Genomic DNA, 72089 nt, shown 5'->3' with positions numbered 1-72089 from the left:
TTAAAGTTTTGCTTATGGTTATCCTGATCAAAGATTAGGATCCTAACTCGGATCCTCAGGTATGATCCTTAAGGATTTTTAATTTCATTCATTATTCATTTGAATAACCTTAGACCTTGACAACTGAACCTATAATTCTTAAAATGAACTACTTTTTGGAAGTTTTCAACTATAGGATACTTGATCCTGGATCGTATCCTAAACATAATTTGCTTAACTTTTCTTATTCAGACAAATATATATCAAAACAATTGGAAATTAAAAGGATAAACAAGGATAACAACACAAGATAAGCCAAAAAGATTAGAGTTATTTTATTAACAAAAGTTTAAACCCTTCAAAGTTGTCAAAATTGCCAACCCACGTTTCTACCAGCAAAACGTGGCCCGTCCACATGGGTTGGCAAAGGGTGTCCATTGTTCTTGCGGTCATAGCAGGTGCAGGAAATTAAAGGCGGCAGGATCACAATGGCTTCATCCCCCAAACAGAGGATCCCTCCACCATATGTAATCTACCTATTGTTCACAGGATCCTAGATCCTCAACCCTAAACTATTGTTCAAATACAGACCATAATTGTTTTAAGACATCACAACCACCAAACAAAAAAATTGGGCTCCGGCTAAGTCTTGAAATTTCCATCATTGCCCAATCCTGCAGCTCAATCCTTCGCTGCACCATCACCACCAGCTCCACTTGCCTCTCCACCCTGATCCTTGCCAATGTCTCCACCCTCAAGCATCGGGATCTCCTCAGCCTCCTCATCATCCTCCAGTTCTGCCAGCCTAGCCTTCCAGCCTTCGACATCCCAGGTGCTCTTGTCAAAAGCAGGATCCTGAGCTTCCATGGCCATTTGCAGCTGGATCTTGTACATAGTTATCGCAGCAGAGACCTTGGCATCCTGGGTGATCTCGTGCTTCTCATAGTCAAAGTTGATCAGCATCTTGGCAGCATCATTCTTGGTGGCCTGGAGCTCCTTCTGAAGATCGGCTATCTTGAGATCCTTCAACACCCCAACCTGTTGAAGGTCAGCAATCTGGCGATCCTGATCCTCAACATGGCCAACATATGTCTCTACTTCAGCAAATTTCTACAAGGAAGACAAGGAATAATGTCAGAAACCAAGTGATCCTTAGACCAGCAGGATACACAAGCAGGACAGTGATCCTTACCTCGCTGATGTAATACAGACACTGTTGGCGAAGCAGGGGCAGACCTTGCAAATCCTCAGAGGCCTTTCTCTTCTTGCTTCCTTTTCCCCTGATCGGTGCTTTAGGGGCTGAAGCAGTTGGGCTAGTAGCAGGAGTCTTCTTCCTTGCGGATTTGACATTAGTGAGATCATCGATGCCGAACTTCGAAGCAGACTTAGAGGATTTTCCAGCGCCTGCACAACCAAAACAAGATAAGTATCTTAATTTTATTTGACTCTCATTATATAAATACTCCTTAAAAGAGGATACTTACTTGACATTGTGACAGAAGCAGAGGATACTTCCTGAGAATCCTGGGTGGTGACCTGGCAAGTTCTTGTTTCAGGATCAAGCTTCCTAAAGGCCAAGAGTCTCTCTTTTGCAGCAGGAGTTAACCTAAGATGAGAAATGGATATGGCTGCACAATAAGGAAACAGAAAAAAGTCAGTGATCCTTATGCTAAGGAATAAGTTCTATGGTGATCCTTCCAGGATCCTCTATCCTACCATGAGTAGCCCACTTCTTGGGCAAATCCTTCCCATCAGGGATGGTATCTCTCCTCACAAAAAAGAACCGCCGCTTCCAGTTCATATCATTTTTGGTAACCTTGAGAACAGGGTGCTCCTCTCCAGCTTGTTGCTTAAACAAGGAACGGTGGGATCCAAAAGTTGTAAGATCATACATCTCAGCCAACTCCGCCATACCCAGATCAATCCCTTCTCGTTCGATGATCCTTTCAAGGGTGTATAAAACCCTCCAGATCATCGGCATAGCCTGGATATAGCAGATGCCGGTGAGGGAGAAAAAGGACTCGGTGAACTGAGGGAAAGGATACGAGTATCCTATCATAAAAGGAGTGACCGGGAAAGCTACCCAAGTCTCAGAGATATAATCGCTCAGAGCGGTAGGGTTAAAAGATTTAAAGAGGGTGTTCGCCGGAAAACAATGACAGATTTTGTCAATTTGAGGATCAGTAAAACAACACCTCTCGGTGGGAGAATCCTTGATGATCCCTTGACCCTTCAAGGGACTGTCCTTCTTAGGATCCTTGCTAGGAGAGTTCCGGAGCAACATTTTTTACGAAAGGATGGAAAGAGAAAGAAAAACAGAGCAAGCAAGAGAGAATATAAAGGGGAATACCTGTTCAATCCTCTGGTCGCGATTATAAAGGGAAGAGTTCTTGAATTTAAATGCAAACGATCCTATCCCTATTTCTATTTATAATGATGATTTGTGCAGGGCTGTCATCTCCATGACGCCAGATCGCAACGGATAGTTCATTCTTAACGGCTATATATCCGTTGAGTTAGTTATAGATAAGATTCGGCAAAATATAACTCGTTAATATTACATAATTACTCCTTATATTTTGGGGGCAATTGTTAGGGCAGGATTTTAATGACCTGTGATCCTTACATAATATCCTAACAAGTGATCCTTGTTTCTTTGGCAGATAGTGATCCTCAGAAGAGCTTCAGGATCAGGATCATGGATCATCCTAAGGATCCTCATACTAACGATTACTCTCTTTGAATTTAATATTGTTTTGCAGGAATTACGAGTTGGATCTGGTCTTAGCAACGTTATCAAGGAATCTGTCACGCTGATTTCGCACATGCATAACCAAGAATAGACGTTATGAAGAATATGGAAACTTTGCACAATTTACGGGCAATAAGTTAGGCTAAATTTACTTCTATTCCTAAAGGGGTAACGAGCTAGTAGTTAGGTGATTTTCCTAAAATACGACCACACACACTTATATAAAGGGCATTCTTCAGCATTTGGAGGACACAACACATTTCTCACACGCTTTAGCATACGATACTATAGTGATCCTTGTACCTAGCTCGTTACCATCCGAAGTTGTAAACACTGTTTGTTATATTGAAGTTTGGTGATCGGTAGTTTCCATCACCCGAGGTTTTTTATGCCGGAGATCATTCATTGATCAAGGGCTTTTTCCTCGTATAAATCCTTGTGTCACTTGTGCAATTTTCATTTAAGTGATCCTTATCTTTATTCATCATACCAAGCATCATTCCCCGTTTACAAAGAGTTTGGTTGCATTATCCTTGTGTGATTTTTGACCAAAACAATAGTGATCAGTGTTTTGGTCAAAAATCACACAAGGATAATGCAACCAAACTCTTTGTAAACGGGGAATGATGCTTGGTATGATGAACAAAGATAAGGATCACTATAATGAAAATTGCACAAGTGACACAAGGATTTATACGAGGAAAAAGCCCTTGATCAATGAATGATCTCCGACATAAAAAACCTCGGGTGATGGAAACTACCGATCACCAAACTTCAATATAACAAACAATGTTTACAACTTCGGATGGTAACGAGCTAGGTACAAGGATCACTATAGTATCGTTTGCTAAAGCGTGTGAGAAATGTGTTGTGTCTTCCAAATGCTGAAGAGTGCCCTTTATATAAGCGTGTGTGGTCGTATTTTAGGCAAATCACCTAACTACTAGCTCGTTACCCCTTTAGGAATAGAAGTAAATTTAGCCTAACTAAATGCCCGTAATTTGTGCTAAGTTTCCATATTCTTCATAACGTCCATTTTTGGTTATACATGTGCGAAATCAGCGTGACAGATTCCTTGATAACATTGCTAAGACCAGATCCAACTCGTTATTCCTGCAAAACAACATTAAATTCAAAAAGAACAATCGTTAGTGTGAGGATCCTTAGCATGATCCATGATCCTGATCCTGAAGCTCTTCTGAGGATCACTATCTGCCAAAGAAACAAGGATCACTTGTTAGGATATCATGTATGTGACAACTCGAACTTTAGACCTATCATTGTGTAACATACGTGAACGTGTTATGATTTTACAAACTGTGATGCTATTGAATGTTATGATGTTATGTGCCTTATGTGTGTATGTATGTTGTGTGTATACGAACCCAAACCACACACTAAAACCCGATTACACCTTATAACCGGTCACACAAGCCCTTTGGGCCACACTTTGAAATCGGACCCCATGAGGTAACCGAGTTGGGCTCGGCCCACTCCCCACTCGCAACACAAAACCAAGTTTAAGGGTTTTGTTTATTGTTTTGAAACACAAACACCCATACCAAACTCTCTCTCTCTCTCTCTCTCGGAATCGTCTCTCTCTCGGACCGGAAATCGCACCTTTGAAGTTCTCGGCTCCGTCTTTGTTTACATCTTGGTTAGCATCAACCTCTTGATTACGTGTTTATATGTTCTGTTAGTAAACGGATTTACATGATTATTGTTTATAATCGGATATATGAAGGTTATGTTTTTATGGTTGCCATGCTAGATGATTCTATCATGTATGATGTTAGGAATTGGATGTAATCGGCTGTTTAGTATTGTTAAATCGGATTATGTTAACCGGCTGCATGCTTATGAATAAATCGGACATGTTATATATTGTTAAGATATTGTTTATGCAATGAATTGATTAGAGACCATGTAAATTGGTATTGGGTAGTCTTGTTTGATCGAGATTAGGCGGCATGATTGTTAAGAATTCTGTTAATAGATGATGATAATAGGAAACTGTTTGAATACGGTTGAATTTGGAATTAAAACTGATTTGATCTGTTTTTCCGAAACTGCTGATTATGTTTGCTGAAATCGCGGTGTTAATTGATTAAGATTAAGGAAATCAGTTACATACTTGGTTGCGACACATGGTTGCGAGTCGAGACCATAGTTGCGGGTCTAGTTGCGACTCGTAACCATCACACTAGCACACAATCAACACAAGCCGAAACCATGGTTGCGAGTCCCGTTGCGACTCGTAACCGGACCATGACGACCCGAAACCACGGCTGCGAGTCCCGTTGCGACTCGTAACCAGACCTTAACAACTCGAGACCAGCTCCGATTGCGACTCGAGAACATCACCGTTACGAGTCCCGTTGCGACTCGGGATCTCCTCGTTGCGACTTGAGACGGACCATACTGTTGTTGGACTTTTACTATTTCAGGCCCAACTGAATTGGGCCGAACACTTGGATTCTGTTTAACTGATTGTTATTGAACTGCTATGAAATATGTGTGAATTGCCATGATCAATACGTGTTAGAAATCCACGTGCTTTATACGAACCTAACTTGCATAAGTAACCATGATAGGACGTGGTTGATCCCTTACTTGTATACTTGAGCATTTTACTGTCTGCCGAGCAAACTCAGGTGAGTTCACACTCCTACTAAGGCATGGGATTCCCGGGTCGTGGGAATGGGATAAAGGTTACCATTGACTAAGAACGTACATATGCTTTTCCTAGACTATTACCTACCATGATCCTCGAATGTCAGGACGGTTCCGTAGGTTAGGATAACACCTACGTGGTCATATGCCAATTACTGCCTCGGATGTCAGGCACGCACGTAAAACCTACGTGTACGCATTACTTACTTCTATCCTCGGTACAAAGGATACGTACGTGAAACCTACGTACACCCCCGCGTCTCCTATCCTCGGTTGTGAAGGATACGTGCGTAAAACCTACGTACACCCCATACGCGCTACTGTTCTCGGAAGAAGAACAGGGATGATACGAGTAGTTGATACGAATAGTCTAGTGGTCACATAACATGGGAAACCCCCACCTATACAACTTACTATCGGCCCAGTAGAGCCACCCATTACTTACTGTTACGCACTTACTTACTGTGAACTCGCTCAACTAGTTTGTTGATCATTCTGTTACATGCCTTGCAGATCGTTAGGTACATGGAGCTTGCACAAAGAGGAGCCGGTCGTTGTGGACAAGGATCGTATTGCTTTGTTAGACACTTATGACATTTCAGTATTTTTAACTTGGGTTTACAACAATGCTTCCGCTACTTAAACAATACTTGGTTTTGAAACATCGATCATGTCATGATGAACTATTTTAATGACTTTTATTATTATTAAATGCTATGTTTGATATGATTGATGGCTTGATCCTGGTCATGTCACGCTCCCAAACGATGGTACTCCGCGTGTGGGATTTTGGGGGTGTGACAGATTGGTATCAGAGCCATTGGTTATAGAGAACTTGGTTTTAATATGGGAAAACGTTTTTTTTTTTTTTTTTTTTTTTTTTTTTTTTTTTATTAAAACCGGACTATAACCAGAACAGTGCTCTCAACGATCCACAACGACGCTTCGCTCCACGTGCAAGACTCGACATTTTAGGTAATAAGGTTTATGTTTATTGCCTACTTGCTAGAATTACTTAGAACTTTGCTCGTGGTATGCTTAGACTACAATGCTCACTATTTGCTATTGCTTAAGAACCCTTACGTGCTTACACTTTTCTGTCATCGCACTATTCGCGAACTTTTCTCACCTATTTCGCCTTTGACATGAAGATCAATGGCTGGAAGAATTAACATGACACAAGCCCAGTTAGAGGCTCTTGTTCAAGCCCAAGTTGCTGCGGCAGTTGCAGCAGCTCAAGCAGGTAGTATATCCTGCAGTATAGGCACACACTAGGATCTCTAGATCCTACATTAACTCTCGTATTTAACTTCGTCCTATTCGTACACAATAGGTCAACACGCGCAGCAGCCTGTCTGCACATTCAAGAACTTTATGGACTGCCGTCCCGGCACGTTCAGCGGCACAGAAGGAGCGGTTGGACTCCTCCACTGGTTCGAGAAGCTAGAATCAGTATTCGAAATGTGTGAATGCCCTGAGGCACGCAGGGTGAAATACGCCACCGGCACTTTAGAAGGAATCGCGCTAACCTGGTGGAACGCGCAGGTGCAAATTCTGGGGTTGGCAGCTGCTAACGCCACACCCTGGAACGACTTCAAGGAACTCATCAAGAGAGAGTATTGTACGCGTGAAGATATTCACAAGCTAGAAGACGAGCTGTATAATCTGAAAATGGTTGGGTCGGAGATTGAAGCGTATACTAAGCGGTCAAACGAGCTGGCCGTGCTGTGTCCAACTATGGTAGACCCTCCATACAAGCGCATCGAGATGTATCTCAAGGGATTGGCACCAGAAATCCAGAGCCACGTTACCTCGGCTAACCTCGACAACATCCAGGAAATCCAGCGTCTCGCTCATCGCATCACTGATCAGGCAGTGGATCAGAATAAACTGCCTAAGCGTGTCAACGCTACTGCTACAGTCACTCCTTCAGCTACTCCCGTTACCCTCAGTGACAACAAGAGGAAATGGGAGGGGGATTCAAGCAAAGCATCAGTTTCGGTTCAGTCCCAGAATCAGCAGCGAAAGACTGACAACTATCAAAGCCCTAACCAGCAGTCGTCAGGTAGCCACAGGCAGGGTGGATATCGCGGAAATCTTCCAAAGTGCAACAACTGCAACAGGCACCACAACGGCCAGTGCACCAAGGGTCGTTGTCAAAGATGCCTCAAGATGGGTCATGAGGCCAAAGACTGTAGAAGCCTTCGTCCTGCGAACCAAAATCAGCAGCAGCCTCACGCTCAGCCTAACCAACAACAGGGCAACAAGGGATGCTACAATTGTGGTGCTGAAGGCCACATCAAGAGACACTGCCCACAGCTCAACAGGAACCAGAACAACAACAACAACCAGGGCAACGGCAACAACAACGGAGGAAATAACAACGGCAACGAAGCTCGGGGTCGTGCTTTTGTGCTAGGTCGAGGCGACGCAGTGAACGATCCCAACGTTGTTATGGGTAAGTTTCTCCTCGACAATATTTACGTTACTGTTTTGTTTGATTCGGGTGCGGATACAAGCTATATGTCTGTGAAAATGTGTCAACTGCTAAAACGTGCACCAACACTTTTACCCACCAAACATGTAGTAGAGTTAGCTAACGGTAAAAGTCTAGAAGCCACGCACGTAGTTCAGGGTTGTAATCTTATCCTAGCTGGTCAAGCCTTCTCTATTGATCTCATTCCCATAGTTTTGGGAAGTTTCGACGTCGTGATTGGGATGGATTGGTTATCCCAACACCAGGCAGAAATCTTATGCAGTGAGAAGATCATTCGCATTCCTCGTTCTGGTCAGGAACCTCTAGAAGTTCAAGGCGACAAGAGTGGTGCTGTGGTTGGCATCATCTCTTTCTTGAAGGCTCAGAAATGTTTACGAAAGGGGCACACAGCCATTTTGGCTCTTGTTTCAGACGCATCAGTAAAGGAAAAGAAATTGGAGGATATACCCGTCGTACGTGACTTCCCTCAGGTGTTTCCTGAAGATTTACCTGGCTTACCGCCTCATCGTCAGGTTGAATTTCAGATCGAGCTCGCTCCAGGAGCAGCACCCATAGCTCGCGCGCCATATCGTCTAGCTCCATCAGAATTGGAAGAATTGTCAAAGCAGCTACAAGAGCTCTTGGAAAAGGGCTTCATTCGTCCAAGCTCTTCGCCTTGGGGAGCTCCAGTACTATTCGTGAAAAAGAAAGACGGTACGTTCAGGATGTGCATCGACTACCGTGAACTCAACAAGGTGACGGTGAAGAACCGTTATCCTCTTCCACGCATAGACGACTTATTCGACCAGTTGCAAGGGTCGTGTTACTATTCGAAGATAGACCTAAGGTCAGGGTATCATCAGCTGAGAGTCCGGGATGAGGACATCTCTAAGACAGCATTCAGAACTCGCTATGGTCACTACGAGTTCTTGGTTATGCCGTTCGGACTTACGAACGCACCTGCAGTATTCATGGATCTTATGAACAGGGTGTGCAAACCCTATCTCGACAAGTTCGTCATTGTTTTCATCGACGACATCCTGATTTACTCCAAGAGTCAGGAGGAGCACGAGCAGCATCTTCGCCTTATTTTGGAACTCCTTCGGAAGGAACAGTTGTACGCCAAGCTTTCTAAATGCGACTTCTGGCTTCGTGAAGTCCACTTCTTAGGCCACGTGGTAAACCAGGATGGGATTCACGTCGATCCATCCAAGGTAGATTCGATCAGAAATTGGCCTGCACCGCGTACACCGACAGAAATACGTCAATTCTTGGGCTTGGCAGGCTACTACAGACGGTTTATTAAAGACTTTTCAAAGATCGCGCAACCACTTACACTACTGACACAGAAGGGTGTCACCTACCGTTGGGGCAACACGCAGGAAACTGCTTTTCAGTATCTAAAGGATAGACTTTGCAGTGCACCTATCCTCTCCTTGCCAGAAGGCACAGATGACTTCGTGGTATATTGTGATGCATCCATTCGGGGACTTGGATGTGTGTTAATGCAGCGCGACAAGGTTATCGCTTACGCCTCTCGTCAACTCAAGGTTCATGAACGCAACTACACGACGCACGATTTAGAGCTGGGAGCTGTTGTTTTCGCGCTTAAGATATGGCGACACTACCTGTACGGTACCAGGTGCACGATTTACACCGATCACAGGAGTCTCGAGCATATTCTTAAGCAGAAGGATTTGAACATGCGTCAACGAAGGTGGGTTGAGTTACTTAACGATTACGAATGCGCTATCAAGTACCATCCAGGCAAAGCCAATGTTGTGGCTGACGCTCTTAGTCGAAAGGACACCTTACCGAAGCGCGTGCGAGCGCTACAGCTTACGATTCAGTCTAACCTTCCAGCACAGATACGAAATGCTCAGGTAGAAGCATTGAAGCCCGAAAACGTCAAGGCTGAAGCCTTACGCGGCTCACGACAACAAATGGAACAAAAGGAAGACGGCGCCTACTATGTAACGGGCCGGATTTGGGTCCCTCTCTATGGCGGTTTACGCGAACTTGTAATGGATGAAGCTCACAAGTCTCGCTACTCGGTACATCCAGGGTCATATAAAATGTACCACGACATCAGCACTACTTATTGGTGGCCTAGCATGAAGGCCCACATCGCTACGTACGTTGGAAAATGTTTGACCTGTGCGAGAGTCAAGGTTGAATATCAGAAGCCAGCTGGTCTACTTCAGCAGCCTAAGATACCACAATAGAAATGGGAAGAAATTTCCATGGATTTTGTTACAGGCTTACCTAGATCTCAGCGTGGGAACGATACAATATGGGTCATAGTTGATCGACTCACCAAGTCTGCACACTTCCTACCGATTAAGGAAACGGACAAGTTCTCCACTCTCGCAGACGTCTATCTTAAAGAAGTTGTTTCGAGGCACGGAGTGCCCATCTCCATTATTTCGGATCGCGATGCACGATTCACGTCAGAGCTTTGGCAAGCAATGCACAAATCTTTCGGCTCACGATTAGACATGAGCACAGCATATCATCCTCAGACGGATGGGCAGTCTGAGCGAACGATCCAAACACTTGAAGACATGCTTAGGGCATGCGTTATCGATTTCGGCAACGGCTGGGAAAAGCACCTCCCATTGGTGGAGTTTTCGTACAATAACAGTTACCATACCAGCATTCAAGCCGCTCCATTCGAGGCATTGTACGGACGTAAATGCCGGTCACCTCTCTGTTGGGCAGAGGTGGGGGATAGTCAAATCACGGGTCCAGAGATTGTAGTGGACGCCACAGAAAAGATAGCACAGATACGACAACGCATGGCGGCAGCACGCGACCGTCAGAAAGCCTACGCGGACAAGCGTAGAAACCTTTGGAATTTGAGGTCGGAGACCGGGTTTTATTGAAAGTTTCACCCTGGAAGGGTGTGGTACGTTTTGGAAAACGGGGCAAACTGAATCCGCGGTACGTCGGACCATTCGAAATCTTAGAAAAGATTGGCAAGGTAGCCTACAAGTTGAACCTACCAGCTGAACTCGGAGCAGTTCACAATGTCTTTCACGTATCGAACTTAAAGAAGTGCCTATCAGATGAAAACCTCATCATTCCTTTTAAGGAACTCACTATCGACGAGCGGTTGCAGTTCGTCGAGGAACCAGTAGAAATCACGGACCGGGATGTGAAGGTCCTCAAAAACAAGAGAATCCCTCTTGTTCGAGTTCGTTGGAACTCCAAACGTGGTCCAGAGTACACCTGGGAACGCGAAGACAGGATGACAGAAAAGTACCCCCAGTTATTCGAAACCAATGCTACCACTACTGAGGATGAAGCTACTACTTCGGAATTTCGGGACGAAATTCCAGATCAACGGGGGGAGGATGTGACACCCCAGGAAAACCAGTGAATGCTATAACTTACCTAGCTTCCTCAGGGAGTGCATACCAAATTTCGGGACGAAATTTCCAATTAGTTGGGGATAATGTGACAACTCGAACTTTAGACCTATCATTGTGTAACATACGTGAACGTGTTATGATTTTACAAACTGTGATGCTATTGAATGTTATGATGTTATGTGCCTTATGTGTGTATGTATGTTGTGTGTATACGAACCCAAACCACACACTAAAACCCGATTACACCTTATAACCGGTCACACAAGCCCTTTGGGCCACACTTTGAAATCGGACCCCATGAGGTAACCGAGTTGGGCTCGGCCCACTCCCCACTCGCAACACAAAACCAAGTTTAAGGGTTTTGTTTATTGTTTTGAAACACAAACACACATACCAAACTCTCTCTCTCTCTCTCTCTCGGAATCGTCTCTCTCTCGGACCGGAAATCGCACCTTTGAAGTTCTCGGCTCCGTCTTTGTTTACATCTTGGTTAGCATCAACCTCTTGATTACGTGTTTATATGTTCTGTTAGTAAACGGATTTACATGATTATTGTTTATAATCGGATATATGAAGGTTATGTTTTTATGTTTGCCATGCTAGATGATTCTATCATGTATGATGTTAGGAATTGGATGTAATCGGCTGTTTAGTATTGTTAAATCGGATTATGTTAACCGGCTGCATGCTTATGAATAAATCGGACATGTTATATATTGTTAAGATATTGTTTATGCAATGAATTGATTAGAGACCATGTAAATTGGTATTGGGTAGTCTTGTTTGATCGAGATTAGGCGGCATGATTGTTAAGAATTCTGTTAATAGATGATGATAATAGGAAACTGTTTGAATACGGTTGAATTTGGAATTAAAACTGATTTGATCTGTTTTTCCGAAACTGCTGATTATGTTTGCTGAAATCGCGGTGTTAATTGATTAAGATTAAGGAAATCAGTTACATACTTGGTTGCGACACATGGTTGCGAGTCGAGACCATAGTTGCGGGTCTAGTTGCGACTCGTAAGCATCACACTAGCACACAATCAACACAAGCCGAAACCATGGTTGCGAGTCCCGTTGCGACTCGTAACCGGACCATGACGAGCCGAAACCACGGCTGCGAGTCCCGTTGCGACTCGTAACCAGACCTTAACAACTCGAGACCAGCTCCGATTGCGACTCGAGAACATCACCGTTACGAGTCCTGTTGCGACTCGGGATCTCCTCGTTGCGACTTGAGACGGACCATACTGTTGTTGGACTTTTACTATTTCAGGCCCAACTGAATTGGGCCGAACACTTGGATTCTGTTTAACTGATTGTTATTGAACTGCTATGAAATATGTGTGAATTGCCATGATCAATACGTGTTAGAAATCCACGTGCTTTATACGAACCTAACTTGCATAAGTAACCATGATAGGACGTGGTTGATCCCTTACTTGTATACTTGAGCATTTTACTGTCTGCCGAGCAAACTCAGGTGAGTTCACACTCCTACTAAGGCATGGGATTCCCGGGTCGTGGGAATGGGATAAAGGTTACCATTGACTAAGAACGTACATATGCTTTTCCTAGACTATTACCTACCATGATCCTCGGATGTCAGGACGGTTCCGTAGGTTAGGATAACACCTACGTGATCATATGCCAATTACTGCCTCGGATGTCAGGCATGCACGTAAAACCTACGTGTACGCATTACTTACTTCTATCCTCGGTACAAAGGATACGTACGTGAAACCTACGTACACCCCCGCGTCTCCTATCCTCGGTTGTGAAGGATACGTGCGTAAAACCTACGTACACCCCATACGCGCTACTGTTCTCGGAAGAAGAACAGGGATGATACGAGTAGTTGATACGAATAGTCTAGTGGTCACATAACATGGGAAGCCCCCACCTATACAACTTACTATCGGCCCAGTAGAGCCACCCATTACTTACTGTTACGCACTTACTTACTGTGAACTCGCTCAACTAGTTTGTTGATCATTCTGTTACATGCCTTGCAGATCGTTAGGTACATGGAGCTTGCACAAAGAGGAGCCGGTCGTTGTGGACAAGGATCGTATTGCTTTGTTAGACACTTATGACATTTTAGTATTTTTAACTTGGGTTTACAACAATGCTTCCGCTACTTAAACAATACTTGGTTTTGAAACATCGATCATGTCATGATGAACTATTTTAATGACTTTTATTATTATTAAATGCTATGTTTGATATGATTGATGGCTTGATCCTGGTCATGTCACGCTCCCAAACGATGGTACTCCGCGTGTGGGATTTTGGGGGTGTGACATTGTAAGGATCACAGGTCATTAAAATCCTGCCCTAACAATTGCCCCCAAAATATAAGGAGTAATTATGTAATATTAACGAGTTATATTTTGCCGAATCTTATCTATAACTAACTCAACGGATATATAGCCGTTAAGAATGAACTATCCGTTGCGATCTGACGTCATGGAGATGACAACCCTGCACAAATCATCACTATAAATAGAAATAGGGATAGGATCGTTTGCATTTAAATTCAAGAACTCTTCCCTTTATAACCGCGATCAGAGGATTGAACAGGTATTCCCTTTCTCCTTCTCTCTTGCTTACTCTGTTTTTCTTTCTTTTTCCATCGTCTTGTAAAAAATGTTGCTCCGGAAGTCTCCCAGTAAGGATCCTAAGAATAAGAGCCCCTTGAAGGGTCAAGGGATCATCAAGGATTCCCCCACCGAGAGGTGTTGTTTTACTGATTCTCAGATTGACAAAATCCGTCATTGTTTTCCGGCGAACACCTTCTTTAAATCTTTCAACCCTACCGCTTTGAGCGATTATATCTCTGAGACTTGGGTAGCTTTCCCGGTCACTCCTTTCATGATAGGATACTCATATCCTTTCCCTCAGTTCACCGAGTCTTTTTTCTCCCTTACCGGCATCTGCTATATCCAGGCTATGCCGATGATCTGGAGGGTTTTATACACCCTTGAAAGGATCATCGAACAAGAAGGGATTGATCTGGGTATGGCGGAGTTGGGTGAGATGTATGATCTTACAACTTTTGGATCCCACCGGTACTTGTTCAAACGAAAAGCTGGAGAGGAGCACCCTGTTCTCAAGGTTACCAAAAATGATGTGAACTGGAAGCGGCGGTTCTTTTTTGTGAAGAGAGATACCATCCCTGATAGGAAGGATCTGCCCAAGAAGTGGGCTACCCATGGTAGGGTAGAGGATCCTGGAAGGATCACCATAGAACTTATTCCTTAGCATAAGGATTACTGATGTTCTGTTATTTTCTTGTTGTGCAGCTATCTCCGTTTCACATCTGAAGTTGACACCTGCTGCAAAAGAGAGGCTCCTGGCCTTTAAGAAGCTTGATCCTGAAACAAGAACTTTCCAGGTTACCACCCAGGATTCTCAGGAAGTATCCTCTGCCTCTGTCACAATGTCAAGTAAGTATACTTATTTAAGGAGTATTTATATAATGAGAGTCAAATAATATTAAGATACTTAACTTGTTTTGGTTGTGTAGGTGCTGGAAAATCCTCTAAGTCTGCTTCAAAGTTCGGCATCGATGATCTTACTAATGTCAAATCTGCAAGGAAGAAGACTCCTGCTGCTAGCCCAACTGCTTCAGCCCCTAAAGCACCAATCAGGGGAAAAGGAAGCAAGAAGAGAAAGGCCTCTGAGGATTTGCAAGGTCTGCCCCTACTTCGCCAATAGTGTCTGGATTACATCAGCGAGGTAAGGATCACTGTCCCGTTTGTGTATCCTGCTGGTCTAAGGATTACCTGGTTTCTGACAATATTCCTTGTCTTCCTTGTAGAAATTTGCTGAAGTAGAGACATATGTCGGCCATGTTGAGGATCAGGATCGCCAGATTGCTGACCTTCAACAGGTTGGGGTGTTGAAGGATCTCAAGATAGCCGATCTTCAGAAGGAGCTCCAGGCCACCAAGAATGATGCTGCCAAGATGCTGATCAACTTTGACTATGAGAAGCACGAGATCACCCAGGATGCCAAGGTTTCTGCCACGATAACTATGTACAAGATCCAGCTGCAGATGGCTGCGGAGGCTCAGGATCCTGCTTTTGACAAGAGCACCTGGGATGTCGAAGGCTGGAAGGCTAGGCTGGCTGAACTGGAGGATGATGAGGAGGCTGAAGAGATTCCGATGCTTGAGGGTGGAAACATTGGCAAGGATCAGGGTGGAGAGGCAAGTGGAGCCGATGGTGATGGTGCAGCGAAGGATTGAGCTGCAGGATTGGGCAATGATGGAAATTTCTAGACATAGCCGGAGCCCAATTTTTTTTGTTTGGTGGTTTGTGATGTTTTAAAACAATTATGGTCTGTATTTGAACAATAGTTTAGGGTTGAGGATCTAGGATCCTGTGAACAATAGGTAGGATTACATATGGTGGAGGGATCCTCTGTTTGGGGGATGAAGCCATTGTGATCCTGCCGCCTTTTAATTTCCTGCATGCTATGACCGCACAAACAATGGACACCCTTTGACAACCCATGTGGATGGGCCACGTTTTGCTGGTAGAAACGTGGGTTGGCAATTTTGACAACTTTTGAAAGGGTTAAATATTTAATAAATAAAACTTTTAACTTTTGACTTATCCTGTGATGTTATCCTTGTATATCTTTTATTCTTTCAATTGTTTTGATTTATGCTTGTCTGAGTAAGAAAAGTTAAGCAAATTATGTTTAAGAAATTTAGGATACGATCCAGGATCAAGTATCCTATAGTTGAAAACTTCAAAAAAGTAGTTCATGTTAAGGATCATAGGTTCCGTTGTCAAGGTCTAAGGGTTATTCAAATGAATAATGAATGAAATTAAAAATAGTCAAGGATCATACCTGAGGATCCAAGTTAGGATCCTAACCTTTAATCAGGATAACCATAAGTAAAACTTTAATGGATAATAAGGATTAAGGATCCTTAATTGTTTAACTTCGAAAACCTGAAAAATAGAATATAACTTGGGACTAAGCCAATATCATAGATAAGTTAGTAACTGGGGACAAGCCCAAAGGATCACTGGGGACAAGCCCGAAGGGTAACTGGGGACAAGCCCGAAGGATAACTGGGGACAAGCCCAAGGATCGTATGTAAACTGGAGTATGGCCCTCTCTGGCGACTATCCAAACTTAGTGACATGAAAATGCCAAAACCTTAGCTAACGTGAAAACGTTAGAAACCTTAGGAACGGATGTATGGTACGTCTACCATTATACGTAGGACCCTAGGTATAGCCAGTACGATGGGGTTATCAGCCCCTAAAGCGAGTACTGGTCCCAAAGACGTGAACTATACGAGGATCATCATGCGCTACAGGCGAAAACTGGGGACAAGCCCAAGGATAACTGGGGACAAGCCCAAATAACTGGGGTTGAACCCAAGGATCTGAGTTGCTTCTGAAGATTGTCGACATTTTGCTAAGGATACCTGGACTTATCAGAACTCAAAATCTCGTGAGAGAAGGATGAAGGATACATGATCCTTATCCTTAAATAAGAAGATATGTAAATAAGAGTTCAAGCTTAGGACATTACCAGAGTAAGGATCATTGATGCTTCAGGGATCCTTGAAGGATACTTCCAATGTAAGGATCATTCATGCCAGAAGGATCCTGCTTACATGAAATATTTTTTCAAGTGGACAGCATTCCAGGCTCTTGGTAACAGATTACCTGCCATGGTAAGCAATCTATATGCCCCCTTTCCTGCTTCGGCTTCAATCAAATAAGGGCCTTCCCATTTTGGTGCCAATTTCCCATCAGCAGGATTGGTGGTATTTTGGAATGCTTTTCTCAATACCATATCCCCAACTTGGAATTTCCTTATCCTGACATTTTTGTTGTAAGCACCAGCCGTTCTTGTTGGTAGCTAGCCCTCCTTATCCTAGCCAGATCCCTGATTTCTTCAATAGTATCCAAGTCTTGAGCCAGGTTTACATCATTCTCCTCAGGATCATGGGTACTTGTTCTAGCAGTTGGAACCACCATTTCTGTTGGGATCACTGATTCTGCCCCAAACACCAAAGAGAAGGGTGTTTGACCAGTAGCATTCTTGGGGGTTGTCCTATCAGCCCAAAGCACATAAGGCAATTCCTCTGCCCATTTCCCCTTCTTGGATCCAAGTTTCTTCTTCAGATTGTTGATGATGATCTTGTTGGATGATTCTGCTTGACCATTGGCTTGTGGGTGGACTGGTGTTGATGTTATCATCTTAATCCCCCAACTGTCACAAAAGTTAGTAGTCCTGCTCCTAATAAATTGGGAACCATTATCACATACAATTTCAGAAGGAATGCCAAATCTAGTTATAATGTTTCTCTTAATAAAGGATATAACTTCCTTCTCTCTAACTTGGGCAAAAGCTTCAGCCTCTATCCACTTGGAGAAGTAGTCAGTCATAGCAAGCATGAACACTTTTCCACCAGGTGCTTTAGGGAGCTTGCCAACTATATCCATCCCCCATCTCATGAATGGCCAAGAGGATGGTATAGGATGTAGAAATTCAGCCGGCTGATGAAGGATATTGCTGTGTCTTTGACAAGGATCACACTTCTTAGCATACTCCACAGCATCCCTTTTCATAGTTGGCCAGTAGTATCCTGTCCTTAAGATCCTTGAGAACAATGCCCTGCCCCCAGTGTGGTTTCCACAATCTCCTTCATGGAAGTCTTTTAACACTTCTTGAACTTCAGGATCCTCGATACATCTTAAATATGGTCCTGCAAGAGATCGCTTATATAGCATATTATTTAAGATTGTGAATTGAGATACCTTAATTCTGAAAGCCCTAGGATTTTCTCCCATAGGAATCTCTCCGTGTTGTAAGTATCTCATGATTGGTGAGATCCATGATCCTGAACAAGATTGAGCATCCTCACTAGGGATCATTGCAGTATCTTCTTCTATTTTCATGGCCACCTGATTTTCAATAGCAGGAGCCAGGATATGGATGATGGGGATACTTATATCCTCTGGGATCTTCAAAGATGATCCTAGATTGGCCAATGCATCAGCTTCTGTATTTTCCTCCCTTGGTACCTGTGTCAAACTGAAAGAAACAAAGGAGAGTGCCAATTCTTTGACTATCTCTAAATATTTGGTTAGTTTTTCACCTTTAACAGCATAGGATCCATTAAAGTGATTAGTGATTAACAATGAATCCACGTATACCTCAAGATACCTGATCCCCATATGCTTAGCAATTTGCAAACCAGCGATTAAGGCTTCATATTCAGCCTCATTATTAGTGGCTTGGAACTCACAAGCTATGGAATGGGGTATTATGTCCCCCCTGTGGCGATTTTAGTAGTATACCAAGCCCCGTGCCTTTAACATTTGAGGATCCGTCAGTATGTAGTATCCAAGGATCCTTGGTTTCATCCAGCTGCTGGACTTCCAATTCGGCTTCCTTTTGTAAATCACTACTGAAATCAGCCACAAAGTCTGCTAATGCTTGGGATTTGATGGCCGTTCTAGGCTCATATCTTATATCATGGGCACTAAGCTTTACTGCCCACTTAGCCATTCTTCCGGACATCTCTGGTTTCCTGAGGACATTCTTAATTGGAAAATTAGTTCTAACAACAATAACATGGGTTTCAAAATAATGTCTTAGTTTAGTAGATGCCATAATCAGTGCAAGAATAAGTTTTTCAAGGTGTGAATACCTGGATTCAGCATCAAGTAAACTCTTACTTACATAATAGACAGGATATTGTGTACCTTCATGATCCTTAACAAGGACTGCACTTACTGCTTTTGAGGATACCGCAAGGTATAAGGATAACACATCTCCTTTTTCTGGTTTCATCAATGCTGGGGCTGAGGACATGTATTCTTTTAGGGCTTGTAAAGCATTCTCATGCTTTTCAGTCCATTCGAATTTCTTGTTCTTTCTTAGGATATCATAGAATTCTTTACACTTTTCTGAGGATTTGGATATGAATCTGTTTAGAGCTGCTATCCTGCCTGTTAGCCTTTGCACATCCTTAGCGTTGGCAGGGGATTTGATATTCACCAATGCTTTGATTTGTTCCGGGCTTGCTTCAATGCCCCTCTGGGTTACCATATATCCTAAGAATTTACCTGCTTTAACACCAAAGTGACATTTTGAAGGATTAAGCTTCATGTTATAATTATCAAGGATATCAAATGCTTCCTCCAAGTCCCTTAGGTGATCCTCAGCTTTTTTGGATTTCACCACCATATCGTCTATGTACACTTCCATAGTTTGTCCAATTTGATCTTTGAACATCATATTCACCAGCCTTTGATATGTTGCACCTGCTCGTAGTAATCTTTCTACCTCTTCCTGGATAATGGCATTTCTTTCTGGTGCAAACTTCCTCCTTTTTTGATGGATTGGTTTAACTGACCTGTCAATGCCAAGTTTATGAGTGATAATATCCTTAGATATACCTGTCATATCCTCATGTTTCCATGCAAAGGTAGATTTTCTTCTTTTGAGGAAGGATACTATGTCTTCTTTCATTTTATCAAGGATCCCTGATCCGATGTAGATTTTGGATTCAGGATCATCAGCATCCAAGAGGATTTCGTCCACATCCTGCTCTCTTGCCTCCAAGACACCCCTTGGAGGATACTTTAATTGCTATTGCTCCCTTGATTTCGAGGCTGGTTTCATTGATGAGGTGTAACAATCCTTAGCCTCCTGTTGATCACTATCGATCTTGATTATTCCCCATTGGCTAGGGAGCTTCACACACTGATGGTAGGTGGATGGGACTGCCTTCATATCGTGTATCCAGGGCCTGCCAAGGATAACATTACAACAAGACAAACAGTCAATAACACAAAATTTTTGATAATTTTGTAATCCTTCCACGTAGATTGGGAGTTTAATGTCCCCCAGGGTTTTCTTAGTTTCGCCACTAAATCCCACAAGCACGGAGGATCTTGGTGTGATGTCTGATTCAGGAATACCCATTTTCTTCAGAACATCAAGTTGGATGATGTTTACCGAACTTCCTCCGTCAATTAGGATCCTGCGGACAAAATGGTTAGAAACAAAAAGAGTAATAACTAAACTATCATGATGAGGATCCTGGATGTTAATTCTATCATCCTCATCAAAGGTTATGATTTTTCCTTCCGAGACACTTGATGTTCGAATAGGTCTTTCTCCGTTATCCATTTTAGCTTCCTTTGCATGCCTTTTAGCTGCTGAGAAGGATGTACCACAGATGTCTGATCCTCCAGAAATAAAGTTGATCACTTGTGCATCTGCAGGAGGAGCTGGAGCTCTTTCAGGGATCCTTTCACGATCCTGAGTCCTTTGCTTTTTTCTTCCCAACAATTCTTTCAAATGCCCCTTGCTCAGCAGATATCCAATTTCCTTTCGTAATGCGATGCATTCCTCTGTCAAATGCCCAAAATCCTCATGGTATGCACACCACTTTGATTTATCTTTAGCTGCGGCTGGTTTGTCATTTTTTCTGGGCCATCTGGCCTTTTCTCCTAGATTCTGCATTGCAAGGATTAGTTTATGGTTATCAACAGAAAAACAGTATTCAGAAATCGGAGGATAATCTTCATCATCCTCTTCTTGGTCAACAGCATGCACATTCTGGTTGTCAGTTCTGTTATAGGATTTGAATTTGTTGCTTTTAAAAGAGGATCCTTGCTTTCTTGTTTTGAGGATCCTCTTGTCATCCTCTAGCCGGATGAACCTGAGTGCCCGAGTTCTTACTTCGTCTAGGTTCCTGCATGGTGTCATAACAAGATCATCATAGAACAATGAATCCTTAAGCAATCCCATCTTGAAGGCCTCAACAGCTGTGGCCACATCCAAGTTAGGAATATCCAAGGATTCTTTACTTTTGGTTATATAATCCCTTAATGATTCATTATGACCCTGAGTTATCCTGTATAAATCGCTAGTCAATCGTTCAAATTTTCTACTACAAGAAAATTGATTATTGAATAAGTTAACTAAATTAGCAAACGAAGTAATAGAGTTAGGGGGAAGACTTAGCAGCCATTTAAGAGCTGATCCAGTAAGAGTGGATCCAAATCCCTTGCACAGACTTGCTTCCTTTAACCTTTCTGGAATTGGATTGATCTCCATCCTCTCCCTGTATTGTGCTATGTGTTCCTCAGGATCCGTCGTACCATCATACAGCTTCATAGTAGGGATATGGAATCTTTTGGGTATCTCAGCATCACAAATTGGTGGTGCAAAACGAGATACCTTATGGCTTCTGTTTTGGTCAAAAATCACACAAGGATAATGCAACCAAACTCTAAGTAAACGGGGAATGATGCTTGGTTTGTTGAAAAAGTAAAGGATCACTTTAGTAAGAAATATGCAAGTGACACAAGGATTTATACGAGGAAAAAGCCTTTGATCAATGTATGATCTCCGGCATAAAAAACCTCGGGTGATGGCAACTACCAATCACCAACTTCAATATATCAAAATATGGTTACAACTTCGGAGGATAATGAGCTGAGTACAAGGATCACTATCGTAATGTGTGTGTAAGCGTGTGAGAATTGTGTTGTGTGTCTTCCGAATGGGGAAGAGTGTTATATATACAAGTGTGAGTGGCCTATTTTAGGTAAACAAACTAATAATCAGCTCATTACCCCTTTAGAAATAAAAGTAAATCTAGCCTAAATTATCGCCCTTAAATCATGCCAAGTTTCCATATCCTTCACAACGTTCATCTCTGATTAAGCATATGCCAAAGTTGTAAAGACGCGTCCCTTGATTGTGATGCTAAGAGCGGATCCTGCTAGACATTCCTGCAAAATGACATTAAGTTCAATGAAAGCAACTGTTATCATGAGGATCCTATGATAGTCCGTGATCCTGATCCTGGAACTCTGCTGAGGATCACTATCTGCCAAAGAAACAAGGATCACTGGTTAGGATCACATGTAAGGATCATGTATTATAAAAATCCAGCCCTAACAATTGCCCCCAAAATATAAGGAGTGATTTTGTAAATAAATGAGTTATATTTTGCTTTGATCTTATCTGCAACGAACGACTCGGATAACTAGCCGTTAAACTCGGACTAGCCGTTGCAACCCTTACGTCATAGACGTGACAATCCTGCAGATCATCATTATAAATAGGAGATAGAGTTAGGATCAATTTGCATTTAAATTCACTTTATAATCTCGTCCGAAAGATCGATCAGGTATTCTTTCTCTTTTCTTTCCTTCTCTTACTCTGTTTTTCTTTCTCTTTCTATTCTTCTGCGAATATGTTGCTCCGGAATTCTCCTCACAAGGATCACATGAAGAATAGCCCTTTGAAAGGTCAAGGGATCATTAAAGACTCTCCCACCGAGAGGTGCTGCTTCACCGATGCTCACATTGATAGGATCCGTCAATGTTTTCCGGCGGATGCTATCTTCAAGCCTTTCACTCCCACTGCTTTAAGCGATTTTGTTTCCGACACATGGGTGGCTTTTCCTGTAACTCCGTTTACCATAGGATATTCGTATCCCTTTCCAGCTTTCTCCCAATCTTTCTTTTCCCTGACCGGCATCTCTTACATCCAAGCCATGCCGATGATCTGGAGGGTTTTGTATACCCTTGAAAGGATCATTGAGCAGGAGGGGATTGACCTAGGGATGGCGGAACTGGCTGAGCTATATGATCTCACAACGCTCGGATCCTGTCGATATTTGCTCAGATGGAAAGCCGGAGAGGATCACCCTGTTCTTAAGGTCACCAAAAATGACATGAATTGGAAGCGGCGATTCTTCTTTGTTAGGAGGGATACCATCCCTAATGGGAAGGATCTGCCCAAGGAGTGGGCTACTCATGGTAGGATAGAGGATCCTGGAAGGATCACCATCAGATTTGTTCCTTATGATGAGGATCATTAATGTTTTCTTTGTCTTTTGTGCAGCTATATCCATTGCTCATCTCAAGTTGACCCCTGCTGCAAGAGAGAGAGTTCTAGCCTTCAGAAAGCTTGATCCTGAAATCAGAAGTTTTCAAGTTTCCATTCAAGATTCACAGGAAGTATCCTCCGCATCTGCCACAATGTCAAGTAAGTATCCTCATTAAAAAGTAGTTCTATGTAGGATTTTTAAATTAGTTAAAGTACTTATCTTATTTTGATTGTGTAGGTGCTGGGAAATCTGTCAAGTCTGCCTCCAAGTTTGGTATTGACGAGCTTGCCAATGTCAAGTCTACAAGGAAGAAGACCCCTGCTGCTAGTCCCTCTGCTTCAGCCCCTAAAGCTCCTATTAGGGGTAAGGGAAAGAAGAGAAAGGCTTCTGAGGATCTTCAAGGATTTCCCCTGCTCCGCCAACAGTTTCTTGATTATGTTAACGAAGTAAGGATCACTGCTCCTGCTTGTATATCCTGCTTGTTTGAGGATCACCTAATCCTGAACTTACCCTTTTCCCTTTCTGCAGAAACTCGCTAAAATAGAAACATATATTGGCCACGTTGAGGATCAAGACCGCCAAATTGCCGACCTCCAACAGATGGGTGTGCTGAAGGATCTCAAGATTGCTGATCTTGAGAAGGAGCTCCGGGCCACCAAGGATAAAGCTGCCAGGATGCTGATCAATTTTGATTACGAGAAGCATGACATTACCCAGGATGCCAAGGTCTCTGCTGCGATAACCATGTATAAGATCCAGCTGCAGATGGCTGCGGAGGCTCAGGATCCTTCCTTCGACAAAGGCACATGGGACGTGGAAGGCTGGAAGGCAAGGCTGGCAGAGTTGGAGGATGATGATGAGGCCGAGGAGATCCCTATGCTTGAAGGTGATGCTGGCAAGGATCAGGGGGAAGCAAGTGGAGCTGGTGGTGATGGTGATCCTCAGAGGAGCTTCAGGATCAGGATCACGGAGCTTCAGGATCAGGATCACGGATCATCCTAAGGATCCTCATACTAACGATTGTTCTCTTTATATTTAATGTTGTTTTGCAGGAATTACGAGTTGGACCTGGTCTTGGCAACGTAATCAAGGAATCCTCCACGCTAATCTTGCACACGTATTACCAGAAATAGACACTGTGGAGAATATGGAAACTTAGCACAATTCAAGGGCAATTAGTTAGGCTAAATTACTTCTATTTCTAAAGGGGTAACGAGCTAGTAGTTAGCTAATTTACCTAAAATACAACCCCATACACTTATATAAAAGGCACTCTTCGCCATTAGGAAAAACACACACGTTTCTTACACACTCTAGCACACCACACCATAGCAATCTTTGTACCTAGCTCGTTACCATCCGAAGTTGTAAACATCTTTTGTTATATTGAAGTTTGGTGATCGGTAGTTTCCATCACCCGAGGTTTTTTATGCCGGAGATCATTGATCAAGGGCTTTTTCCTCGTATAAATCCTTGTGTCACTTGCATATTTTACTTTAAAGTGATCCCTTACTTTATTCAACAAACCAAGCATCATTCCCCGTTTACATAAAGTTTGGTTGCATTATCCTTGTGTGATTTTTGACCAAAACAGTTTGGCGCCCACCGTGGGGCAATTGGTGCTTCAATTCTGAGAAATTTTGTTCATTTCATTTATTTCGGTTCATTACCTTCAACCACATGGCTTCTCCAGCGAAGAACACTCCAAGCTCTATGTCGGCAGTCACTTTTTCACAGGGCATTCCGCCTTTGCATCATCTCCCCATTGCATTCCAGAAAGATGCTGAGAATTCTCCGAAAAAGACAACCCCCGTTTTCACAAAATCAACTGTTGTTTCTTCCTCTACACTTACTAACAACAATTTTTATGCTTTGATTGTGCAGATGAAGGATCACATGCAGCAGGTCAAAAATAATGGCAGGATCCTTCGCGAAATTGATAAAATCAGCAGAGGATGGCTCCCCTTTGATGTCGTGGTCGCTGAATTTCGACACTCCGGTCATAACTTCCTAAGAACTTTGCAGCTCCACATGTCCAATACCAGGGTGGATCAACAGGAATACGTTCTGGATCATCGGCAATGTCTCAGATTCGAGGATCCTCGCAGGTTCAAGGATCCTCTCAAGTTCAAGGATCCTCTCAGGTTCAAGGATCCTCTCAGGTTCAAGGATCCTCTCAGGTTCAAGGATCCTCTCAGGTTCAAGGATCCTCTCAGGTTCAAGGATCCTCTCAGGTTCAAGGATCCTCGCAGGTTCAAGGATCCTCTCAGGCTCAAGGATCCTCGCAGGTTCAAGGATCCTCTCAGGCTCAAGGATCCTCGCAGGTTCAAGGTTCCTCCTTCCAGAGTTTAGGTGACAATGTTAGGTGGCCAAGGAAGAATGACAAACCGTCTGCCACCAAAGACGAATCGAAATGGTGTGCTTACCATGGGTATTTTGGTCATCTCATAGATGAGTGCATAGCATTTAGGAAGGAGATAAGTTATCTTTAGAGCAAAGGATACTTGAAGGAATTGCTTGGAAGGAAAAAGTCAAGGATCAAGTATCCTGAGAAAATTCCTGAAAAAGCTCCTCCTCCACTATCCGATGCTTGAATCATCCACTTCATCTCCGGAGGTTCTCAGCAGCTAAGAGACGTGCAAAGGAAACAAAGATGGAGAATGGGGGCAAACCTGTTCGGACCTCCATCCTTACCCAGGAGAAAGTGATATCATATGATGAGGATAACTGTGCGGACATTCAGGATACTCATCACGACGGTGTAGTTATTACATTATCTAACCATTTTGTTCGCAGGATTCTCATTGATGGGAGGAGCTCAGTGAACATAATCCAGTTGGATGTCCTCGATAGAATGGACATCCTTGAATCCGATATTGTCCAAAGATCATCTATCCTTGGAGAGACAAAGATTACATTGGGGGACACCAAACTTCCTATCTACATAGAGGGAGTAAATTATGTTAAAAAAAAAAAAATTTTATTGATTGCTTATCTTGCTGTAACGTTATCTTTGGCAGGCCATGGATACACGATATGAAGGCAATCCCTCTCAACATATCTTCAACGTGTCAAGGTCCCAACTCTATGAGATATGATCAGCAGGAGGCAAAAAACTATTGCACTTCTTCAAAGAAGCCAGCCTTCAAGGAGCAAGACATCATGGAGGCAAGAGAGCAATACGTCAAGGATATTATGTTGAACTCAGAGGATCCTGAATCCAAAATTTTTATAGGATCTGGATCCTAGACAGTATTTAGCAGGATTTAGTATCCTTCTTGGAAAGAAGAAAATCTACCTTCGCTTGGAAACATGAAGATATGACAGGTATATCTAAGGATATTATCACTCATAAACTTGGCATTGACAGATCATTCAAACCAATCCACCAAAAAAAAAAGGAGAAAGTTTGCAATTGAAAGGAATGCCATTGTCCAAGAAGAGGTAGACAAATTGCTCAAAGACAAGTTTGAGTGGACTGATAGGCATGAAGCTGCACTTAACGTTCTTAAGGATCATCTATCCTCAGCACCAGCCCTGATGAAACCAGAAAATGGAGAATCGTTATCCTTATACTTAGCTATTTCAGCTAAAGTAGTAAGTGTGATCCTAGTTAAGGATCATGAAGGTTCTCAACATCCGGTATACTATGTAAGTAAAATTCTACTTGATGCTGAGGCCAGGTATTCTCGTTTGAAGAAATTAATTCTTGATTTAATTATGGCTTCTGCTAAACATGGACATTATTTTGAGACTCACACCATTATTGTGAAAAGTAACATTTCTATCGAGTATGTTCTCAGGAAAACTGAAATAGCAGGTAGAATGGCAAAGTGGATAGTCAAGCTTAATGCATATGACATTAAGTTTGAACCTAGGACTGTCATCAAGTCCGAAGCTTTAGCTGACTCTGTGGCTGATTTCAGTAGTGATCTACAAAGGGAAGCTGAATTAGAAGTTCAACAACTTGAGAAGACCAAGGATCCTTGGACACTCTTCATGGATGGAGCTTCAAATGTTAAAGGAACTGGACAAAGCACACTACTAAAATCGCCACAGGGGGACATTATACCCCAATCCATTGCATGTGAATTCCAAACCACTAATCATGAGGCAGAGTATGAGGCCTTGATAGCAGGTTTGCAATTAGCTAATAATATGAGGATCAGGTATCTTCAAGTATATGTAGATTCTCTATCAATTACTAATCATTATAATAGTTCTTACACTGTCAAATGTGAAAAGCTAATCAAGTACTTAGAAATAATCAGAAAACTGGCAGATCCTTTTGCTTTTTCAGTCTACCACAGGTACCCAGGGAAGAAAATAACTAACCTTGGATCATTCCTAAAGATGCCAGAAGATGTGAAAAATACTCATTACCCATGTTTTAACTCCTGCAATTGAGGATCACATAGCCATGGAGATAGTGAAGGATTCTGCAATCATACCTGGTGATCTTGTACAGTCGAATTCAGGGTCCTGTATTCTTCCAATCCTAAGATATATACAACATGGAGAGATCCCTACAAGACAAAATCCTAAAGCTTTCAAATTCAAGGAGACTGTGGGAACCACACTGTGGGCAAAGCACTATTCTCAAGGATCCTTAAAACAGGATACTATTGACCTACCATGAAGACGCATGCTGTGGAATACACAAAGAAGTGTGATGCTTGTCAAAGACACAGTAATATTCTACACCAACCAACATAACATCTGCATCCTAAGAAGAAGCTTTCGCTCAAAGACAGAAAAAAGGAAATCGCCAGTTATCAACAAAGAATGGTTGGAGCGTACGACAAGAATGTCAGGATTAGAAGATTTCAAGTTGGTGATTTTGTGCTAAGAAAAGCATTCCAGAACACTACAAATCCTTCTGATGACGAGCTAGCACCAAAGTGGGAAGACCCCTATCTAATTGAAGCTGAATCAGGAAAGGGGGCATATCATTTGATAACAATGGATGGTGATCTCCTACCAAGAGCTTGGAATGCTGTTCATTTCAAGTAAGAAGGATCAGGGATCCTCAGCGATACCGGTATTCTGATTAAGGATCCAGGATCCTCAAAGGATATATGATTCTACATTTGGTAACACATTACTTTCATTTTCATTTTCACTCATCTTATACTTATTACTTATCAAAAGTTAAAGATGTTAATCAGTTAACATCTATTTTCACAAAGTTTAAGCTTTTGCAGAGTTGTTATCATTTTACAGAAGATCAACGTGGTTGGCCAACCCTCCAAAGCTTTGGGATTGTCCCCAGTTTGGGCTTGTCCCCAGTTTTCGCCGGTAGCGCACGATGATCCTGGTATAGTTCACGTCTTTGGGACCAGTACCCACTTTCGGGGCTGACAACCTCATCGTACTGGCTATATTTAGGATCCTACGTATAATGGTAGACGTACCATACATCCGTTCCTAAGGTTTCTAACGTTTTCACGTTAGCTAAGGTTTTGGCATTTTCATGTCACTAAGTTTGGATAGTCGCCAGTAAGGGCCATACTCCAGTTTACATACGATCCTTGGGCTTGTCCCCAGTTATCCTTGGGCTTGTCCCCAGTTATCCTTGGGCTTGTCCCCAGTTATCCTTTGGGCTTGTCCCCAGTTATTAACTTATCTCTTATATTGGCTTAGTCCCAAGTTATATTCTGTTTTCAGATTTTCAAAGTCAAACAATTAAGGATCCTCAATCCTAATTATCCATTGAAAATTTTTCTTATGGTTATCCTGATTAAAGGTTAGGATCCTAACTTGGATTCTCAGGTATGATCCTTAACTGTTTTGATTACACTCATTATTTTGAATAACCCTTACACTTTGACAACTAAACCTATGATCCCCAAAATTAACTACTTTTTTGGAAGTTATCGACTATAGGATATTTGGTCCTGGATCATATCCTAAGTTTCTTAACTTTTCTTACTCAGACAAACATAAATCAAAACAATTGGAAATTAAAAGGATAAACAAGGGAAACAACACAAGATAAGCCAAAAGAGATTAGAGTTATTTTATTAACAAAGGTTTAAAACCCTTCAAAGTTGTCAAAATTGCCAACCCACGTTTCTACCAGCAAAACGTGGCCCGTCCACATGGGTTGGCAAAGGGTGTCCATTGTTTGTGCATGCAGGAAATTTAAAGGCGGCAGGATCACAATGGCTTCATTCCCCAAACAGAGGATCCCTCCACCATTTGCAATCCTACCTATTGTCTGAAGGATCATGGATCCTTAATCCTAAAACTATTGTTCAAATTACAGACTATAATTGTTTCTAGAAAATATCAACAACCACAAAAAAATTGGGCTCCGACTAAGTCTCGAAATTTCCATCATTGCCCAATCCTGCAGCTCAATCCTTCGCTGCACCATCACCACCAGCTCCACTTGCCTTTCCAGCATGATCCTTGCCAGCACCTTCAAGCATCGGGATCTCCTCAGCCTCCTCATCATCCTCCAACTCTGCCAGCCTCGCCTTCCAGCCCTCCACATCCCATGTTCTTTTGTCGAAGGCAGGATCCTGAGCCTCCATAGCCATCTGCAGCTGGATCTTGTACATGGCTATTGCAGCAGAGACCTTGGCATCCTGGGTGATCTCATGCTTCTCGTAGTCAAAGTTAATCACCATCTTGGCAGCATCGTCCTTAGTGGCCCGGAGCTCCTTCTGAAGGTCAGCTATCTTAAGATCCTTCAGCACACCCATTTGTTGAAGATCAGCAATCTGGCGATCTTGATCCTCGACGTGGCCAACATACGTCTCTATCTCAGCAAATTTCTGCAAGGAAAACGAGGCATGATATCAGAAACAATCCTCAAAACTATCAGGATACGCAGGCAGGGGCAGTGATCCTTACCTCAATAAAGTAGTCCAGAAATTGTTGGCGGAGCAGGGGCAGACCTTGAAGATCCTCAGCTTCAGAGGCTTTCCTCTTCTTGCCTCCTTTCCCTCTAACAGGTGCCTTGGGGACAGAAGCACTGGGGCTAGCAGGAGTCCTCTTCCTTGCAGATTTGACATTGGTAAAGATCATCGATGCCGAACTTGGAAGCAGACTTAGAGGATTTTCCAGCACCTACACAACCAAAATAAGATAAGTATTCTAACTGAATTTGAAATCCTACACAGAATTACTTTTTAAATCAGGATACTTACTTGACATTGTGACAGAGGCAGAGGATACTTCTTGAGAATCCTGGGTGGCAACCTGGAAAGTTCTTATCTCCGGATCAAGCTTCTTGAAGGCCAAGAGTCTCTCTTTTGCAGCAGGAGTCAACTTCAGATGTGAAACGGAGATAGCTGCACGACAAGAAAACAACAGAATATCAGTGATCCTTCTATCAAGGAATATGTTCTATGCTGATCCTTCCAGGATCCTCTATCCTACCATGGGTAGCCCACTCCTTGGGCAAATCCTTCCCGTTAGGGATGGTATCTCTCCTAACAAAAAAGAATCGCCGCTTCCAATTAGTATCATTCTTGGTAACCTTGAAGATTGGATGCTCCTCCCCGGGTCTACGTTTGAACAGATAACGATAGGAACCAAAGGTGGTCAGATCGTATAGCTCACCCAACTCGGCCATACCTAAGTCAATCCCCTCTTGCTCGATGATCCTTTCAAGGGTAAACAAAACCCTCCAGATCATCGGCATGGCCTGAACGTAAGATATGCCGGTCAAGGAGAAGAATGCTTGAGTAAAGGCTGGAAAGGGATACGTATAACCTATGGAAAACGGGATCACAGGAAAGGCAACCCATGAATCGGAGGTGTGGTCACTCAGGGCAGAAGGATCATAAGCTTTGAACACCGTATTTGCAGGAAAACAGCACCGAATCCTATCAATCTGAGGATCAGCAAAGATACAACGTTCTTTAGCAGTGTTTGTGATGATCCCTTGGCTCTTAAAGGGGCCTTCCTTCTGTTGATCCTTGGCAGGAGAATTCCGGAGCAACATACTGAACGAGATATGAAAAACAGAACAAGAGAGAAGAAGATGAAAAGGAGAATACCTGGTTGATCTTCTAAATACGGTTATAAAGGGAGTTGCTTTGAATTTAAACACATTCGATCCTATCCCTATTTCCATTTATAATGATGATTTGTGCAGGGCTGTCACTTCCATGACGTCAGATCGCAACGGATAGTTCCATCTTAACGGCTATATATTCATTGATTAGTTATAGATAAGATTCAGCAAAATATAACTCGTTTATATCACATAAAAACTCCTTATATTTTGGGGGCAATTGTTAGGGCTGGATTTTTATGACCTATGATCCTTACATGTTATCCTAACAAGTGATCCTTGTTTCCTTGACAGATAGTGATCCTCAGAGGAGCTTCAGGATCAGGATCACGGATCATCCTAAGGATCCTCATACTAACGATTGTTCTCTTTATATTTAATGTTGTTTTGCAGGAATTACGAGTTGGACCTGGTCTTGGCAACGTAATCAAGGAATCCTCCACGCTAATCTTGCACACGTATTACCAGAAATAGACGCTGTGGAGAATATGGAAACTTAGCACAATTCAAGGGCAATTAGTTAGGCTAAATTACTTCTATTTCTAAAGGGGTAACGAGCTAGTAGTTAGCTAATTTACCTAAAATACAACCCCATACACTTATATAAAAGGCACTCTTCGCCATTAGGAAAAACACACACGTTTCTTACACACTCTAGCACACCACACCATAGCAATCTTTGTACCTAGCTCGTTACCATCCGAAGTTGTAAACATCTTTTGTTATATTGAAGTTTGGTGATCGGTAGTTTCCATCACCCGAGGTTTTTTATGCCGGAGATCATTGATCAAGGGCTTTTTCCTCGTATAAATCCTTGTGTCACTTGCATATTTTACTTTAAAGTGATCCCTTACTTTATTCAACAAACCAAGCATCATTCCCCGTTTACATAAAGTTTGGTTGCATTATCCTTGTGTGATTTTTGACCAAAACAGTTTTTGTGGTTGTGATGTTTTCAAACAATGATGGTCTGTACTTAAACAATAGTTTCTAGGATTAAGGATTATGGATCCTTTGGACAATAGGTAGGATCGCAAATGGTGGAGGGATCCTCTGTTTGGGGGATGAAGCCTTTGTGATCCTGCCGTTTTTAATTACCTGCACCTGCTATGACCGCATAGACAATGGACACCCTTTGCCAACCCATGTGGACGGGCCACGTTTTGCTGGTAGAAACGTGGGTTGGCAATTTTGACAACTTTTTTTGAAAGGGTTTAAGATCCTTTGTTAATAAAATAACTTTAATCTTTCTGGCTTACCTTGTTTCGTTATCCTTTATTTATCCTCTTGTTGTCCAATTATTTTAGAAATATATTTGTTAGAATAACAGAAGTTGAGCAAATCATGTTTAATAAATTTAGGATATGATCCTAGATCAAATATCCTATCATTGAATATTTTCAAAGCAATTTATTTTAAGGATCATAGGTTTAGTTGCCAAAGTGCAAGGGTTATTCACAATAATGAGTATAATCAACATAGTCAAGGATCATACCTGAGGATCCAAGTTAGGATCCTAACCTTTAATCAAGATAACCGTAGATGAGATTTTAATGGATAATAAGGATTAAGGATCCTTATCTGTTTAACTTCGAAAACCTGAAAAATGGAACATAACTTGGGACTAAGCCAATGTAAAAGATAAATTAGTAGCTGGGGACATGCCCAAAGGATAACTAGGGACAAGCCCAAAGGATCACTGGGGACAAGCCCAAAGGATAACTGGGGACAAGCCCAAGGATCGTATGTAAACTGGAGTATGGCCCTTGCTGGCGACTATCCAAGCTTGGTGACATGAAAATGTCAAAACCTTAGCTAACGTGAGAACGTTAGAAACCTTAGGAACGGATGTATGGTACGTCTACCATTATACGTAGGATCCTAGGTATAGCTAGTACGATGAGGTTGTCAGCCCCGAAAGTGGGTACTGGTCCCAAAGACGTGAACTATACCAGGATCATCGTGCGCTACTGGCGAAAACTAGGGACAAGCCCAAGGATAACTGGGGTTGAACCCAAGGATCTGTGGTGCTTTTGAAGATCTTTAACGATATGCTGAAGATACCTGGACTATCATAACTCAAATTCTCGTGAGAGAAGGATGAAGGATACGTGATCCTTATCCTTAGGTAAAAATAAGAAAATGAAAAAGGTTTTGAGATAAGGACTTTACCAGAGTAAAGGATCACTGATGTCGCCGGGATCCTTCGAGGATGCTTCCGATGTAAGGATCATATGCTTGAAGGATCCTGTTCACATGAAATACTTCTTTAAGTGAATAGCATTCCAGGCTCTTGGTAACAAATTTCCTTCCATGGTTAACAATCTGTATGCCCCCTTTCCTGCTTCGGCTTCAATCAAGTAAGGGCCTTCCCATTTTGGTGCCAATTTTCCGTCAGCAGGATTGATGGTGTTTTGGAATGCTTTTCTCAACACCATATCCCCGACTTGGAACTTCCTTATCCTGACATTTTCTTCAGGATCACGAGTGCTTGTTCTAGCAGTTGGAATCACCATTTCTGTTGGGATCACTGCTTCTGCCCCAAATACTAAAGAGAAGGGTGTTTGACCAGTGGCATTCTTGGGAGTTGTCCTATCAGCCCACAGCACATAAGGCAATTCCTCTGCCCATTTCCCCTTCTTGGATCCTAATTTCTTCTTCAGGTTGTTGATGATGATCTTGTTGGATGATTCTGCTTGACCATTGGCTTGTGGATGGACTGGTGTTGACGTCATCATCTTAATTCCCCAACTGTCACAAAAGTTAGTGGTTCTGCTCCCAATGAATTGGGAACCATTATCACATATAATGTTTCTCTTAATAAAGGATATAACTTCCTTTTCTCTGACTTGAGCAAAAGCTTCAGCTTCTATCCACTTGGAGAAGTAGTCGGTCATGGCAAGCATAAATACTTTTCCACCAGGTGCTTTAGGGAGCTTGCCAACTATATCCATCCCCCATCTCATGAATGGCCAAGAGGATGGTATTGGATGCAAAAATTCAGCTGGCTGATGAAGGATATTGCTGTGTCTTTGACAAGGATCACATTTCTTAGCATATTCTACAGCATCCCTTTTCATAGTTGGCCAGTAGTATCCTGTTCTAAGGATCCTTGAGAACAATGCCCTGCCCCCAGTGTGGTTTCCACAATCTCCTTCATGGAAGTCTCTCAATACTTCTTGAATTTCAGGATCCTCGATACATCTTAAATATGGTCCTGCAAGAGATCGTTTATATAGCATATTATTTAAGATTGTGAATTGAGATACCTTAATCCTGAAAGCTTTAGGATTTTCTCCCGTAGGAATCTCCCCGTGTTGCAAGTATCTCATAATTGGTGAGATCCATGATCCTGAATAAGATTGAGCTTCTTCACTAGGGATCACTGCAGTATCCTCTTCTATTTTCATGGCCACCTGATTTTCAATAGCAGGAGCCAGGATATGGATAATGAGGATACTTATATCTTCTGGAATCTTCAAGGATGATCCTAGGTTGGCCAATGCATCAGCTTCTGTGTTTTCCTCCCTTGGTACCTGTGTTAAGCTGAAAGAGACAAAAGAGAGTGCCAATTCTTTGACTATCTCTAAATATTTGGTTAGTTTTTCACCTTTAACAGCATAGGATCCATTAAAGTGATTGGTGATCAATAATGAGTCTACATATACTTTAAGATATTTCACCCCCATATCCTTAGCAATTTGCAAGCCAGCAATTAAGGCTTCATATTCAGCCTCATTGTTAGTTGCTTGGAACTCACAGGCTATGGAGTGGGGTATTATGTCCCCCTGTGGCGATTTTAGTAGTATCCCGAGCCCTGTGCCCTTGACATTTGAGGATCCATCAGTGTGTAGTATCCAAGGATCCTTGGTCTCATCCAGCTGCTGGACTTCCAATTCTGCTTCCTTTTGTAGATCACTACTGAAATCAGCCACAAAGTCAGCTAGTGCTTGGGATTTAATGGCTGTTCTAGGCTCATATCTTATATCATGGGCACTAAGCTTTACTGCCCACTTAGCCATTCTTCCTGACATCTCTGGTTTCCTGAGGACATTCTTGATTGGAAAATTAGTTCTAACAACAATAGTGTGGGTTTCAAAATAATGTCTTAACTTAGTTGATGCCATAATTAATGCAAGAATAAGTTTTTCAAGGTGTGAGTACCTGGATTCGGCATCAAGTAAACTCTTACTTACATAGTAGATAGGATGTTGTGTACCTTCGTGATCCTTAACAAGGACAGCACTTACAGCGGTTGAGGATACCGCCAGGTATAAGGATAGCACATCTCCTTTTCCGGGTTTCATTAATGCTGGTGCGGAGGACATATATTCTTTAAGGGCTTGTAAAGCATTCTCGTGTTTTTCAGTCCATTCAAACTTCTTGTTTTTCCTTAAGATATCGTAAAATTCTTTACATCTTTCTGAGGATTTTGATATGAACCTGTTTAGAGCTGCTATCCTGCCTGTTAGCCTTTGCACATCCTTAGCATTGGCAGGGGACTTGATATTCACTAGTGCTTTAATTTGCTCCGGGCTTGCTTCGATGCCCCTCTGAGTTACCATATATCCTAGAAATTTACCTGCTTTAACACCAAAGTGGCATTTTGAAGGATTAAGCTTCATGTTATAATTATCAAGGATATCAAATGCTTCCTCCAAGTCCCTAAGGTGATCCTCAGCTTTCTTTGACTTGACTACCATATCATCTATGTATACTTCCATAGTTTGTCCTATTTGATCTTTGAACATCATATTCACCAGTCTTTGATATGTTGCACCTGCATTTCTTAGTCCAAAAGGCATGGCAATATAACAATATAAACCGGTTGGGGTCATAAAGGCTGTATCCTCTTGGTCAGATGGTTCCATCTGAATTTGTTGGAATCCAGATGATGCATCCATAAAGGTCAACAGTTCATGCCCCGCCGTTGCATCCACCATGGAGTCAATGTGGGGTAGTGGGAAAGGATCCTTGGGACATGCCTTATTCAGATCAGTGAAATCGACACATACCCTCCACTTTCCGTTTTTCTTTTGGACAACAACCACATTGGCTAACCATTTTGGATATTTTACCTCTCTGATCATACCTGCTCGAAGTAGTCTCTCTACTTCTTCTTGGATAATGGCATTCCTTTCTGGTGTAAACTTCCTCCTTTTTTGATGGATTGGTTTGATAGACCTGTCAATGCCAAGTTTATGAGTGATAATATCCTTAGATATACCTGTCATATCTTCATGTTTCCATGCAAAGGTAGATTTTCTTCTTTTGAGGAAGGATATTATGTCTTCTTTCATCTTGCCAAGGATCCCTGATCCGATATAGATTTTTGATTCAGGATCACTAGGATCCAAGAGGATTTCGTCCACATCTTGTTCCCTTGCCTCCAAGACATTCCTTGGAGGAATCTGTAATTGCTATTGTTCCCTTGGCTTCGAGGTTGGCTTCATGGATGAGGTATAACAATCCTTAGCCTCCTGCTGATCACTGTCGATCTTGATTATCCCCCATGGGCTAGGGAGTTTCACACATTGATGGTAGGTGGATGGGACTGCTTTCATATCATGTATCCAGGGCCTGCCAAGGATAACATTGCAACAAGATAAACAGTCAATAACACAAAATTTTTGATAATTATGTAATCCTTCCACGTAGATTGGGAGTTTTATGTCCCCCAGAGTTTTCTTCATTTCTCCACTGAATCCCACAAGCACGGAGGATCTTGGTGTGATGTCTGATTCTGGGATACCCATTTTCTTTAGAACATCAAGCTGGATAATGTTTACTGAGCTTCCTCCGTCGATAAGGATCCTGCGGACAAAATGGTTAGAAATAAAGAGAGTAATAACTAAACTATCATGATGAGGATCCTGGATGTTAATGCGATCATCCTCATCAAAATGGTTCGAATAGGTCTTTCTCCATTATCCATTTTTGCTTCCTTTGCATGCCTTTTGGCTGCCGAGAAGGATGTACCACAAATATCTGATCCTCCGGAAATAAAGTTGATCACTTGTGCATTCGCCGGAGGGGCTGGAGCCTTTTCAGGGATCCTTTCAGGATCCTGAGTCCTTTGCTTTTTTCCTCCCAACAATTCTTTTAGATGCCCCTTGCTTAACAGATATCCAATTTCTTTTCGTAATGCTATGCATTCTTCAGTTAGATGCCCGAAATCCTCGTGGTATGCACACCACTTTGACTTGTCTTTAGTCCCGGATGGTTTGTCATTCTTTCTGGGCCATCTGGCTTTTTCTCCTAGATTCTGCATTGCAAGGATTAATTCATGATTGTCAACAGAAAAACAATATTCAGAAATCGGAGGATAATCCTCGTCATCCTCTTCTTGGTCAACAGCATGCACGTTCTGGTTGTCATTTCTATGGTAGGATTTGAACTTATTGTTCTTGAAAGAGGATCCTTGCTTCTCCTGTTTTGAGGATCCTACTTGCCTCTCCTGGATCCTCTTGTCATCTTCTAGCCGGATGAACCTGAGTGCCCGAGTTCTTACTTCATCTAGGTTCCTGCACGGTGTCATAACAAGATCATCATAGAACAATGAATCCTTAAGCAGTCCCATTTTGAAGGCCTCAATAGCCGTGGCCATATCCAAGTTGGGAATGTCCAAGGATTCTTTACTGAATTTAGTTATATAATCCCTTAATGATTCATTATGACTTTGAGTTATCCTATATAAATCACTAGTTAATCTTTCAAATTTTCTACTACAAGAGAATTGATTATTGAACAAATTAACTAAATTAGCAAATGAAGTGATAGAGTAAGGGGGAAGACTTAGCAGCCATTTAAGAGCTGATCCAGTAAGAGTGGATCCAAATCCTTTACATAGGCATGCTTCCTTTAACTTTTCTGGGATTGGATTGATCTCCATCCTCTCCCTGTATTGTGCTATGTGCTCCTCAGGATCCGTTGTACCATCATACAACTTCATAGTAGGGATATGGAACCTTTTGGGTACCTCTGCATCACAAATTGGTGGTGCAAAACGAGATACCTTATGGCTTCCATCTGCAATCTCCGGGATAGGCTTGACTACCCCTGGAACACTTGAGATCATATCCTTCAATTTCTGCAACTCCCTGGCCATAGCATGATTGATACCTGTATCCTGCATGAATCCATGGTTAGTGGTAAGATAATTATTTAAGGTGTTACCTCCCATCGGGTTCAAGTTAGGAACATTGGGTGTGAATCCATATTGCTGGGATTCTGGGATAATGGATGGACCAGTGGAAGCAATGGTCTACATTGGAATAAAATCTCCTTGATGGACATCTAGGCTTCCGGTTTGCAAACTCTTTAGGGATCCTGGCATCTGGAAGGATCCTGGAACGAAGGAGGATCCTTGAACCTGGGATGATCCTGGAACAAAGGAGGATCCTTGAACCTGGGATGGTCCCGGAACGAAGGAGGATCCTTGAACTTGGGATGATCCTGGGACAAAGGAGGATCCTAAGCTCATGAAGGATCCCAAATGCTGGGCGTAGGATCCCGCCGGTTGGAAATATGATCCTGATGCCTGAGTCATTGTTGCTGGGTTGAAATGCACTCCTCTTGATCCACCCATATATTGTATATCTGGGACCTCTGTTGGCTGAGAAGTAATCATTGGAGTATCAAAATTCAAAGATTTGGGCATTAATGGGGAATGATCCTCTGCCGTTTTCTTTTGCCTTTTGAGATCTCCGATTTCTCTGAGGATCCTGTCATTAGTTTCATCCTGCTGCTGCATACGATCCCTCATCTGCAAAATCAAAGTAAATATATCACTAGTACTGGGAACAGAAGAAGTTAGAGCAGAAGATGATGGTTTAGAGGAGATAGAAGCTGGTCTCTTCTCAGCATTTTTCTGAGATCCAGCTGGTGGTGGAGGCAAAGGTGGAATGCCAGTAGATGAATTGACTGCCGACATCGCTGTGGATGCATTCTTCAATGATGAAGCCATGTAACTCTTTGAAATGATTTCGAATAGAAAGTTTTCTTATGAATGAAGCACCAATTGCCCCACGGTGGGCGCCAAACTGTTTTGGTCAAAAATCACACAAGGATAATGCAACCAAACTCTAAGTAAACGGGGAATGATGCTTGGTTTGTTGAAAAAGTAAAGGATCACTTTAGTAAGAAATATGCAAGTGACACAAGGATTTATACGAGGAAAAAGCCTTTGATCAATGTATGATCTCCGGCATAAAAAACCTCGGGTGATGGCAACTACCAATCACCAACTTCAATATATCAAAATATGGTTACAACTTCGGAGGATAATGAGCTGAGTACAAGGATCACTATCGTAATGTGTGTGTAAGCGTGTGAGAATTGTGTTGTGTGTCTTCCGAATGGGGAAGAGTGTTATATATACAAGTGTGAGTGGCCTATTTTAGGTAAACAAACTAATAATCAGCTCATTACCCCTTTAGAAATAAAAGTAAATCTAGCCTAAATTATCGCCCTTAAATCATGCCAAGTTTCCATATCCTTCACAACGTTCATCTCTGATTAAGCATATGCCAAAGTTGTAAAGACGCGTCCCTTGATTGTGATGCTAAGAGCGGATCCTGCTAGACATTCCTGCAAAATGACATTAAGTTCAATGAAAGCAACTGTTATCATGAGGATCCTATGATAGTCCGTGATCCTGATCCTGGAACTCTGCTGAGGATCACTATCTGCCAAAGAAACAAGGATCACTGGTTAGGATCACATGTAAGGATCATGTATTATAAAAATCCAGCCCTAACAGCTTCCATCTGCAATTTCCGGGATAGGTTTGACTACCCCTGGAACACTTGATATCATATCCTTCAGTTTCTGCAGTTCTCTGGCCATAGCATGGTTGATACCTGTATCCTGCATGAATCCATGGTTAGTGGTATGAGAATTATTAAAAGTGTTACCTCCCATCGGGTTCAAGTTAGGAACATTGGGTGTGATTCCATATTGCTGGGATTCTGGGATGATGGAGGGACCAGTGGAAGCAATGGTCTGCATCGGAATAAAATCTCCTTGATGGACATCTGGACTTCCTGTTTGCAAATTCTTTAAGGATCCTGGTATCTGAAGGGATCCCTGAACATGGGATGATCCTGGAACGAAGGAGCATCCTTGATCCTGGGATGATCCTGGAACGAAGGAGGATCCTTGAACCTGGGATGATCCTAGAACGAAGGAGGATCCTGAGTTCATGAAGGATCCCATATGCTGAGTATAGGATCCTGCCGGTTGGAAATATGATCCTGATGCCTGAGTCACTGCTGCTGGGCCGAAATGCACTCCTCTTAATCCACCCATATGTTGAATGTCTGGGGCCTCTGATGGCTGAGAAGTAATCATCGGAGTATCAAAATTCAAAGATTTGGGCATTAGTGGGGAATGATCCTTTGCCGTTTTCTTTTGCCTTTTGAGATCTCCGATTTCCTTGAGGATCCTGTCATTAGTTTCATCCTGCTGCTGCATACGATCCCTCATCTGCAAAATCAAAGTAAATATATCACTAGTACTGGGAGCAGAAGAAGTTAGAGCAGAAGATGAAGGTTTAGAGAAGATAGGAGTTGGTCTCTTCTCAACATTTTTCTGAGATCCAGCTGGTGGTGGAGGCAAAGGTGGAATGCCATTAGATGAATTGACTGCAGACATCGCTGTGGAAGTATTCTTCAACGATGAAGCCATGCAACGCTTCCGGAATGATCACCAACAGAAAAATTTTCTTATGAATGAAGCACCAATTGCCCCACGGTGGGCGCCAAATTGTTTTGGTCAAAAATCACACAAGGATAATGCAACCAAACTCTTTGTAAACGGGGAATGATGCTTGGTATGATGAACAAAGATAAGGATCACTATAATGAAAATTGCACAAGTGACACAAGGATTTATACGAGGAAAAAGCCCTTGATCAATGAATGATCTCCCGCATAAAAAACCTCGGGTGATGGAAACTACCGATCACCAAACTTCAATATAACAAACAATGTTTACAACTTCGGATGGTAACGAGCTAGGTACAAGGATCACTATAGTATCGTTTGCTAAAGCGTGTGAGAAATGTGTTGTGTCTTCCAAATGCTGAAGAGTGCCCTTTATATAAGCGTGTGTGGTCGTATTTTAGGCAAATCACCTAACTACTAGCTCGTTACCCCTTTAGGAATAGAAGTAAATTTAGCCTAACTAAATGCCCGTAATTTGTGCTAGGTTTCCATATTCTTCATAACGTCCATTTTTGGTTATGCATGTGCGAAATCAGCGTGACAGATTCCTTGATAACATTGCTAAGACCAGATCCAACTCGTTATTCCTGCAAAACAACATTAAATTCAAAGAGAACAATCGTTAGTGTGAGGATCCTTAGGATGATCCATGATCCTGATCCTGAAGCTCTTCTGAGGATCACTATCTGCCAAAGAAACAAGGATCACTTGTTAGGATATCATGTAAGGATCACAGGTCATTAAAATCCTGCCCTAACAATCAGCAGGAGGCTAAGGATTGTTACACCTCATCAATGAAACCAGCCTCGAAATCAAGGGATCAATTGCAATTAAAGTATCCTCCAAGGAATGTCTTGGAGGCGAGAGAGCAGGATGTGGTCGAAATCCTCATGGATCCTGACGATCCTGAATCCAAAATCTATATCGGATCAGGGATCCTTGGCAAGATGAAAGAAGACCTTGTATCCTTCCTCAAAAGAAGAAAGTCTACCTTTGCGTGGAAACATGAGGATATGACAGGTATATCTAAGGATATTATCACTCATAAACTTGGCATTGACATGTCATTCAAACCAATCCATCAAAAAAGGAGGAAGTTTGCACCAGAAAGAAATGCCATTATCCAGGAAGAGGTGGAGAGATTGCTACGAGCAGGTATGATTAGAGAAGTAAAGTATCCAAGATGGCTGGCCAATGTGGTTGTTGTTCAAAAGAAAAATGGAAAGTGGAGGGTATGTGTCGATTTCACTGATTTAAATAAGGCATGTCCCAAGGATCCTTTCCCATTACCCCACATTGACTCCATGGTGGATGCAACGGCGGGTCATGAACTGTTAACTTTTATGGATGCTTCATCTGGATTCCAACAAATACAGATGGAACCATCTGACCAAGAGGATACGACTTTTATGACCCCAACCGGTTTATATTGTTATATTGCTATGCCGTTTGGATTAAGGAATGCAGGTGCAACATATCAAAGGCTGGTGAATATGATGTTCAAGGATCAGATTGGACAGACTATGGAAGTGTACATAGATGATATGGTGGTGAAGTCCATAAAAGCTGAGGATCACCTAAGAGACTTGGAGGAAGCATTTGATATCCTTGACAGATATAACATGAAGCTTAATCCTTCAAAATGTCACTTTGGTGTTAAAGCAGGTAAATTCTTAGGGTATATGGTAACCAAGAGGGGCATTGAAGCAAGCCCGGAACAAATCAAAGCATTGGTGAATATCAAATCTCCTGCCAACGCTAAGGATGTGCAAAGGCTAACAGGCAGGATAGCAGCTTTAAACACATTTATATCCAAATCCTCAGAGAAGTGTAAAGATTTCTATGATATCCTAAGAAAGAACAAGAAATTTGAGTGGACTGAGAAGCATGAGAGTGCTTTACAAGCCCTCAAAGAATACCTATCCTCAGCTCCAGCGTTGATGAAACCAGAAAAAGGAGACGTGTTATCCTTATATCTTGCAGTATCCTCAAAAGCAGTAAGTGTTCCAGGGGTAGTCAAACCTATCCCAGAGATTGCAGATGGAAGCCATAAGGTATCTCGTTTTGCACCACCAATTTGTGATGCTGAGATACCCAAAAGATTCCATATTCCAACTATGAAGCTGTATGATGGTACAACGGATCCTGAGGAACACATAGCACTATACAGGGAGAGGATGGAGATCAATCCGATTCCAGAAAGGTTAAAGGAAGCATGCCTATGCAAGGGATTTGGATCCACTCTTACTGGATCAGCTCTTAAATGGCTGCTAAGTCTTCCCCCTTACTCTATTACTTCATTTGCTAATTTAGTTAACTTATTCAATAATCAATTTTCTTGTAGCAGAAAATTTGAACGATTGACTAGTGATTTATATAGGATAACTCAGGGTCATAATGAATCATTAAGGGATTATATAACCAAATTTAGTAAAGAATCCTTGGACATTCCCAACTTGGATGTAGCCACAGCTGTCGAGGCCTTCAAAATGGGGTTGCTTAGGGATTCATTGTTCTATGATGATCTTGTTATGACACCATGCAGGAACCTAGACGAAGTAAGGACTCGGGCACTCAGGTTCATCCGGCTAGAGGATGACAAGAGGATCCAGGAGAGACAAGTAGGATCCTCAAAACAAGAAAAGCAAGGATCATCTTTCAAAAACAACAAATTCAAATCCTACAACAGAACTGACAACCAGAACGTGCATGCTGTTGACCAAGAAGAGGATGATGAGGATTATCCTCCGATTTCTGAATACTGTTTTTCCGCTGATAACCATGAACTAATCCTTGCAATGCAGAATCTAGGAGAAAAAGCCAGATGGCCCAGAAAAAATGACAAACCAGCCGCAGCTAAAGATAAATCAAAGTGGTGTGCATACCATGAGGATTTTGGGCATTTGACAGAGGAATGCATCGCATTGAGAAAGGAAATTGGATATCTGCTAAGCAAGGGGCATTTAATAGAGTTGTTGGGAAGAAAAAAGCCAAGGACTCAGGATCCTGAAAGGATCCCTGAAAAAGCTCCAGCTCCTCCGGCAGATGCACAAGTGATAAACTTTATTTCTGGAGGATCAGACATCTGTGGTACATCCTTTTCAGCAGCTAAAAGGCATGCAAAGGAGGCTAAAATGGATAATGGAGAAAGACCTATTCGAACATCAAGTGTCTCGGAAGGAAAAGTGATAACCTTTGATGAGGATGATCGCGTAGACATCCAGGATCCTCATCATGATAGTTTAGTTATTACTCTCTTTATTTCTAACCATTTTGTCCGCATGATCCTAATTGACGAAGGAAGCTCAGTAAACATTATCCAGCTTGATGTTCTGAAGAAAATGGGTATTCCTGAATCAGACATCACACCAAGATCCTCCGTGCTTGTAGGATTTAGTGGCGAAACTAAGAAAACCCTGGGGGACATCAAACTCCCAATTTACGTGGAAGGATTACATAATTATCAGAAATTTTGTGTTACTGACTGTTTATCTTGTTGTAATGTTATCATTGGCAGGCCCTGGATACACGATATGAAGGCAGTCCCATCCACCTACCATCAATGTGTGAAGCTCCCTAGCCCTTGGGGAATAATCAAGATCGATAGTGATCAGCGAGAGGCTAAGGATTGTTACACCTCATCAATGAAACCAGCCTCGAAATCAAGGGAGCAAAAGCAATTAAAGTATCCTCCAAGGGATGTCTTGGAGGCAAGAGAGCAGGATGTGGACGAAATCCTCTTGGATCCTGATGATCCTGAATCCAAAATCTATATCGGATCAGGGATCCTTGGACAAATGAAAGAAGACATTGTATCCTTCCTCAAAAGAAGAAAATCTACCTTTGCATGGAAACATGAGGATATGACAGGTATATCTAAGGATATTATCACTCATAAACTTGGCATTGACAGGTCAGTTAAACCAATCCATCAAAAAAGGAGGAAGTTTGCACCAGAAAGAAATGCCATTATCCAGGAAGAGGTAGAAAGATTACTACGAGCAGGTATGATTAGAGAAGTAAAGTATCCAAAATGGCTGGCCAATGTGGTTGTTGTTCAAAAGAAAAATGGAAAGTGGAGGGTATGTGTCGATTTTACTGATTTAAATAAGGCATGTCCCAAGGATCCTTTCCCATTACCCCACATTGATTCCATGGTAGATGCAACGGCGGGTCATGAACTGTTAACCTTTATGGATGCATCATCTGGATTCCAACAAATTCAGATGGAACCATCTGACCAAGAGGATACGGCTTTTATGACCCCAACCGGTTTATATTGTTATATTGCTATGCCGTTTGGATTAAGGAATGCAGGTGCAACATATCAAAGGCTGGTGAACATGATGTTCAAAGATCAGATTGGACAAACTATGGAAGTATACATACACGATATGGTAGTAAAATCCAAGAAAGCTGAGGATCACCTGAGGGACTTGGAGGAAGCATTTGATATCCTTGATAGTTATAACATGAAGCTTAATCCTTCAAAATGTCACTTTGGTGTTAAAGCAGGCAAATTCTTAGGATATATGGTAACCCAGAGGGGCATTGAAGCAAGCCCGGAACAAATCAAAGCATTGGTGAATATCAAATCCCCTGCCAACGCTAAGGATGTGCAAAGACTAACAGGCAGGATAGCAGCTTTAAACAGATTCATATCCAAATCCTCAGAAAAGTGTAAAGAATTCTATGATATCCTAAGAAAAAACAAGAAATTCGAATGGACTGAAAAGCATGAGAATGCTTTACAAGCCCTCAAAGAATACATGTCCTCAGCTCCAGCATTGATGAAACCAGAAAAAGGATATGTGTTATCCTTATATCTTGCGGTATCCTCAAAAGCAGTAAGTGCAGTCCTTGTTAAGGATCATGAAGGTACACAATATCCTGTCTATTATGTAAGTAAGAGTTTACTTGATGCTGAATCCAGGTATTCACACCTTGAAAAACTTATTCTTGCATTAATTATGGCATCTACTAAATTAAGACATTATTTTGAAACCCATGTTATTGTTGTTAGAACTAATTTTCCAATTAAGAATGTCCCCAGGAAACCAGAGATGTCCGGAAGGATGGCTAAGTCGGCAGTAAAGCTTAGTGCCCATGATATAAGATATGAGCCTAGAACAGCCATCAAATCTCAAGCATTAGCGGACTTTGCGGCTGATTTCAGTAGTGATTTACAAAAGGAAGCCGAATTGGAAGTCCAGCAGCTGGAGGAAACCAAGGATCCTTGGATACTACATACTGATGGATCCTCAAATGTCAAAGGCACGGGGCTTGGTATACTACTAAAATCGCCACAGGAGGACATCATACCCCACTCCATAGCTTGTGAGTTCCAAGCCACTAACAATGAGGCTGAGTATGAAGCCTTGATTGCTGGTTTGCAAATTGCTAAGCATATGGGGATTAGGTATCTTGAGGTATACGTGGATTCATTGTTAATCACTAATCACTTTAATGGATCCTATGCTGTTAAAGGTGAAAAACTAACTAAATATTTAGAGATAGTCAAAGAATTGGCACTCTCCTTTGTTTTCTTCAGTTTGACACAGGTACCAAGGGAAGAAAATACAGAAGCTGATGCATTGGCTAATCTAGGATCATCTTTAAAGATCCCAGAGGATATAAGTATCCCCATCATCCATATCCTGGCTCCTGCTATTGAAAATCAAGTGGCCATGGAAATAGAAGACGATTCTGCAATGATCCCTAGTGAGGATACTCAATCTTGCTCAGGATCATGGATCTCACCAATCATGAGATACTTACAACACGGAGAGATTCCTATGGGAGAAAACCCTAGGGCTTTCAGAATTAAGGTATCTCAATTCACAATCTTAAATAATATGTTGTATAAGCGATCTCTTGCAGGACCATATTTAAGATGTATCGAGGATCCTGAAGTTCAAGAAGTTTTAAAAGACTTCCATGAAGGAGATTGTGGAAACCACACTGGGGGCAGGGCATTGTTCTCAAGGATCTTAAGGACAGGATACTACTGGCCAACTATGAAAAGGGATGCTGTGGAGTATGCTAAGAAGTGTGATCCTTGTCAAAGACACAGCAATATTCTTCATCAGCCGGCTGAATTTCTACACCCTATATCCTCCTCTTGGCCATTTATGAGATGGGGGATGGATACAGTTGGCAAGCTCCCTAAGGCACCTGGTGGAAAAGTGTTCATGCTTGCTATGACTGATTACTTCTCCAAGTGGATAGAGGCTGAAGCTTTTGCCCAAGTCAGAGAGAAGGGAGTTATATCCTTTATTAAGAGAAATATTATAACTAGATTTGGCATTCCTTCTGAAATTATATGTGATAATGGTTCCCAATTTATTGGGGGCAGAACTACTAACTTTTGTGACAGCTGGGGGATTAAGATGATAACATCAACACCAGTCCACCCACAAGCTAATGATCAAGCAGAATCATCCAACAAGATCATCATCAACAATTTGAAGAAGAAACTTGGATCCAAGAAGGGGAAATGGGCAGAAGAATTACCTTATGTGCTTTGGGCTGATAGGACAACCCCCAAGAATGCTACTGGTCAAACACCATTCTCTTTGGTATCTGGGGCAGAATCAGTGATCCCAACAGAAATGGTGGTTCCAACTGCTAGAACAAGTACCCGTGATCCTGAGGAAAATGATGAGAACCTGGTTCAAGACTTGGATACTATTGAGGAAATCAGGGATTTGGCTAGGATAAGGATGGCTAGCTACCAACAAAGAAAAGGCTGGTGCTTACAACAAAAATGTCAAGATAAGGAAATTCCAAGTTGGGGATATGGTATTGAGAAAAGCATTCCAGAATACCACCAATCCTGCTGATGGAAAATTGGCACCAAAATGGGAAGGCCCTTATTTGATTGAAGCTGAAGCAGGAAAGGGGGCATATAGATTGCTAACCATGGAAGGTGATTTGCTACCAAGAGCCTGGAATGCTGTCCACTTGAAGAAATATTTCATGTGAGCAGGATCCTCCTGGCACATATGATCCTTACGTTAGAGGTATCCTTGAAGGATCCTTAAGGTGTCGATGATCCTTACTCTGGTAATATCCTAATCTTGAATTATTTCTTTTTCTTATTTTCTTATTTAAGGATAAGGATCATGTATCCTTTATCCTTCTCTCATAAGATTTTGAGTTTTGATAGTCCAGGTATCCTTAGCATATTGTCGACAATCTTCAGAAGCAATTCAGATCCTTGGGTTTAACCCCAGTTGTTTGGGCTTGTCCCCAGTTATCCTTGGGCTTGCCCCCAGTTATCCTTGGGCTTGTCCCCAGTTTCGCCTGTAGCGCACGATGATCCTGGTATAGTTCAAGTCTTTGGGACCAGTACTCGCTTTAGGGGCTGATAATTCCATTGTACTGGCTATACCTAGGATCCTACATATAATGGTAGACGTACCATACATCCGTTCCTAAGGTTTCTAACGTTTTCACGTTAGCTATGGTTTTGGCATCATCATGTCACTAAGTTTGGATAGTCACCAGTAAGGGCCATACTCCAGTTTACATACGATCCTTGGGCTTGTCCCCAGTTATCCTTGGGCTTGTCCCCAGTTATCCTTGGGCTTGTCCCCAGTTACTAACTCTTATCTTATATTGGCTTAGTCCTAAGTTACGCTCTATTTCAGGTCCTTGAAGTTAAACAACTAAGGATCCCTGATCTTTATTTCTTTCTAAGGTTTATATTATAGTTATCCTAATTATGGTTAGGATCCTAACTTGGATCCTCAGGTATGATCCTTAACTATTTTTATCTTATTCATTGTTTATTTAAATAACCCTTATACTTTGACAACTGAACTTATGATCCTTAAAACATACACTACTTTTTGGAATTTTTCGACTATAGGATATTTGATCATGGATCATATCCTAAATGCTTTCAATCTGAGTTATTCAAAGTAACCTATTTAATAAGTATACATCAAGACAATTAAAAATTAAAAAGGATAACAACACAGGATAAGCGACAAAAGTTAAGATTTTATTTTTATTAAGCATAAAGACTAACCCTTCATAGGTTGTCAAAATTACCTACCCCGAGCAACTACCAGCAATACGTGGCCCGTCCGCTGGGGTAGGTAAAGGGTGTCCATGATAATAGTTTTCAAGTTGTGCAGGAAAATAAAGGCGGCAGGATCACAATGGTTTCATTCCCCAAACAGAGGATACCTCCACCATATGCAATCCTACCTATCGTCTGAAGGATCCTTGATCCTTAATCCTAAAACTATTGTTTATAAGTACAGACCATAAATTGTCCAAACAACCACCAAACAAACAAACAAAAAAAATTGGGCTCCGGCTATGTCTAGAAGTTTCCTTCATCGCCCAATCTCGCAGCTCAATCCTTCGCTGCATCATCACCACCAGCTCCACTTGCCTCACCACCCTGATCCTTGCCACTGCCTCCAGCCTCAAGCGTCAAGATCTCCTCAGCCTCTTCATCGTCCTCCAGTTCAGCCAGCCTTGCTTTCCAGCCCTCCACATCCCAGGTGCTCTTGTCAAAAGCAGGATCCTGAGCTTCCATGGCCATTTGCAGCTGGATCTTGTACATTGCTATGGCGGCAGAAACCTTAGCATCCTGGGTGATCTCGTGCTTCTCATAGTCAAAGTTGATCAGCATCTTGGCAGCATCATTCTTGGTGGCCTGGAGCTCCTTCTGAAGATCGGCTATCTTGAGATCCTTCAGCACAGCAACCTGTTGAAGATCAGCAATCTGGCGATCCTGATCCTCAACATGGCCAACATATGTCTCTATCTCCGCAAATTTCTGCAAGGAAGACAAAGGAATGATGTCAGAAGCCAAGTGATCCTCAAACAAGCAGGATATGTAAGCAGGGACAGTGATCCTTACCTCACTAAAATAGTCCAGGAACTGTTGGCGGATCAAGGGAAGGCCTTGCAGATCCTCAGCCTCGGAGGTCTTTCTCTTCTTGCCTCCCTTTCCTCTGAGGGGTGCTTTAGGGACCGAAGCAGTTGGGCTAGCAGCAGGAGTCTTCTTCTTAGAGGATTTGACGTTAGTAAGATCAGTGATGCTGAACTTCGAGGCAGATTTGGTGGATTTTCCAGCGCCTACACAACCAAAACAAGATAAGTATCTTAATTTTATTTGACTCTCATTATATAATTACTCCTTAAATAAGGATACTTACTTGACATTGTGACAGAAGCAGAGGATACTTCCTGAGAATCCTGGGTGGTAATCTTGAAAGTTCTTATTTCAGGATCAAGCTTCTTGAAGGCCAAGAGTCTCTCTTTTGCAGCAGGAGTCAACTTAAGATGTGAAACGGAGATAGCTGCACAACAAGAAAACAAAAGAACGTCAGTGATCCTTATACTAAAGGATAAGTTCTACGGTGATCCTTCCCAGGATCCTCTATCCTACCATGGGTAGCCCACTTCTTGGGTAAATCCTTCCCATCAGGGATGGTATCTCTCCTCACAAAAAAGAACCGCCGCTTCCAGTTAGTATCATTCTTGGTAGCCTTGAAGATCGGATGCTCCTCCCCAGGTCTACGTTTGAACATATAACGATGGGAACCAAAGGTGGTCAGATCGTACAGCTCACCTAACTCGGCCATACCTAAGTCTATCCCCTCTTGCTCGATGATCCTCTCAAGGGTATACAAAACCCTCCAGATCATCGGCATAGCCTGGATATAAGATATGCCGGTCAAAGAGAAGAAGGCTTGGGTGAAGGCTGGAAAGGGATATGTGTAACCTATGGCAAACGGGGTCACAGGAAAGGCAACCCATGAATCGGAGGTGTGATCGCTCAGGGCAGAAGGATCATAGGCTTTGAACACAGTATTTGCAGGAAAACAGCACCGAATCCTGTCAATCTGAGGATCAGTGAAGATACAGCGTTCTTTAGCAGAATTTGTAATGATCCCTTGACTCTTGAAGGGGCTTTCCTTCTGAAGATCCTTGGCAGGGGAATTCCGAAGTAACATTTTGAACAAAATAGATACGAGAAGAAAAACAGAGCAAGCAAGAAAGAAGATGAAGGGGAGAATACCTGTTCAAATCCTCTGAATGCGGTTATAAAGGGAGAAGTTCTTGATTTTAAATGCAAACGATCCTATCCCTATCTCTATTTATAATCATGATTTGTGCAGGGCTGTCACCTCCGTGACGTCAGGATTGCAACGGATAGTTCGTTTACAACGGCTATATATCCGTTGAGTTAGTTACAGATAAGATCAGCAAAATATAACTCGTTAATATTATATAATTACTCCTTATATTTTGGGGGCAATTGTTAGGGCAGGATTTTTAATGACCTGTGATCCTTATATGATATCCTAACAGTGATCCTTGTTTCTGTGGCAGATAGTGATCCTCAGAAGAGGTTCAGGATCAGGATCATGGATCATCCTAAGGATCCTCATACTAACGATTGTTCTCTTTGAATTTCATGTTGTTTTGCAGGAATTACGAGTTGGAGCTGGTCTTGGCAACGTTATTAAGGAATCTTCCACGCTAATCTCGCACATGTATAACCGGAAATAGTCGTTGTGGAGAATATGGAAACTTAGCACAAATTACGGATAATTTGTTAGGCTAAATTTACTTCTATTTCTTAAAGGGGTAACGAGCTAGTAGTTAGGTGACTTGCCTAAATTCAACAACACACACTTATATAAACGGCACTCTCAAGCATTTGGAGAGGACGACACATTTCTTACACGCTCTAGCATACTACACCATAGTGATCCTTGTACCTAGCTCGTTACTATCCGAAGTTGTAAACGTTATTTGTTATATTGGAAGTTGGTGATCGGTAGTTTCCATCACCCGAGGTTTTTTATGCCGGATGTTTTGGTCAAAAATTACCGAAGCAATTAAGTGATCAAATTAGTTAAGTGAGGTAGTGTGCTAAAAAGTGTGTTGAAAATATGCTGGTTATGTTCTTTGGAAAAACAGTGTTCAGGATACGGCTCAGGATATAGAGCTGTATCTACGATCAAACAATGAGCAAAAAGGTAAAGTAAATGACACGAGATGTACGAGGAAAGCCCTTGATCAATCTAGATCGCCGGCATAAAACCTCGGGAGCTGACAATCGCAGCTGCCTAGTTCTTCTTATTGCTTTAAACTTCAGGATACAGTGCAGGATATAGATCAGATCGCTAAGTGTTACAATGAATTTTGTGAAAGTTGCGAGAGAGCAAGTGTTAAGAGTGTAGAGAGTGTGATTGTGATGTCCTAGTTGATCTGATATACCCACTATTTATAGTAACGAATTACAAACTAAAATTCCTATAAACATGGGATGCTCCGAATATTCCAATGTGAACGTTGTAGACCGAGTAATGCGGCTTCAACGGCTTCTTGTGAACGACTTGGACCGAGTCTTCAGTAGAAAAGGTCTTCATGAACGTTGCTAGCTTCTAACCCACATACCTGCATTCAATCTGTTAGTGATCCTGAGGATACCATTCAGGATGTTACCAATATCCTGAGTCAGCATCCCGGATGTAAACAGATACAATATAAACAAGATATATATCAAGATATTTTCCAGGATATGGGCTCAGAATTTCACCCATAACAATTGTCCCCAAAAATGTTACCGTTTGACATCCTGCACTAACGGTTACATTTTTCACGGTGGCCGAGGTAATTAAAAGATAAGACCATTGATGTGACAGCTTTCAACCACCCGGCCTATATTTACTCATCATGCCCTATATCTTCTCGTCCTTATCTCTCTTTTAACCACAATCGACAAGGAAAAAGGTAATATTCTCTCCCTCATCTTCGTATTCATCTTTTATCTTACTCCGGCAAGAATTCAGGCGACCAAATGCCTAGGCAAACGAGGTCCAGTTCAGGCGACTCGGCTCCCACATTCATCCAACAGAACCTTCTCCAAGAGCCGGAGAAGGAAGCATGTACCTTCGATAGTGCCCATCTGTCGGCCTTGAAATCCTCCGGCATCTTCCCGGAAGGGACCGTATTTAGACCGTTTGACCGGGAAATCCGGTCGGACATGGTCTCCAACGAGTGGATATGCTTTAGTGCTTTCCCTTTTACCCTAGGGCTACAATTCCCCTTTCCAGATTTCATCACCGAGTTCTTCAATATCACAAAAATCTCTTTCAGCCAAACCATGCCAATGCTCTGGCGTGTTTTATCCGTTCTTGACCAAATCAAGAGAAACCACATTCCTGATCTTTCTGTCCATGACCTCCCCCTAGCATACCGACTTAGATGCCACGGCTCTTGTCGATTCTTGTTTTACTCTACTTCTGGTGACCCACTGATACTTCGTGCCACCAGGAACGAGGATGGTTGGCAATCCAAATATTTCTTTGTAAAAAGGGATTCAATCCCTGGGGGAACGGATTATCCGATGAGATGGTTGAAGAAGGGTAGGATTTAGGGTTTAAAGATAATCCTGCCTCTTATCCTGCTTTATATCCTGAACTGACCAACTTTCTCTGTTGTGTATGCAGCTGATTTCAGGAAAGTTGCACCTCCCCTCGCTGATTCTCAAAGAAGAATAGACGCCATTAGACTCCTTCCAGAGGCAGAGAGAAGTTTCAACCCATCTCCACCAACTCCAAGCCCTCTTTCAAGCGCAAACATGTCTGGTAAGGATCCTGCAAAATATCCTGTACATACATGTTTTTATTTGATATTATTAGGAGAGGTTTAGAATTTTACTCCCTGTGTGCAGATTCCAGCAAAGTTCCAGTCTATCTAGACCTCGACGAACTCGACAACTATCCAACTCCAACCATAGTCAAGAAGGAGGCTCCTGCTGCCACCAGCTCCAAGCCACTCCCAGCTCCCAAGGCCAACCCAAGGACTCGTGCTTCCGCAGCGAAAAAGAGGAAGGGCCTTGAGGTCAGTGCTCCAAGCTCAGGAGGGTTCTCCTATGACGATCTCAGCTTTACCGATTCCTTAGAGCCAATGACATCCTTCCTTAACAAGGTAATATCCTGACGCATACTTGTTTTGGTCAAAAATCACACAAGGATAATGCAACCAAACTTTATGTAAATGGGGTATGATGCTTGGTTTATAGAAAAAGTAAAGGATCACTTCAGTGTGAAATATGCAAAGACACAATGATTTATACGAGGAAAAAGCCCTTGATCAATGTATGATCTCCGGCATAAAAAACCTCGGGTGATGGCAACTACCGATCACCAAACTTCAATATTGCAAAATATGGTTACAACTTCGGATGATAATGAGCTGAGTACAAGGATTACTATCGTAATGTGTGTCTAAGCGTGTGAGAATTGTGTTGTGTGTTCTTCCGAGTAGGGAAGAGTGTTATATATACAAGTGTAGGTGACCTATTTTAGGTAAAAAGACTAATAATTAGCTCATTACCCCTTTAGAAATAAAAGCAAATCTAGCCTAAATTATCGCCCTTAAATCATGCCAAGTTTCCATATCCTTCACAACGTCCATCTCCGATTAAGCACATGCTATAGTTGTAAAGACGCGTCCTTTGATTGTGATGCTTAAGAGCGGATCCTGCTAGATGTCCTGCAAAACAACATTAAATTCAACGAAAGCAACTGTTAGCATGAGGATCCTATGATGGTCCGTGATCCTGATCCTGGAACTCTGCTGAGGATCACTATCTGCCAAAGAAACAAGGATCACTCGTTAGGATCACACGTGAGGATCATGTATTGTAAAAATCCAGCCCTAACAATTGCCCCCAAAATATAAGGAGTGATTTTGTAAATGAATGAGTTATATTTTGTTTTGATCTTATCTGCAACGAACAACTCGGATAACTAGCCGTTAATCTCGAACTAGCCGTTGCAATCCTTACGTCACTGAGGTGACATCCCTGCAAATCATGGTTATAAATAGGAGATAGGGTAAGGATCAATCTGCATTTAAATTCAAGATATACTCCCTTTATAATCTCAACCGAAGATCGATCAGGTATTCTCTTCTTTTCTTTCTTCCTTCTCTTGCTCTGTTTTTCTGCTTTTAACCTGCCAAGAGTATGTTGCTCCGAAATTCTCCTCACAAGGATCACAAGAAGAGCAGTCCCCTAAAAAGCCAAGGGATCATTAAAGACTCTCCTACGGAGAGATGCTGCTTCACCGACGCTCATGTTGATAGGATCCGTCATTGTTTTCCGGCGGATGCTATCTTCAAGTCATTCACTTCCACCGCTTTAAGCGATTTTGTTTCCGACACTTGGGTGGCCTTTCCTGCAACTCCGTTTACCATAGGATATTCGTATCCTTTTCCAGCCTTCACCCAATCCTTCTTTTCCTTGACCGGCATATCTTATATCCAAGCCATGCCGATGATCTGGAGGGTTCTGTATACCTTCGAGAGGATCATCGAGCAGGAGGGGATTGACTTAGGGATGGCAGAGTTGGCTGATCTTTATGATCTTACCACGTTTGGTTCCTATCGATATTTGCTGAAACGGAAAGCTGGAGAGGATCACCCTGTTTTTAAGGTCACAAAAAATGATACCAACTGGAAGCGACGATTCTTCTTTGTTAGGAGAGATACCATCCCTAACGGGGAGGATCTGCCCAAGGAGTGGGCTACTCATGGTAGGATAGAGGATCCTGGAAGGATCACCATCAGACTTGTCTCTTATGATGAGGATCACTAATGTCTTTTTTGTCCTTTGTGCAGCTATCTCCATTGCTCATCTCAAGTTAACCCCTGCTGCAAGAGAGAGGGTTCTAGCTTTCAAGAAGCTTGATCCTGAGACCAGAAGTTTTCAAGTCACCGTCCAAGATTCACAAGAAGTATCCTCCGCATCTGCCACTATGTCAAGTAAGTATCCTTATTAAAAAGTAAGTCATATGTAAGACTGTTTAGTTAGTAAGGGAACTTATCTTGTTTTGATGGTGTAGGCGTTGGGAAATCTGCTAAGTCTGCCTCCAAGTTCGGGATTGATGAACTTGCCAATGTCAAGTCTTCAAGAAAGAAGACTTTTGTTGCCAGTCCCTCTGCTTCGGCCCCTAAAGCACCTGTTAGGGGTAAGGGGAAGAAGAGAAAGACTTCTGAGGATCTCCAAGGATTTCCCCTGCTCCGCCAGCAGTTCCTTGACTATGTCAATGAGGTAAGGATCATTGCCCCTGTTGGTTATTGTTTTGGTCAAAAATCACACAAGGATAATGTAACCAAACTTTATGTAAACGGGGTATGATGCTTGGTTAATTATGAAAGTAAAGGATCACTTCTGTGATAAAGGATGCAAAGACACAATGATTTATACGAGGAAAAAGCCCTTGATCAATGTATGATCTCCGGCATAAAAAACCTCGGGTGATGGCAACTACCGATCACCAACTTCAATATAATAAAAATGTAGTTACAACTTCGGATAGTAATGAGCTGAGTACAAGGATCACTGAGTGTCTAAGTGTTTGAGAGTTGTGTCGTATGTCGTGTGTGTTCTTCCGAATGAGGAAGAGTGGTATTTATACAAGTGTAGGTGACTTATTTTAGGTAAAAGGACTAATTATCAGCTCATTACCCCTTTAGAAATAAAGACAATCTAGCCTAAATTGCTGCCCATGAATCAAGCCATGTTTCCATATCCTGTGCAACGTCTATCTCTGATTTAGCTCTTGCCATAATTGTGAAGACGCGTCCCTGGATCATGATGTCTAGAGCATATCCTGCTAGATGTTCCTGCAAAACAATATTATATTGAGCGGAAGTAGCCGTTAGTATAAGGATCACTATAATGTCCCATGATCCTGATCCTGAAGTCCTTCTGAGGATCACTGTCTGCCAAATAAACAAGGATCACTGGTTAGGATCACGTGTAAGGATCACCTATAGTAAAAATCCAGCCCTAACAATTGCCCCCAAAATATAAGGAGTTAATTGTAAATAGACGAGTTATATTTTGTTCCGATCTTATCTCTAACGGGCGACTCCAAGAAACTAGCCGTTATGCTCAGACTAGCCATTGTGATCATTACGTCAGAGATGTGACAATCCTGCAGATCATGATTATAAATAAGAGATAGGGTGAGGATCAGTTTGTATTTAAATTCGAGATACACTCCCTTTATATTCTACACCGAAGATCGATCAGGTACTCTCCTCTTCTCTTTTTCTTCTCTCTACTCCCTTTGCTCTGTTTTTCGTTTCTACTTTGTTTCTGTTCCAAACATGTTGCTCCGGAATTCTCCGCACAAGGATTCCAAGAAGGATAGTCCCTTAAAAAGCCAGGGGATTATCAAGGATTCTCCTACGGAGAGGTGTTGCTTCAGTGATGCTCACGTAGACAAAATTCGTCATTGTTTTCCGGCGAATGCCGTTTTTAAATCCTTTGATCCTACTGCTTTGAGCGACTTTGTCTCGGATGTCTGGGTGGCTTTTCCTGCTACCCCGTTTGCTATAGGGTACTCGTATCCTTTTCCAGACTTTACCCAGTCTTTCTTTTCCTTAACCGGCATCTCTTACATCCAAGCTATGCCGATGATCTGGAGGGTTCTTTATACCTTCGAGAGGATCATCGAGCAGGAAGGGATTGATCTGGGGATGGCGGAGTTAGCTGAGTTTTACGATCTCACCACCTTCGGTTCTCACCGATATTTGTTGAAACGGAAAGCTGGGGAGGATCACCCAATCTTCAAAGTTACTAAGAATGATACAAACTGGAAACGTCGGTTTTTCTTTGTTAAGAGGGATTCCATCCAGGATGGGAAGGATCTGCCCAAGGAATGGGCCATTCATGGTAGGGTAGAGGATCCTCGAAGGATCACTATCAGTCCTGTCTCATATGATGAGGATCACTGATGTCTTTTTTCCTTTGTCTTTTATGCAGCTATTTCCATTGCTCGTCTGAAATTAACCCCCGCTGCAAAAGAGAGAGTGTTAGCTTTTAAAAAGCTTGATCCTGAAGTTAGAAGCTTCCAAGTCACTATCCAAGATTCTCAAGAGATATCCTCCGCATCTGCCACAATGTCAAGTAAGTATCCTCATAGAAAGTAAGTTTTATGTAAAAGTATTTAATTTAACAAGGGAACTTATCTTGTTTTTGAATTGTGTAGGTGCTGGAAAATCTGCCAGGTCTGTTAAATCTGCCTCCAAATTTGGGATAAGTGATCTTGCCAATGTCACGTCTTCAAAGAAGAAGGCTCCTGCTGCCAGTCCTTCAGCATCAGCTCCTAAAGCACCTATCCGAGGCAAAGGGAAGAAGAGGAAGGCTTCAGATGATCTCCAGGGTTTTCCCCTCCTCCGTCAGCAATTCCTCGACTACGTGAATGAAGTAAGGATCACTGCCCCTGTTGGTTATCCGTCTCGCATATCCTGTTTGTGTATCCTGCCTTTCTTGAGGATCATCTGATCCTAAGCTTATCTTTTTTCTCCTGTTGCAGAAACTTGCCGAGATTGAGACCTATCTTGGCCATGTTGAGGACCAGGAGAGCCAAATTGCCGATCTCCAGCAAATGGGTGTGTTAAAGGATCTCAAGATAGGAGATCTTGAGAAGGAACTCCGGGTCATGAAGGCTGAGGCTGCTCAGAGGTTGATCGATATGGATAACGAGAAGCAGGAGATCACCCAAGATGCTAAGGTCTCCGCGGCAATTGCTATGTATAAGATACAACTTCAGATGGCCGAGGAGGCTCAGGATCCTACCTTTGACAAAAGCTCGTGGGATGTTGAAGGTTGGAAGGCAAGGCTGGCAGACCTGGAGGACGAGGATGAGGCTGAGGAGATCCCCATGCTGGAAGGTGGTGGTGCTGAGAAGGATCAAGGTGGAGATGCTGGTGGTGACGAAGCAGCGAAGGAGTAGGCTGCATGATTGGGCGATGATGGATATTGTTGACTAGGCCGGAGCCCAATTTTTTAGGCTTGGTAGTGTTTTTTTGTGGTTGTTGATAGTTTGAAACAATTATGGTCTGTAATCTCTGAACAATAGTTTCTTAGGGTTAAGGATCCTGGATCCTTTGAACAATAGGTAGGATCGCGAAAGGTGGAGGGATCCTCTGTTTGGGGGATGAAGCCTTTGTGATCCTGCCGCTTTAATTTTCCTGCACAATGCTAAGACCGCATAGACAATGGACACCCTTTGCCAACCCATGTGGACGGGCCACGTTTTGCTGGTAGAAATGTGGGTTGGCAATTTTGACAACTTTTTGAAAGGGTTAATGATCCTTTTGTTTAATAATATAACTTAACTTTTCTGGCTTATCTCGTGTTGTTATCCTTATCTTCTTGTTTCTTAGTTGTCTTTGTAATATATTTGCAAGAGTTGAAAATATATTTAATAAATTTAGGATATGATCCTAGATCAAATATCCTGATATTGAAAATATTCAAAGTATTTTAGTTCAAGGATCATAGGTTTGGTTGTCAAAGTATAAGGGTCGGTTAGGATAATGAATATAATCAAAATAGTCAAGGATCATACCTGAGGATCCAAGTCAGGATCCTAACCTTCAATCGAGACAATCGTGGATAAGACTTTGATGGATAATAAGGATTAAGGATCCTTATGTGTTTTACCTTTGACAAACCTGAAAAACGAAGCACAACTTGGGACTAAGCCAATGTAAGAAGTAAATTAGTAACTGGGGTCATGCCCAAAGGATAACTGAGAATGATCCCAGAGGATCACTGGGGACAAGCCCAAAGGATAACTGGGGACAAGCCCAAAGGATAACTGGGGACAAGCCCAAAGGATCGTATGTAAACTGGAGTATGGCCCTTTCTGGCGACTATCCACACTTAGTGACATGAAAATGTCAAAACCTTAGCTAACGTGACAACGTTAGAAACCTTAGGAACGGATGTATGGTACGTCTACCATTATACGTAGGATCCTAAATATAGCCAGTACGATGAGGTTGTCAGCCCCGAAAGTGGGTACTGGTCCCAAAGACGTGAACTATACCAGGATCATCGTGCGCTGCTGGCGGAAACTGGGGATAATCCCAAGGATAACTGGGGTTGGACCCAAGGATCTGTGGTGCTTTCGGAGATCTTTGACGATTTGCTGAAGATACCTGAACTATCATAACTCAAATGGTTTGTGAGTAGAGGATGAAGGATACATGATCCTTATCCTTAGGTAAAAAGTAAGAAAATGCAATAGTTTTAGGATAAGCATATTACCAGAGTTAGGATCACTGATATCTCCGGGATCCTTCAAGGATACTTCAATGTAAGGATCACATGCATGAAGGATCATGTTCACATGAAATATTTCTTTAAGTGAACAGCATTCCAGGCTCTTGGTAACAAGTTTCCTTCCATGGTTAGCAACCTGTATGCCCCCTTTCCTGCTTCAGCTTCAATCAAGTAGGGGCCTTCCCATTTTGGTGCTAGCTTCCCGTCAGCAGGATTGATAGTATTTTGAAATGCTTTTCTCAACACCATATCTCCGACTTGGAATTTCCTTATCCTGACATTTTTATTGTAGGTACCAGCCATTCTTTGTTGGTAGCTTGCCATCCTTATTCTAGCTAGATCCCTGACTTCCTCAATAGTATCCAAATCCTGAGCTAGGATTGCAGCATTTTCTTCAGGATCACGAGCAATTGTTCTAGCAGTTGGGATCACCATCTCTGTTGGGATCACTGCTTCTGCCCCAAATACTAAAGAGAAAGGTGTTTGACAAGTGGCATTCTTGGGAGTTGTCCTATCAGCCCATTGCACATAAGGTAACTCCTCTGCCCATTTTCCTTTCTTGGATCCTAGCTTCTTCTTCAGATTGTTGATGATGATCTTGTTGGATGATTCTGCTTGACCATTGGCTTGTGGGTGAACTGGTGTTGATGTGATCATCTTGATTCCCCAACTGTCACAAAAGTTAGTGGTTCTGCTTCCAATGAATTGGGAGCCATTATCACATACAATTTCAGAGGGAATGCCAAATCTAGTTATAATGTTTCTTTTAATGAAGGATATGACTTCTTTTTCTCTGACTTGAGCGAAGGCTTCAGCTTCTATCCACTTGGAAAAATAGTCAGTCATGGCAAGCATAAATACTTTTCCACCAGGTGCTTTAGGGAGCTTGCCAACTATATCCATTCCCCATCTCATGAATGGCCAAGAGGATGGTATGGGGTGTAGAAATTCAGCTGGTTGGTGAAGGATATTGCTATGCCTTTGGCAAGGATCACATTTCTTAGCATACTCTATAGCATCCCTTTTCATGGTTGGCCAGTAGTATCCTGTTCTAAGGATCCTTGAGAATAATGCCCTGCCCCCAGTGTGGTTTCCACAATCTCCTTCATGGAAGTCCCTCAACACTTCTTCAATTTCAGGATCCTCAATACATCTTAAATATGGTCCTGCAAGGGATCGTTTATATAGCACATTATTCAAGATTGTAAATTGAGATACCTTGATCCTGAAAGCTCTAGGATTTTCTCCCATTGGAATCTCTCCGTTTTGCAAGTATTTCATGATTGGTGGGATCCATGATCCTGAATAAGATTGAGCTTCTTCACTAGGGATTACCGCAGTATCCTCTTCTATTTCCATGGCCACTTGATTTTCAATAGCAGGAGCCAGGATATGGATGATAGGGATACTTATGTCTTCTGGAATCTTCAAGGATGATCCTAGGTTGGCCAATGCATCAGCCCCTGTGTTTTCCTCCCTTGGTACCTGTGTCAAGCTGAAAGAAACAAAAGAGAGTGCCAATTCTTTGACTATCTCTAAATATTTGGTTAGTTTTTCACCTTTAACAGCATAGGATCCGTTAAAGTGATTAGTGATCAATAATGAATCTACATATACTTTAAGATACTTTACCCCCATATCCTTAGCAATTTGTAAGCCAGCAATTAAGGCTTCATATTCAGCCTCATTGTTAGTTGCTTGGAACTCACAGGCTATGGAGTGGGGTATTAATCTCCCTGTGGCGATTTTAGTAGGATCCCTAGCCCTGTGCCTTTGATATTTGAGGATCCGTCAGTGTGTAGTATCCAAGGATCCTTGGTCTCATCCAACTGCTGAACCTCCAATTCTGCTTCTTTTTGTAGATCACTACTGAAATCAGCCACAAAGTCAGCTAGTGCCTGAGATTTAATAGCTGTTCTTGGTTCGTATCTTATATCATGGGCACTAAGCTTTACTGCCCACTTAGCCATTCTCCCTGGCATATCTGGTTTCCTGAGAACATTCTTAATTGGAAAATTAGTTCTAACAACAATAGTATGGGTTTCAAAATAATGTCTTAACTTAGTCGATGCCATGATTAATGCAAGGATAAGTTTTTCAAGGTGTGAGTACCTGGATTCGGCATCAAGTAGACTTTTACTTACATAGTAGATAGGATATTGTGTACCTTCGTGATCCTTAACAAGGACAGCACTTACAGCGGTTGAGGATACCGCCAGATATAAGGATAACACATCTCCTTTTTCCGGTTTTGCTAATGCTGGTGCTGAGGACATATACTCTTTTAGGGCTTGTAAAGCATTCTCATGCTTCTCAGTCCATTCGAACTTCTTATTCTTCCTTAGGATATCGTAAAATTCTCTGCATTTCTCTGAGGATTTCGATATGAACCTGTTCAAAGCTGCTATCCTGCCTGTCAGTCTTTGAACATCCTTGGCATTGGCAGGAGATTTGATATTTATTAATGCTTTGATTTGTTCCGGGCTTGCTTCAATGCCCCTCTGGGTTACCATGTATCCTAAGAACTTTCCTGCCTTAACACCAAAATGGCATTTTGAAGGATTAAGTTTCATGTTGTAATCATCAAGGATATCGAATGCTTCTTCTAAGTCCCTTAGGTGATCCTCAACTTTCTTTGACTTGACCACCATATCATCTATGTACACCTCCATAGTTTTTCCAATTTGATCTTTGAACATCATATTTACCAGCCTTTGATATGTTGCACCTGCATTTCTTAGTCCAAAAGGCATGGCAATATAACAATATAAACCGGTTGGGGTCATAAAGGCTGTATCCTCTTGGTCAGATGGTTCCATCTGGATTTGTTGGAACCCAGATGATGCATCCATAAAGGTCAACAGTTCATGCCCCGCTGTTGCATCCACCATGGAGTCAATGTGGGGTAATGGGAAAGGATCCTTGGGACATGCCTTATTTAAATCAGTGAAATCGACACATACCCTCCACTTTCCGTTTTTCTTTTGGACAACAACCACATTGGCTAACCATTTTGGATACTTTACCTCTCTGATCATACCTGCTCGAAGTAGTCTCTCCACTTCTTCTTGGATAATGGCATTCCTTTCTGGTGCAAACTTCCTCCTTTTTTGATGGATTGGTTTGATAGACCTGTCAATGCCAAGTTTGTGAGTAATAATATCCTTAGATATACCTGTCATATCTTCATGTTTCCAAGCAAAGGTAGATTTTCTTCTTTTGAGGAAGGATATCATGTCTTCTTTCATCTTGCCAAGGATCCCTGATCCGATATAGATTTTTGATTCAGGATCACTAGGATCCAAGAGGATTTCTTCTACATCTTGTTCCCTTGCCTCCAAGACATTCCTTGGAGGATACTGTAATTGCTATTGCTCCCTTGGCTTCGAGGTTGGCTTCATAGATGAGGTATAACAATCCTTAGCCTCCTGCTGGTCACTATCGATCTTGATTATTCCCCATGGGCTAGGGAGCTTCACACATTGATGGTAGGTAGATGGGACTGCTTTCATATCATGTATCCAAGGCCTGCCAAGGATAACGTTGCAACAAGATAAACAGTTAATAACACAAAATTTTTGGTAATTATGTAATCCTTCCACGTAGATTGGGAGTTTGATGTCCCCCAGAGTTTTCTTCGTTTCCCCACTGAATCCTACAAGCACGGAGGATCTTGGTGTGATGTCTGATTCTGGGATTCCCATCTTCTTCAAGACATCAAGCTGGATAATGTTCACTGAGCTCCCTCCGTCAATAAGGATCCTGCGGACAAAATGGTTAGAGATAAAGAGAGTGATAACTAAACTATCATGGTGAGGATCCTGAATGTTAATGCGATCATCCTCATCAAATGTTATCATCTTCCCTTCTGAGACACTTGAGGTTCTAATAGGCCTTTCTCCATTATCCATTTTTGATTCTTTTGCATGTCTTTTGGCCGCTGAAAAGGATGTACCACCGATGTCTGATCCTCCGGATATAAAGTTAATCACTTGTGCGTTTGCCGGAGGTGCTGGAGCCTTTTCAGGGATCCTTTCAGGTTTTTGCTTTTTTCTCCCCAACAATTCTTTTAGATGCCCCTTGCTTAGCAGGTATCCAATTTCTTTTCTCAAGGCTATGCAATCTTCAGTTAGATGCCCGAAATCCTCATGGTATGCACACCATTTGGACTTGTCTTTAGTCCCGGATGGTTTATCATTCTTCCTGGGCCACCTAGCTTTTTCACCTAGATTCTGCATTGCAAGGATTAGTTCATGATTATCAACGGAAAAACAATATTCTGAGATTGGAGGATATTCTTCATCATCCTCTTCTTGGTCAACAGCATGCATATTCTTGTTCTCATTTCTATGGTAGGATTTGAATTTGTTGCTCTTGAAGGAGGATCCTTGCTTCTCCGGTTTTGAGGATCCCACTTGTCTCTCCTGGATCCTCTTGTCATCCTCTAGCCGGATAAACCTGAGTGCTCGAGTTCTTACTTCATCTAAATTCCTGCATGGTGTCATAACAAGATCATCATAGAATAATGAATCCTTAAGCAGTCCCATTTTGAAGGCTTCAACAGCCGTAGCCATATCCAAGTTGGGAATGTCCAAGGATTCTTTACTAAATTTAGTTATATAATCCCTTAATGATTCATTATGATTTTGAGTTATCCTGTACAAATCGCTAGTTAATTTTTCAAATTTTCTACTACAAGAGAATTGGTTATTGAATAAATTAACCAAATTAGCAAATGAAGTAATAGAGTAGGGGGGAAGACTTAGTAGCCACTTAAGAGCTGATCCAGTTAGAGTGGATCCAAATCCTTTACATAGGCATGCTTCCTTCAACTTTTCTGGGATAGGATTGATTTCCATCCTTTCCCTGTATTGTGCTATATGCTCCTCTGGATCCGTTGTGCCATCATACAGCTTCATGGTAGGGATATGGAACCTTTTGGGTACCTCTACATCACAAATTGGTGGTGCAAAGCGAGATACCTTGTGGCTTCCATCGGCAATCTCTGGGATAGGCTTGACTACCCCTGGAACACTTGAGATCATATCTTTTAGCTTCTGCAACTCCCTGGCCATAGCGTGATTGGTACCTGTATCCTGCATGAATCCATGGTTAGTGGTAGGATAATTGTTTAAAGTGTTACCTCCCATTGGGTTCAAGTTAGGGAATCCATATTGCTGGGGTTCTGGAAGAACGGAGGGGCCAGTGGAAGCAATGGTCTGCATTGGAATGAAGTCCCCTTGCTGGACATCTAGACTTCCTGTTTGCAGATTTTTTAGGGATCCTGGCATCTGTAAGGATCCTGGTATCTGGGATGATCCTGGAACGAAGGAGGATCCGTGAACCTGGGATGATCCTGGAACAAAGGAGGATCCGTGAACCTGGGATGATCCTGGAACAAAGGAGGATTCTTGGCCCTGGAATGATCCTGGAACAAAGTAGGATCCTCGAAACTGCTGTGCCCCCGGACAGGCTCCCGGATTCATGAAGGATCTCATGTATTGAGGATAGGATCCTACAGGCTGAAAATGTGAGTCTGATGTCTGAGTCATTGCTGCCGAGTTGAGATGTGATCCTCTTGACTCCCCTATGATTTGCACGTCCGGGATCCCTGATGGCTGGGAAGTGATTATTGGAGTATCGAAGCTCAAGGATTTGGGCATCAGTGGAGAATGATCCTCTGCCGCTTTCTTTTGTCTTTTGAGATCTCCAATTTCCCCGAGGATCCTTTCGTTAGTTTCATCTTGCCGCTGCATACGATCCTTCATCTGCAAAATTAAAGCAAATACATCACTAGTACTGGGAATAGAAGAATTCATAGCAGAAGAAGATAGAGGTTTAGAGAAAGTGGGAGTTGATCTCTACTCAGTATTTTTCTGAGATCCTGCCGGTGGAGGAGGCAAGGTGATCTGTGATGAGGTGACCGCAGACATCGCCGTGGACGTGTTCTTCAATGATGAAGCCATGTAACTCTTTGAAATGATTTCGAACAAAAGATTTTCTTATGAATGAAGCACCAATTGCCCCACGGTGGGCGCCAAACTGTTTTGGTCAAAAATCACACAAGGATAATGTAACCAAACTTTATGTAAACGGGGTATGATGCTTGGTTAATTATGAAAGTAAAGGATCACTTCTGTGATAAAGGATGCAAAGACACAATGATTTATACGAGGAAAAAGCCCTTGATCAATGTATGATCTCCGGCATAAAAAACCTCGGGTGATGGCAACTACCGATCACCAACTTCAATATAATAAAAATGTAGTTACAACTTCGGATAGTAATGAGCTGAGTACAAGGATCACTGAGTGTCTAAGTGTTTGAGAGTTGTGTCGTATGTCGTGTGTGTTCTTCCGAATGAGGAAGAGTGGTATTTATACAAGTGTAGGTGACTTATTTTAGGTAAAAGGACTAATTATCAGCTCATTACCCCTTTAGAAATAAAGACAATCTAGCCTAAATTGCTGCCCATGAATCAGGCCATGTTTCCATATCCTGTGCAACGTCTATCTCTGATTTAGCTCTTGCCATAATTGTGAAGACGCGTCCCTGGATCATGATGTCTAGAGCATATCCTGCTAGATGTTCCTGCAAAACAATATTATATTGAGCGGAAGTAGCCGTTAGTATAAGGATCACTATAATGTCCCATGATCCTCATCCTGAAGTCCTTCTGAGGATCACTGTCTGCCAAAGAAACAAGGATCACTGGTTAGGATCACGTGTAAGGATCACCTATAGTAAAAATCCAGCCCTAACAGTTATCCTTCTTGAATATCGTGCTTGTGTATTTTGCCTGTATATCCTGCTTCTTTGAGGATCACCTGGTCCTGAGCTTACCTTTTTTCTCTTCTGCAGAAACTTGCTGAGATTGAGACCTACCTTGGCCATGTCGAGGATCAGGAAAGCCAAATCGCCGACCTCCAACAAATGGGCGTGTTAAAAGATCTCAAGATAGCGGATCTTGAGAAGGAACTCCGGGCTACTAAGGATGAGGCTGCTCAAATGCTGATCAACATGGATGGCGAGAAGCAGGAGATCACCCAGGACGCCAAGGTCTCTGCCGCAATTGCTATGTACAAGATACAACTACGGATGGCTGCGGAGGCTCAGGATCCTGCCTTTGACAAAAGCTCATGGGACGTGGAGGGTTGGAAGGCGAGATTGGCAGAGCTGGAGGATGAGGACGAAGCTAAGGAGATCCCAATGCTGGAGGGCGGTGATGCTGACAAGGATCAGGGTGGAGAAGCTGGTGGTGATGGAGCAGCAAAGGTGTGAGCTGCTGGATTGGGCGATGATGGATATTTCGAGATTAGGCCGGAGCCCAATTTTTTAAGTTTGGTAGTGGTTTGTTTGTGGTTGTGATGTTTTGAAACAATGATGGTCTGTACTTTGAACAATAGTTTTTAGGGTTAAGGATCCTGGATCCTTTGAACAATAGGTAGGATCGCAAATGGTGGAGGGATCCTCTGTTTGGGGGATGAAGCCTTTGTGATCCTGTCGCCTTTAATTTCCTGCACCTGCTAAGACCGCATAGACAATGGACACCCTTTGCCAACCCATGTGGACGGGCCACGTTTTGCTGGTAGAAATGTGGGTTGGCAATTTTGACAACTTTTTGAAAGGGTTTAAGATCCTTTTGTTAATAATATAACTTTAATCTTTCTGGCTTATCTCGTGTTGTTATCCTTTATTTATCTTCTTATTTTCCAGTTTGTTTTAGAAACATATTTGTTAGAGTAACAAGAGTTGAGCAAACCATGTTTAATAAATTTAGGATATGATCCTAGATCAAATATCCTGACACTGAAAATTTTTGAAGCAATCAATTTCAAGGATCATAGGTTTAGTTGTCAAAGTGTAAGGGTTGTTTAGTATAATCAAAATAGTCAAGGATCATACCTGAGGATCCAAGTTAGGATCCTAACCTTTAATCAAGATAACCATAAGTGAAATTTTAACGGATAATAAGGATTAGGATCCTTATTTAACTTCGAGAACCTGAAAAATGGAACATAACTTGGGACTAAGCCAATGTAAAAGATAAGTTAGTAGCTGGGGACATGCCCAAAGGATAACTGGGGATGATCCCAAAGGATCACTAGGGACAAGCCCAAAGGATAACTGGGGACAAGCCCAAAGGATTACTGGGGACAAGCCCAAAGGATAACTGGGGACAAGCCCAAAGGATCGTATGTAAACTGGAGTATGGCCCTTACTGGCGACTATCCAAACTTAGTGACATGAAAATGTCAAAACCTTAGCTAACGTGAAAACGTTAGAAACCTTATGAACGGATGTATGGTACGTCTACCATTATACGTAGGATCCTAGGTATAGCCAGTACGATGAGGTTGTCAGCCCCGGAAGTGGGTACTGGTCCCAAAGACGTGAACTATATCAGGATCATCGTGCGCTGCTGGCGGAAACTGGGGATAATCCCAAGGATAACTTGGGTTGGACCCAAGGATCTGTGGTGCTTTTGAAGATCTTTAACGATATGCTGAAGATACCTGAACTATCATAACTCAAATGGTTCGTGAGAAGAGGATGAAGGATACATGATCCTTATCCTTAGGTAAAAAGTAAGGAAATGTAATAGTTTTAAGATAAGGACATTACCAGAGTAAGGATCACTGACATCACCGGGATCCTTCGAGGATACTTCAATGTAAGGATCACATGCTTGAAGGATCATGTTCACATAAAGTATCTCTTTAAGTGAACAACATTCCAGGCTCTTGGTAACAAGTTTCCTTCCATGGTTAGCAATCTGTATGCCCCCTTTCCTGCTTCAGCTTCAATCAAGTAAGGGCCTTCCCACTTTGGTGCTAACTTCCCGTCAGCAGGGTTGATAGTGTTTTGGAATGCTTTTCTCAACACCATATCTCCGACTTGGAACTTCCTTATCCTAACATTTTTGTTGTAAGTACCACCCATTCTTTGTTGGTAGCTCGCCATCCTTATCCTAGCCAGATCCCTGATTTCCTCAATAGTATCCAAATCCTGAGCCAGGATTGTAGCATTCTCTTCAGGATCACGAGCACTTTTTCTAGCAGTTGGGATCACCATCTCTGTTGGGATCACTGCTTCTGCCCCAAATACTAAAGAAAAAGGTGTTTGACCAGTGGCATTCATGGGAGTTGTCCTATCAGCCCATAGCACATAAGGTAACTCCTCTGCCCATTTTCCCTTCTTGGATCCTAGCTTCTTCTTCAGATTGTTGATGATGATCTTGTTGGATGATTCTGCTTGGCCATTGGCTTGTGGATGAACTGGTGTTGATGTTATTGTTTTGGTCAAAAATCACACAAGGGTAATGCAACCAAACTTTATGTAAATGGGGTATGATGCTTGGTTTGTAGAAAAAGTATAGGATCACTTCAACGTGAAATATGCAAAGACACAATGATTTATACGAGGAAAAAGCCCTTGATCAATGTATGATCTCCGGCATAAAAAACCTCGGGTGATGGCAACTACCGATCACCAAACTTCAATATAAGAAAAATAGTTACAACTTTGGATGATAATGAGCTGAGTACAAGGATCACTATAGTTTCGAGTGTCTAAGCGTGTGAGAATTGTGTTGTCCGTTCTTCCGAATGAAGAAGAGTGTTATATATACAAGTGTAGGTGACCTATTTTAGGTAAAAAGACTAATAATCAGCTCATTACCCCTTGAGAAATAAAAGTAAATCTAGCCTAAATTATCGCCCTTAAATCATGCCAAGTTTCCATATCCTTCACAACGTCCATCTCCGATTAAGCACATGCCATAGTTGTGAAGACGTGTCCTTTAATTGTGATGCTAAGAGCGGATCCTGCTAGTCATTCCTGCAAAACAACACTAAATTCAACGAAAGCAACTGTTAGTATGAGGATCCTATGATGGTCCGTGATCCTGATCCTGGGACTCTGCTGAGGATCACTATCTGTCAAAGAAACAAGGATCACCGGTTAGGATCACATGTGAGGATCATGTATTGTAAAAATCCAGCCCTAACAATTGCCCCCAAAATATAAGGAGTTTATTGTAAATAAACGAGTTATATTTTGCTTTGATCTTATCTGCAACGAATGACTCGGATAACTAGCCGTTAATATCGAACTAGCCGTTGCAACCCTTACGTCATAGATGTGACAATCCCTGCAAATCATGATTATAAATAGGAGATAGGGTTGGGATCGATCCTCATTTAAATTCAAGATATCTTCCCTTTATAATCTCTATCGAAGGTTGATCAGGTATTCCCTTCCCTTCTCTTCTCTTTCTTTCTTCTATTACTCTGTTTTCTACTCCCCTGTTTCTATTCTCCCGCAAGGATGTTGCTCCGAAATTCTCCTCATAAGGATCACAAGAAGAGTAGTCCCCTAAAAAGCCAAGGGATCATCAAGGATTCTCCTACTGAGAGATGCTGTTACACCGATGCTCTCATTGATAGGATCCGTCACTGTTTTCCGGCGGATACCGTCTTTAAATCTTTTTCTCCTATCGCCCTAAGTGATTTTATCTCCGACACCTGGGTGGCTTTTCCTGCAACTCCGTTCTCCATAGGATATTCGTATCCTTTTCCAGTCTTCACCCAATCTTTCTTTTCCTTAACCGGCATCTCTTACATCCAAGCTATGCCGATGATCTGGAGGGTTCTGTATACCTTCGAGAGGATCATCGAGCAGAAAGGGATTGACCTAGGGATGGCGGAGTTGGCCGAGCTTTATGATCTTACCTCGTTTGGCTCTTATCGATATTTGTTGAAACGGAAAGCTGGGGAGGATCACCCTGTTTTTAAGGTTACAAAAAATGATACAAATTGGAAGTGACACTTCTTCTTTGTCAGAAGGGATACCATCCCTTATGGGAAGGATCTGCCCAAGGAGTGGGCCACTCATGGTAGGATAGAGGATCCTCGAAGGATCACTATCAGACTTGTCTCTTATGATGAGGATCACTAATGTCCTTTTTATCTTTTGTGCAGCTATATCCATTGCTCATCTTAAGTTAACCCCTGCCGCAAGAGAAAGAGTTTTAGCCTTTAAAAAGCTTGATCCTGAGGTTAGAAGTTTCCAAGTCACCGTCCAAGATTCACAAGAAGTATCCTCCGCATCTGCCACTATGTCAAGTAAGTATCCTTGTAAAAAGTAAGTTATATGTGAGATTGTTTGATTAATAAGGGAACTTATCTTGTTTTTTTGATTGTGTAGGCGCTGGAAAGTCTGCCAAATCTGCCAAGTCTGCCTCCAAGTTTGGGATAGATGATCTCGCCAACGTCAAGTCTTCGAGGAGGAAGACTTCTGCTGCCGGTCCCTCCACTTCAGCCCCTAAAGCACCCATTAGGGGTAAGGGAAAGAAGAGGAAGACTTCTGAAGATCTCCATGGATTTCCTCTGCTTCGCCAACAGTTTCTCGACTATGTTAATGAGGTAAGGATCACTGCCCCTGTTGGTTATCCTTCTTGAATATCCTGCTTGCATATCCTGCTTTTTTTGTGGATCATCTGATCCTGAATCTACCTTATTTCTCTTTTGCAGAAACTTGCTGAGATCGAGACCTATCTTGGACATGTCGAGGATCAGGAAAGCCAAATCGCCGACCTCCAACAAATGGGCGTGTTGAAGGATCTCAAGATTGCAGATCTTGAGAAGGAACTCCGGGCTACAAAGGATGAGGCTGCTCAAAGGCTGATTGACATGGATGGCGAGAAGCAGGAGATCACCCAGGATGCCAAGGTTTCTGCAGCAATTGCCATGTACAAGATACAACTACAGATGGCTGCGGAGGCTCAGGATCCTGCTTTTGACAAAAGCACATGGGATGTTGAGGGTTGGAAGGCAAGACTGGCGGAACTGGAGGACGAGGATGAAGCTGAGGATATCCCAATGCTGGAGGGTGGTGATGCTGACAAGGATCAAGGCGGAGAAGCTGGTGGTGATGGAGCAGCAAAGGTGTAAGCTGCATGATTGGGCGATGATGGATGTTTGTGACTAGGCCGGAGCCCAATTTTTTAAGCTTGGTAGTGGTTTGTGGTATTTGAAACAATTGATGGTCTG

Source organism: Helianthus annuus, chromosome 9, assembly GCF_002127325.2.
Source record: "Helianthus annuus cultivar XRQ/B chromosome 9, HanXRQr2.0-SUNRISE, whole genome shotgun sequence".
NCBI lineage: Eukaryota > Viridiplantae > Streptophyta > Magnoliopsida > Asterales > Asteraceae > Helianthus > Helianthus annuus.
The sequence above is the reverse complement of the archived record's forward strand: the minus strand, read 5'-3'. Positions refer to the sequence as shown.